The sequence below is a fragment of the Rousettus aegyptiacus genome, unplaced genomic scaffold (genome assembly GCF_014176215.1).
Source record: "Rousettus aegyptiacus isolate mRouAeg1 unplaced genomic scaffold, mRouAeg1.p scaffold_m13_p_3, whole genome shotgun sequence".
Lineage (NCBI taxonomy): Eukaryota > Metazoa > Chordata > Mammalia > Chiroptera > Pteropodidae > Rousettus > Rousettus aegyptiacus.
Genome location: NW_023416306.1, coordinates 31,543,661 through 31,604,974, shown reverse-complemented (window position 1 = coordinate 31,604,974; position 61,314 = coordinate 31,543,661). Strand labels below are relative to the sequence as shown.

The 61,314-nt window shown below is 39.2% G+C and overlaps 1 protein-coding gene and 2 pseudogenes across 3 annotated transcripts; 2 read left to right on the top strand and 1 right to left on the bottom strand.

Annotated features, from left to right (window-relative positions):
- The first annotated feature begins 4,644 nt into the window (after nt 1-4,644).
- Nucleotides 4,645-58,315, top strand: NFX1 (nuclear transcription factor, X-box binding 1). Of its 3 annotated transcripts, none has more exons than XM_016130310.2 (24): nt 4,645-4,771; nt 8,342-9,340; nt 16,178-16,336; nt 17,251-17,328; nt 20,971-21,076; nt 23,163-23,234; nt 24,692-24,831; nt 27,565-27,664; nt 27,745-27,962; nt 33,175-33,272; nt 36,650-36,680; nt 40,111-40,190; nt 41,096-41,204; nt 44,057-44,176; nt 46,092-46,171; nt 48,616-48,846; nt 49,576-49,649; nt 50,448-50,549; nt 51,193-51,234; nt 53,666-53,764; nt 54,360-54,426; nt 55,631-55,776; nt 56,485-56,589; nt 57,681-58,315. In XM_016130310.2, the coding sequence occupies exons 1-24, from the start codon at nt 4,747-4,749 to the stop codon at nt 57,751-57,753; spliced, it is 3,354 nt and encodes a 1,117-aa protein (XP_015985796.2). In that variant the 5' UTR covers nt 4,645-4,746; the 3' UTR covers nt 57,754-58,315. The 3 variants fall into 3 exon arrangements, with proteins under 3 accessions (XP_015985796.2, XP_015985794.2, XP_015985797.2); XM_016130308.2 differs by having other exon boundaries at nt 40,108-40,190; XM_016130311.2 differs by lacking the exon at nt 4,645-4,771 and adding an exon at nt 4,882-5,007 and having other exon boundaries at nt 40,108-40,190.
- LOC118600950 lies at nt 35,205-35,323 on the top strand (annotated as a pseudogene).
- Nucleotides 35,410-35,527, bottom strand: LOC118600527 (annotated as a pseudogene).
- Nucleotides 58,316-61,314: the final 2,999 nt, after the last annotated feature.

Genomic DNA, 61,314 nt, shown 5'->3' with positions numbered 1-61,314 from the left:
CACAGTGCTCCAAGTCTCTGTCACTCTTCCTTTAATTCTGTGAGCTGGCTGTGAATTCTGCCAATAAACCCCCCTTTCTGCTTAAGCTTGTGGGAGTTAGGTTCTTGTCACTTGCCAGTAAGAATCCTGAAAATTTTATCTGCAGCCTCTCCATGTCACATCCCATTTTTCAGTTTTGTGCTCTAATAATTACTTCTAGTTCCCTCAAATCCACCATACAGTCATGATTCCCTGCCACTGCTCATACAGTTTCCTTCCCTTGGAGCTTAACAGCTTTGTCATTGTGCTGATTCTTTGCTGTCCAGGGAAAAGACCAAGAGCCAGGCTCTGCTTTGTGTCAATCCCCATGAATTTAAAGAAAGAGGAGAGGATGAGACATGTGGTAGAGAGCTCCAGGCACCACATAACCTCTGATGATAACTCCTGTAGTTTCCACCAGACAGTGTCTCTGGTAAGTAGCTCACCTGTTAACCATTAGAAGGAAGCAGAATTGAGTGCAGGTAGTCTCCTTAGATTGTAATCTATCAATGCTAGGAGTTTAGCAAAAGGTGGAGGAGATTGTAATGATCCAGTTGAGAGTAGAAATTTGGCACTTCTATCTCTGTTATCCATATCCCTTAGCTTTCCTTGTATAGTTTCTTATATCATCCAGAGAAGTGGAGCGGGGGTGAAGGGGCGGGAGGGGGGAAACGCATGCGCTCATACATGCATGTTATTATTGCATGGGACCTACCCTTGTTTATTTTTATATGATTGATCAGGATACAGTGTGGGCACTTGGATTTTTAAAAGCTCCCCAGGCAGTTATTATATGTAGCCAGTTAAAAACCCTTGCTCTAAGGTACCTGATAAGGCTGAACCTGTTTTCATGGACAATCAATCTGGGCTGTTGCCATCAATACCTGCAATGAAGAGACATGCAATGATTGCTCCAAGATTGAATTTCATCTAGAGAATGATTTGGAAAGTATTCCCTCTTTTTTTTTTTTTTTTTTTTTTTTTTTTGAAGAGTTTGTGAAGGATTGGTGTCAATTTTTTGAGTGTTTGGTAGAATTCACTGGTGAAGCCATCTGGCCGGGGCTTTGTGGAAGGCCTTCTTTTTTTTTTTTTAACTACTAATTCAATCTCTTGTTATAGATTTATTCAGATGTTCTATTTATTCTTGAGCCCATTTTGGTAGTTTGTGTATTTCTAGGAATTTGTCCATTTCATGTAAAAGATCTAATTTGTTAGTATACTTTATAAGCCTTTTTTTTTTTTTTTTTCTGTAAGGTCGGTAGTAATGTCTCTTCCTTCATTTCCTAATTTTAGTAATTTGAGTTTTCTCTTTTTTTTCTTAGTAAGTTTAGCTAAAACTTGGTAAATTTTCCAGTGGGGCGGGGATGTCTGACGTTGGTGTTCAAAACAGAACTGTATTTTTACATTTAAAATCCAGTAATATAATGTGAATAAATGACCTAATTTTTTTAAAAGCAAATTGTTGTTTTTGTTTAATGAACCAACTCTGTTGTTTTTTCTCTATTGTTTTTCTGTTTTATAATTTCATTAATTTCTGCTCTAATTTTTATTATTTCTTTTGGTTCAGTTTGTTTTGCTTTCTCTGGTAGAAGGTTAGGCTGTTGATTTGAGATTTATCTTTTTTTATTAATAAACTTTATTTTTTAGAATAGTTTTAAGTTCACAACAGAATTGAGTATAAAATACAGTTTCCATATACATCCTATCCCCAAAGATGCACACACAACCTCCCTGACTATAGACCTTCTGTACCAGAGTAGTACATTGTTATAATCTATTGACACATTATCACCAAATGTCTAGAGTTTACTTTTGGCTCTGTACATTCTATGGGTTTTGACAGTATATCTATCATTGTCCTATGACATAGAATAGTTTTATTGCCCTAAAAACCTATGCTCTGCCCGTTCATCCCTCTCTAACTCCTAAGTCCTGGCAACCACTGATCTTTTTACTGTCTCCATAGTTTTGCCTGTTCCAGAATGTTTTATAGTTGGAATCATACAGTATGTAGCTTTTTCAGATTGGCTTCTTTCACTTAGTGATATGCATTTAAGGTTCTTCCATGTGTTTTCATGGCTTTATAGCGCATTTCTTTTTAGCACTGAATAATATTCCATGGTCTGGACTTCTTTTTTAATGTAAATGTTTACAGCTATAAATTTCCATCTGAGCACTGTCATAGTTTTGGTATGTTGTGTGAAGTAGTGTTTGTATAGGAAAGGCAGGATAAATGCTTGCTTACTTCCATTTATTTACAAGTTTTAAAAACAATGAGTAGGTGCCAGTAATGAATTATTGCCTTTCAGTTTCAAATTTATCCTTTTTTTCTGCTCTGTGAAATGGATTTGGGCCCTTTAAATATTTATCTTTTACTAGATGGCAGGTACTAAGCTTTGTCAGTAGAAGGCACCACAGAGATATTGCAGGAAGAAAGGGCTTTGTTTCTTGTTTCCGGTGTTTCCATTAGGCTTCTGTGCTGTACGTAGCTTCTCCCAGTGTCTATCTCCTGTAACTCACATGGCTTCTTCAGAACCTGGGTTTTTCAGTGTGTGGTTCCCAGCAGCCAGAAACTTCTGGCATCTCCCTTAGGTGGTTTGTAGTAGAGTGGCTCTTGTGAGACACCTCTCTGTGAATGGCTTCCCCCAGCAATCCTAAAAGGTAGATTTCTGGCAACTTTTGCCAGTGCAGCACCACAGCAGCTTCCCTGCCACCTAAGAAGCCACAGCCACATCCTCTCTAATAAGGTCTGCACCTCAGGTCTGGGGTGATCTTCGTTGGACACTTTATCTCAACCCTAGAGGTAGCGGCTATTTCTTATATCACTAATCCTGTGTTCTTTTAGAGTTTTCTTTTGCTTCATTACTAGCCAATCTTTATTACTCCAATCCCTTATTATAGTTAACAAGTCTTTAAATAAAACCTTCTCTGTTCAAATTACTGTGTGGTTCCTCTCTCCTGATTGGACCCAGACTGCTGCATTTGGTACTAAAGGTGACAAAAAGGTGTGATTAACTGAGCTGTCAAAATTAAGAATTTATGTTAAAAAAAAAGACAAAGTTAATAGACTTAATGGAATAGAAGATGAATATCGAAATGTCTAAAACTGGTAAGAAATTGATATTATAATATACAGGAAACGATCAGTAAGAAAAATAAAGCAACCCCAATAGAAAAATGGACAATGGATATGAATAAGCTATTTAAAAAGAGGAAACTCAGAAGGTCATTAAGATATGTCAGACTCATTAGTAATCAGAGAAACAAATTAAAACAATGGATATATCACACCTGTTGGTTTGGAAACGGTTTGGAAGCTGGCTAATGATTACATCAGAAATATAGCTAAGATCTGTCCTCTTCTTTCCACATTTAGTGTAACTCTAGTCCAAGGCCACCATCATTCTCTGCATTATTAGCATAATACAAAAATGTAACTGAACTGTCCACTTCTATTCTTGCTCCCGATAATTCACTTTTCTCCTGGGAACAAAAAAAAATCTTTAAGTGTAAATCAAATACCACTTCTTTGCTAGAACCTTTCAATAACCTCCCATTATGCTTGTAATAAAATATATGATCACAGCCTGCAAGTGATCTACGTGTTCTCCTGACTTACCTCTCCAATGAATACTGTGTCACTCTCCTTGCTCACTATTCTCCTGCAAATAGTTCAATACGTTGAACACTTCAGGCTATTTCCTTTCTCATAGTCTTTGCACGAGCTATCCCCTCTGAATCTTCACATACCTTCCTCCTTTTCATCTTTCATCTAAGAAGCCTGGCTACATTTTCTGGAGTAGATCTTAGTCTGTCAGTGTTACCCTGCTTATTTCTCTCATAACGCCAACGAAATTTGTAATTATTTTACAAATTATTAATTTGTAAGTATAAATTACCTAGTTTTTATCTCCCCTACTGGACAATGCATTGCATGAGGTAGGGGACTGTGTTTGTCTTTTTCACCGTTTACCTTCAACACTTAGAGCTATGCCTCAGACAGTATGCATTGAATATGTGAATGAATGAAATCTATTTCATGTTCTTAAGGAAGCCTAGACCAGCGAATTACCTTACAAATGCAGATGCTTCATACTTAACTGTGTTCTATTTAGTAATGCAACGACAAGACGAACAAAAACTCCACATATTCATTTAAATTTTTATATTTTAAAAATTCTAACTTTCCCCCTCACCTTGTGTCCTCTATATATTTATTGTCATCTGCTGGTTCAAGTTATTTACGTGGTTGGTAAGGGCTCTTTTGTATAATAGCCCTTGTTTTGCAGATTTTTTCCCAAGATTGCCTTTTGACAACTTGGCTGGGTTTGTTTTCTTTCACCCCAAACCTGAACTAGGTAGGTGAAGTCTGAGCTGACTCCAGAAGACCAGGTGAAGTGGGTTGGGTGGCAGGGAAAAAGAGCCTAGAAGCAAGCGAGCAGTGAATCGCAAAAAGAAAAACCACGATTATGCAAATCCCTGCCAGTCCGCCCCGCTTCGGCGGCCTTTGCCACCTACATTCACTAGTCTCCTCCCTCCGCCCGACGCCTGGCGCGTCTGTCTGACGTCACGGACGCACTGCACAGTTGACTCAGGTCGCGCAAACTCTGTGGCCGTCTACCCAGCGCGCTGATGCGAAAGTCCTCGCGGCACCGGAAGTTCAGGGCACGTGACCGGGTGACAGCACTCACTGGACTACAGGGCTCGCTTTAGGTGTTGCGGCGCGGGATGGCGGAGGCGCCACCTGTCTCAGGTACTGTTCTGGCCCGCGCGGGAGTGGGCCCCTCTCGAGTTGCAGAAATTTGGTTAGTGACGAGTCCTAGGGCTTAAGCTATTGATATCGCGAGAATGGCGTGTACAGGGTTAGGGATAGTGGCTCGGAAGGACCAAGCCACGCGCGTCGTGCTTACGGAGATCTCGACCGTCCTCGACTGGTTGTGAAGCCCCGTAACTGGGTTTCCAAAGAGAGCAAGTTTGTCTCGGAGCCCAGTAAGTCGATGTGGGTGTCCCGGCCTTCCCTGGGCAGTGGCCGCACAGATCGACAAGCGGGCGTTGGCCTGGTCACCGCCCAGTGACTTTGGCGCGCTCTCGACGCGTAGTGACTTTGTGCATTGTGCTTAAGGTGTATTCGTGCGTCCTGGTGCAGCCACGCGAGCGCAAGCCGAAAGCCTGTCGTTTCCAATCTCAGCCTGCCACGAGTTCGCAATGTGACTGAGTCATTATCTTCATCTGTCAGTTGGGAGTAATTAATTCCTGTGAAGGCTCCCGCCCTGCCCTGTACCTGTTCCACCATTATTAGCTCACTTCCCCTCCCGGAGTTGCCTCTGTGTATAGACAGCCCTGTTTGGCTGTTAATATAACATGTATTTCCATTTCCTTCAGGGTGTACTCAGATATTTGTTTTGCAAACTTTTTGAACAGTGACCGAAAAGAAACTTCGTGACCTCCGTGCACACATACATAAGTATAAAAGCGAACCAAAAGGTTCAGGAAGCGATGATTTTCTTTACTATCTACAGTACACTCGCTTTTCTACTTGATTTGAAAGAATGCTTGTCTTAATCTCCTGTATTGATTTGATTTCAGGACCCACTCTGAAAAACAGGGCAGCATGAGGTTTGTAAACAGTCATTGGTTTGAGTCTTAGTTCAGCTACTTAACAGTTTTGTGGGTACTAAAAGTATATATGTATTTGCGTAATGCGTGACAGATTAGAATGTATTTATTACTGCGGATCTTGGTTTAAAAAAAAAAAGTTGGAAAACAGTGCATTGGTGTACTTCAGTCCTAATTTAGGTATTAAGTCATCTTAAAAGGTAGGGAGGGAACATTTTGGGGCTAGTGTTTTGTTATTCTCCCACCCATTCTTTTCACAGATCCTCCAAAGTCGATTCATTGATCCTCAGGCTCACTTCTGGCCCATTTCTGCACCCTTCAGTGTTTGAAGCAGAATTGGGTAAACCTAGTTGTGAGTCCTAGTTTTGGTTTCCAGTGCTGTACTCCAGGTTACAACCAACCTCCTCTCCATCTAGTGAGGCAGAGTCCCCTACTCCAAAATCCCTACTCACTCATGTGTCTCAGTTTGTTTCGCTTAAGTTTCTATTCCATGTTCTTATTTCAGCATAGTCTAACACACTGCTTCATCCCCACTCAAGGTTTAGTCCTGCTCCTGCCTTCCAACAGCAGCCCAGTCCAGGGAGTATCTTTCTGTCAATGGACAGACTCCAATGCCTACTTTTTCTCTGGATTTTATAAGCTGCAGTTTACTGTGCTCCACCTACCTGATGGACACCTACCGTGCTGCCATATTAGCTTGAATCTGGGGAACTATTTGTGCTATAACCATGCCTTGGTGATGAAACATCCCATTTACTGAGTAACTTTCGGCTACATAAAATAGTGTGTGTTAGGGGGAAGTGTTTCAAGATCTTTGTGTCTCAGGTCCCGTTCCTGATTCATGTGCCCCTTTTCCCTTTCTCATGTCTCTTAAGGGTCTTTCTGAGGGCCTTGCTTACTGTCTGAGGTCTAGTGGAATATATACTGTATGTGAATGGGTGCCCTGTCTAGACTCCAGTTGCATCAACTCCTTACTGCTTAATATGAAACACCCTCCTCCTCTCCTTTACCAGGCTATCCTGGAATACTTTACCACCATTATTAGCTCACTTCCCCTCCCGGAGTTGCCCTTTTTTCAGCCCTTCCCTCCAACCTCGCTTCTGTGAGCAGGAAGGGACCACACAATCCCCACTTGCTCTAATCTACCTATTCCTACCTATTCCCATCTATCTATCTATTATGTTTCTAGAACACCTTTTCTGCCACCTTCTGAATTTGTCTAATCCTCTTGCCATTTTATAAGGCCGTCCACCCTATCCCCAGAATCTTCCTATGTGAAATCTTTCAGAATAAATCCTGGATTGAATGAGAGGTTGCCATATGACTTTATGATCTCGTTCAGTTCTTCAGTATACGTTTCTATGGTAACAGCTGCCCAACCTCTGACACTGAAGGTAGTGCTATTGTAAGAGCATGGTCTCACAATATCATAGCCTGGGGTGGAATACTTTATCTGCTTTAGAATACCCTTGCGGCCCTGGGCAAATTACTCTCTCTGTGTCTGTTTTCTCATCAGGCATATAAGGATTAAATGAGTCAACATATGCAAAATACTTAGAATAATGCCTGGTACATGTTAAGTACCTAACAAAATACCTAACAGGCTTATTATTAAACCTGAAACCCACAGGCTCTGCACTGCACCCATCTGTGATCAAGTCTGTGTATTTCAGATAGTCTGTAGTACTAACAGCAATAATAAAGCACCATTATTAACCACTTTATACATGTTACTAACTTGCTTTACTCTTCACAGCAGCTCTTTAATGTAGGAATTACTATCTCCATTACATATAAGAGGACCGAGGTTAAGTAACTGCATAAAGACACAGTAAGTGATAAATAGGCAGGGACTTAAATCTGTCTCGTAGGCCCTATCAATTCACAGTGTATTTTGTATGCTATACCTGGTTCCTACTTTGCTCCTAACTAGTGTTGTATCCTTAGGCAAATCATTTTGTCTTTGGGCTTCAGGGACTGAGGTGACTATAAAAAGAAGCACCTTAGGGGGAAAAAAAATGAGTGAGTTGAAAGGACATATGCTTAATTTTTTGAGACTTTGGGATTCTGAACTATATTATAGAAGTTACCTATGGAAAATCTTAAAATATATTCCTGGGGGAAAGAGAAGGGAACTAATGTACTGACTATGCTAAGTATTATCTATAGGAAATATTTAAATTTCACAATAACCCTTTGAAATAGTATTAACATCTTTTGTCATGGATGACAACGCTAAGGCCAGAAGCAACCAAATGATATCTTTAAGCTCATACCATAAGTTGGAGGGCCAGACTTTAAACTGATTTTGTCTGATTCCAAAACCTGTTTGCTTGATATTGCACAATACTGCCTTAGAGTTTTGAAAGACCACATGGAACCTGCTGATTTTTATCTCACCCCTGAACTATTTTTGCTGACCTTAAATTTTTTGATAATATAAATGTGTATATAAATAATGCCTGATGGTCTAGGTGAGCAATTTTACTTAGCAGCTCTTAGCAGTGGCTATTGATGAGACATGGAATGATCAGTCTTCCATAAATACCATAAACCCATCGTCTTCACAGTAAAGGTAGTTCTTACTAAGAGCCTGTTCTATACAAAGTCTTTAGGAAAATAACTTTTAGGTATGGCTTAGAGTATTCTGGGCTTCATGAGTGACCTATTAATTTCTTTATTGGCGTGTCTATTTGTTATGTCCTAGGTACTTTTAAATTCAATACAGATGTTGCTGAATTCATTCCCCTGGAGAGAAAAAATTCTGGTCTAAATTGTGGGAGTCAAAGAAGACTAGATTCTAATAGGATTGGTAGAAGAAATTACAGTTCACCACCTACGTGTCACCTTTCCAGGCAAGTCCCTTATGATGACATCTCTGCCATTCATCAGCACAGTTATCATCCTTCAGGAAGCAAACCTAAGGGTCAACAGACTTCTTTCCAATCCTCTGCTTCTAATAAATCTCTCAAGAGCCTTCAGAATCAACCTGGGCAGAAACTAAGGAGTGAAAAGCAGCATATTCGAGTCAAGAGAGTACAGAGTTTCACTGACCAGACCTTAGATGCAGCTGACTTAGAAAGCAGGGCCAGGTCAGAGAGTGGGACGAACCCCAGAGAGCACAGCCCTGCTGATAGTGAGAAGGAAATTGTTGGTGCAGATCCCAGGGGAGCAAAACCCAAAAAAGCCACCCAGTTTATGTACAGCTATGGTAGAGGACCAAAAGTCAAGGGGAAAGTCAAATGTGACTGGAGCAACAGAATGACTCCCAAACTCGAGGATGCCGGACCTGAAAATACCAAACCTGTGGGGCTTATCCACCCTGACTCTTCAGATACATCCTTTAGAAAAGGAGTGCAGGATGGGTCTGGGGCCAGACGCAACGAGCAGAGAAGACATCCACAGAAAAGGCCTCCCTGGGAAGTAGAGGGGGCCAGGCCACGACCAGGCAGGAATCCACCAAAACAGGAAGGCCAACGACATACAAATGAAGGACCCAGAAACGACATGGTCCTCATTCCAAAGGACAATCTTAATGAAAGATCAGGAAAATCTGCCTGTGACAATGGGAACTTGGCAGTCATCAACAAATCTTCCAGAAGGGTTGACCCAGAGAAATGCGCTATAAGAAGGCAGGATCCTCAAGTAACATCTTTCTCCCGAGGCAAACAGAACCCTGTGCTAAAGAATGTGGAAACACACACAGGTAAATCTACCTAGATGGGTGAAAATGTTTTGTTTAGTTTTTATTTTACATTATTTAGTAGGTAATATATCCATATAGTTTAGAAAGTATAAAAAGGTACACAGTGAAAAGACTCTTTCCTTGTTCATCATTTGCCTGGGTCCTGCCACCATACATTTCCCTCACCAGTAGGTGACAGTTTACTTGGTTTTTATATCATAAGCAAATACAAAAAAGGAATTTTTTCTTAATAAACAAGGAATTTAGTAAGGGTTTTGAAAAATGTAGATATGGGTGGTATAGGTGGTCGGTTGCAAGATTTTTTGAATTGCGAAAGCACAAGTAGGGGCTGATAATATCTCCATTGCCTCTCCTGGTTCTGTCCTGCATCATGTCTTGTCTGCTCATCTGCAAGAATTCCTAACTAATCTTGCCATCTTCAGTTGCTCTTTCATTTCATCTCTTACACCAGCGTCAGAGAGCAATCTTTCTAAAACACGTATTGAACTGTGTCACGCCCCCTGCATAATTTTGTTCAGTTTTTCTCATCACCTGCAGATTCTGGCTTCTCCCTTCCCCAGCAATCCCATCTTCTGCTACCTCAGTCCCCACCACATTTATTTCCTGGACTTTATACTGTTTCATCTTTTCATGCTGTTACATATGTGGCTCCCTTTGTCTAGAATGTGTACCACTCACTCATTTTTCAAAAACTAGTTTAGCCACATGTCCAGGAAACCTTTTCTCACCTCTATGGATAGCCTTAATCTTTTCCAGCCCTGTGATATGTCTTTCTCTTACTTAGCCATGCTTCTGTTATATAGCACTTACATTGGAATCCATCATTTGTTTTGTGTCATTGCCCTCCACTAATCTGTAAGTTCCTTGAAAGCAGAGACTGTCTTCTCATTTTTATATTCCTATTGCCTAATGCAGCTCTTAAAACATAGTAGGTTCTCAGATCTGTTAGAAAGTTCTTCCTTACATTATATTGAAAACTTCTTTCCTATAAATACTTTCTATCCTCTGGTTCAAGTTCTGTCCTCTGGAGCAACGCAGTAACTAGTCTTTCTCCTCATAATTTCCCTTCCCTTTACCATAAATCAGCTTCTTGCAGTATTTGAAGACTCTTCTCATTTTGCCCTGAGGATATCTAGGCTAAATATCTTTATTCCATTAGCTCTTCCTTGTGGACCTTCACCATTCTAGTCTTCATCCAGTTTAATGTGACATACAGCCTGACAAATGAAGCTACCACCTACCTGGGCCTGTTCTTATACTGGCCTGTAGTTCTTCAAGTTCTCATTTGCTTCACCAGGCAGTCTTCCCTAGGACCTCAATTTGTGTGTGAACCAAGGCAATGTTATATCAGAGTTGTTTTTTAATTTTTAAGGCTGGTTAATGGTTTCCTATCACTTCATAATGACATAATGAATTACTACAAATGCAGTGGCTTAAGATAACACAAAGTTATCATATACCATTTCTGTGGGTCAGGAGTCTAGATACGAGTCAGCTGAGTTCTCCACTCAGGGTCTCACAGGACTGAAATTTCGCCAGGGATGCAATCTCATATGAGGCATAGAGTCCTCAATCATGCTCACTAGTTGTTGGTAGGATTTATTTCCTTAATGGGTGTAGGACTGAGGTCCCCATTTTTTTTTGCTAGCTGTTGGCTAAGGGCATCACTCTCAGCTCCTAGAGGCCATCCACAATGTCCTACTACATGGCCCCCTCCACAACATGGTAATTTACTTCTTTGAGGCCTACAGGAAAGCATCTGCTATAGATTATTCAAATCTCTGACTTCTGTCTCTGATCTCTAGACTCTTTTAAAAGGGTTCGCCTGATTAAATCAGGCCTACTCAAGGTGAGGATATACAGGGTGTGCATACAAAGAGGTAGGAATCTTGGAGGCCATCTTAGAAATCTGCCTAACAAATCTTAGTTTCATACCCCCACATATTCATGAGAACACTGTTCATATTTATTGAGTAAATACTATGTGCCAAGCACTGTTCTGGGTACTAGGAATACAGCATTGGTGGGATTTACATTCTAGTAGGGAAGACAGCCAGAACACAATTAAATATTTAATCTGTGAGGTGGTGATTTAATCTATAAGATGGTGATAAGGGCTAAAAACAAAGCAGATTAAGAAGACAGAACAACAGGGTACTTGTTTGGATAGATTGGTTTCTGACGAAAAGACATTTGAACAGACCAGAAAGAAGTGCAGAAGCACACCACGTGGCTCTCTGGATAAGATCACTCCAGGCAGAGGGAGAAGCAAGTTTAAATTGGGTTGGAGAAGGTACATTGTAAGCAATGAAGAAGGGTGTGGCAGAGGAGGTCAGAGAAGTCATAGGCTGAATCATGTGAGGCCCTTAAATTTGGTTCTGAGTCAGAAGATGAGCTGGAAGATTTTGGGGAAAGGGATGGTACAGTCTTACTTTCTAAACTGAGAATTCAACATGCTGTGTGGGGAATAAGCTAAGGAAGCAAGGGGACAAGTTAGGAGGCTGTTGCAGTAGTTCAGGTAGTTGGTGGAGACTTTGACTAGAGTAGTAATGGTGGAAGAAGTAAGAATTGGTTAGACTCTGTGTTTGGAAGGTAAAACTGATATCCAAGTAGACTGGATATTAGATGTAACAGAATGAGAGGAGTCAAGGTTGAAATCAAGGCTTTTGTACCTGAGCTGTGTAGAAGAATAGAATTTCCATGTACTGAAGTGATAAAGCCTGGGAGAAGAATAGCTGTTGTTTTTTAAACTTTTAAGTTTGGAATAATTAGATTTATAGAAAAGTTACAAAGATAGTACAGAGAATTCCCAAATATTCTCCACCCACATTCCTCTAATGTTAACATCTTACATAACTAACTCTGATCCTTGTCAAAACTGAAAAATTAATGCTGATTCCATAGTATTAACTAAACTGCAGACTTTATTTGGATTTCATCAGTTCTTCCACTAATGTCCCCTTTTTTTAAAACCTAGGATCCAGTCCAGAATGCCATGTTGCATTTAGTCATCATGTCTCCATCTTCTATGATTTGTGACAGTTTCTTAGTCTTCCCTTGTTGGAAAAGGTGTTGTTGTGTATATTTTGCTTTGTCTACTCCTTGTTCAGGAAAGAGAAAGAATTTGGTTAAATTTATTAAATTTGAGTTGCCAATTAGACTTCCAAGTGAATGTTAAGTAGGGAGTTGGATATAAAATTCAGGGAAGAGGTTGGGCCTAGAGATTTAAATTTGAGGATTGTCTATATTGAGATGGTGTTTAACGGACTAGAAACGTCAGCTAAGGTGTGAATGTTGTTAGAGAAGAAAAGTTTGAGGATAGAGCCTTCCTATATCTCAGTGTTTCAAGGTTGGAAGTTGGGGATCCGGCAAAGGAAATGGAGAATGAGTACCAATTGAACTAGGAAGGGAAACATGTTCTAAACACCAAATAAAAAAAATCCAAGGAAGTTGGGTCAGATGGTAATGATAGGTACAGAAGGATTACAACTACATATTGACTATTGGATTTGGCAATTTGAAGGTTATCAGTCTTGATAAGAGCAATTCTGATGGAATGGTGGAGGTGAAAATTCGATCGGAATGGAAAGAGAGGATCATCCCAAATAAAAGTTTCCATGGCTATTTGAGAGTGGTCTTTGCTTGCTCTCATTTTGCTCCTGTTCTCCCAGACTCTCTGGATCTCTCATTCTGTGGTAACAAAATCCTCTATATCCTTACTATGTTTCTGCTATGTTCCTGCTGTTAATTGACTTCTGGCCTTCTCTCAGGTCACTTCTTTCCTTACTACCTCTCAGAACTTGCCCTTTCCCTTATCTCACTTACCTTAGTTTCTGAAAGATGGTCAGAGCATACTTCTTCCCCAGTGTCATTTTTAAACTATTCTTCCACCTTTGTATCAAAATCCCTGCTCCTTTGAACCTAATGCTACATCACCTTTTAGCTACATCACCTGCCATATCTCCTTATCTTTGTCATTTATTAGCCTCAGAATCTCCAAGCCCCAGCCCTAATTTATTATTAATATATCTAGCCTATATATTATCTCTACCTCAGTGGTTCTCAAAGTGTAATCCCAGACCATCAGCCATCAGCAATACCTAGGAATTTGTTAGAAAAACACATTCTTGGGCCTCGCCTCAGATTTTCTAAACAGAAATTCTCGGAGTGGAGCCCAGCAGTCTTATCTTTAACAAGACTTCAGGTGATTCTGAAGCATATTCAAGTTTGACAACTACTGATTTACCATAATTCCTGCTGTTATTCTATTCCAGGTGGCTCTAGTGATCATATACATTGTGCCATCCTCAGGTTCTTTGATCTTATCAACTGTGGTGACCTTCATCTTCATTCCACTTCCATACCCACTACCAGGGAAATGACCCTGGGAATGTGCCATCTCAAATCTTAGTCTTATGTTCTACTTTCTGACCATAAATTCCTGTCCTTCTGGCTCCCTCGGTTTCTTCCACCCACTACCAGTTTTGCTAGCCTCCTACCCATCTTCATTCCTTGTTTAGGCAGGCCTTATTGTAGGTCATTTGAAGTATCATTCTTTTGCCAAGCCATTTGGCAGAATCCCATCCCTGGATCTATGCTGCTATCTACCTTTCCTGTTCCAGACCTGGGTAACAGGATGCTGTTCCAGGAAATCACGTAATAGCATAGCTTTGGTGCTGCTGCAGTTCATTTGCTTTCTGAGGGAAGCCTTCCTAGTCACTCCATTTAAAACTAATTCTTCCCCATTTGCCAGTATTTCCTATCCTCCTTTCCTGGTTTATTTTTCTCCATAGCACTTATCACTATTTATGATGCTACATATTTTCATTATTTGTTGTTTATTGTCTACCTTCCCCCACTAGATAATAAGCTTCATCAGGGCAGATTTTTGTCTGTTTTGTTCACTGTGTATCCTTAGTGTCTAGAGTCCCTGACACAAAATGTTTTCAGTAAATATTTTTGAATAGTGGTCTGCAACCTCAGTTGGTTTTAAGCACTGTTTATTTCCTCTTATGACCTTAGTAAGCTGCCTTTCCCATTTTCATCTAAGACTACTCCACACCTTTTCAACTCTTATTCAACCCTTTTTAACATTGATCTTCCTCAGACCTTCCTAACATTCATTTCCCTCATTGTCTCCTGTTTTACTGAGAAAGGGTAGATCATCAGGTATAATTTTCTCAACTTTTTCCTTACTTTATACAAACTTAGAGGCATCTGTGCCCATCCTTCCTTTTTCTTTCATTCTGAGAGCTCCTTTTTTTCCTTCCATCAGCCTTCTCACATTTACTATTCCAAGTTCTCAGCCTGAAGATCTTCCCACATCTGTCCTACTCTTCACAAGAAAATCTTCCCGTTACATGACCTCCCAGTAATGTTTCCTTTCCTTCCGTTCCAGTCAAATCCAGAGTCATCTGCTTTGTTTCCTTTTCCCTGTTTTGATTCACTTCTCAGTCCTCTGCTATCGTCACCACCTGACTAAGAGAGCTACTGGTAAGGTCATGAATGGCTTCTATTCGCCATATCCTTTGGACAGATTTATTTTAGTCCTTATTATTCTGGACTTCCCTTTGAGTTTGATGCAAAGATGGAGCCTTTTTTGAAATGTGACCTCCTTGGCTCATTTATTCCTTTATTCTCTCATTTAATAAATATTTTTTGACACCTGGTATATGTCAGGAACTGGAAATACTATAGTAAGCAAGGCAGGCAAGACCTTGTCCCTGCCTCACAGATCATACAGTCTCAGGGTGTTCATATTTTTTTATTTTTTATTTTTTAACATTAAATTGGACAAAGTAATCTTAGGAGAGGTAATGTTTATGGAAGAGCTTTTGTGTCAGGCAGCAGTGATTTTGAATTTTGACTTTTTAATTTCTAGCTTTGTGACCCTAGCTAAGTGATTTAACACTTTAAACCTAATTATTCTTTATCTGTGAAATAGTGAAATAGCATCTGTATTGTAGCCTTGCTGATAAAATTAAATATGTGTAAAGTGCTTTAGCACAGCACTTGGCCAGGTATATTTAAAGTTAGTTATTTTATTCTTATAAGCTATTTGGACCTGAAAACAAATAAAATAATGTGGTGAAATAAATGCTAAAAGTATGAAGCAAAAAACAAAATATATATACTTAGCACCAGGCTATACTTGGAATAGGAAGACTTTGCTAAGATCTATTGCTAAAATGTATTGGAGAAAGAAGTCTGAAAGTGGGTGATGGTACTGAGGAGTAAATCTGGGAGGATTCTTATTATGCCATACACTGATCTCTTTCACTAAATGGCAAGCTTCTGGAGCCAGGGACTGTCTCTCCTTTAGTCTAGTAACCCTACATAGACTTGTGGTGGGCACCAAGCATATCTTTGTTGAGTGAATCAGCTAAAGACTTTCAGGGCAACTACTAGAACCGTCTCACCACCATGGTTGTTGGAACCGTGTAGGCTTAGGTTTCTTGCAGCTGACCATTCATGAGCCCCTCCCTAGCATAAATCCATGGATCTGGTATATCCAGTGTCCCAGATACAAGAGGGTAAGGCTAGGCCCTACAGTGTGCTGCTCCTGTGGATACTCACAAGCTATGTGATACGGCTCATTTGGTTCCTGGACAATTTCTTGGGAATGTTTCAGTTGTGGAAATCCCCATCTTGTACTTCCTGAGTCCCCTTTCTTAATATATGCTTGGCCTCAAATTCTGAACAACCACCTTAGAAGCAGACATCCCTGAAAACCTCTGTGTTTGTGTTCTTCCCTCAAATATTTTGCTGATCCTTGGTTGGCTAAAGTAAGGATTGGTTTTATTGTATTTGACTTTATCTGTTTTGTTTTTTAAACAGGTTCTCTAGTTGAACAGCTAACTACAGAAAAATATGAGTGCATGGTGTGCTGTGAATTGGTTCGCGTCACAGCCCCAGTGTGGAGTTGTCAGAGCTGTTACCATGTGTTTCATTTGAACTGCATAAAAAAATGGGCACGATCTCCAGCATCTCAAGCAGGTCAGCCATTCCTCTTGTCTGGGAGTTATTCTCACCCATTGGATACGTTCCACTTTTAAAATGCCATTTAATTCTTCTTGAATATTTTATCTGTAGAGAAAGTAGGTTGTCTCAATCATATGTGTCAGATGACCATATTAAGCCATAAATCTTAAACTAGCTAAACTTAATATTAAAATATATTTAAGGTACAATAAAATCAGTCACTTCTACTGAAAATGGTAGTTTTTATCTAAGTAGCAACTATAGAAAACATTTCTTGCATAGTTTGCTTTAGAAAAATTATAGAAAGCAATTGTATAATTCACACTTGGAATCTTGAAGTTGTTTTGCCTTTAACAAATCTTTATAGTATTTTGAGGGCTTTTTCCAAAGGTTACTAGTATGTTGATAATATGCTTTCTGAATTGTGGATCTTTTTCTAATTTAAGATATCTGGGTTTTCCTGTATGTTCTTAAATATTTATCTTTTTTTTTTTTTCAAGCCAAGATTCAGATAATGTTTACCTTGACAATTAGTAATACATTATCACTATAAAACAAAATGATAATTATGTGATGTGATGGAGGTGTTAGCTAAAGCTATTGTGATCATATTGCAATATATAAATGTATCAAAGCAACACATTGTACACCTTAAACTCACACAATGTTATGTCATTTATATCTCAATTTGAAAAAATGGATACCCACTTGAGTCTTTGTATCTAAAGTCCTTTTAAATATTAGCTTAAAAGTGGTATTTAAGCAAAGCACTTGGTACTTTGAATTTGTTACTTTAACGTCAGATGCTCTTAACTTGGGAATTACTACCCTTCCTTTTATGTTATGGCTCCCTATAGGGTTAAATTTTTAAAGAGTATATGTGCTTTTCAAAGGAAATTATTTTGGTTTTTTCCCATTTTTCTTGGCAGATGGCCAGAGTGGTTGGAGGTGCCCTGCCTGTCAAAATGTTTCTGTACATGTTCCTAATACCTATATTTGTTTCTGTGGTAAGTTTTTTTTTGCATACATTGGAGTCTCTTCCACTTTATGCATTATACTTCAGTTCCTAGCCCAGGAGACATGGGCATGTTTAAGAAGTTACTAATAAGCTTCAAAGCTACAGGAGTCTACAAGACATCCCATGCATGTGATCCATCACAGAGCTAGAGTCACAGGCCTTTGTGCTCTTGGCAGGCTATTCTGGAGAAGGGCCTTCACATCGTGCCCACCAGGCTCATGCTACTTCTAAGCTGTGGTGCTGGTCTGCTTGGTCTTAGCTTTAGACCAGAGCTGATCAGATGGCAGAGGCATGTATAGACATGGGCTCTTTCTCACCCATAGCTATAACAGCTTTGATGTTTCAGATTTGAGCAGCCTGAGTAAAAAGTAGAGTTGAAGTGTACTTTATTTTAACCAAAGAAATCAGTCATTGGTCTTTAGAATAGAAAGATTTTCTATAGATCAACATTACTAACTCTATCCTTTTACTCTCCCTCTTTATATTTTTGAATAGCTATTATTGAATAGCTCCGTTCCCCTACATGTTAGGTAAAACTGTGATCCAGATGCTCATTCCTTCTGCTTGCTTATTTCCTACATGTCTTTTTTTCTTCTTCTTCTTTCCTAGTTAAAAGATAGGCTGATTATTGATTTTTCTGGTTGTTGATTTTTTAAGTTTTGTTTCTTAAGCATGTCTGCCTCTTTGAACCATTGCATTTTTGCTTCTGTCCTTGTTACCTTTCTGAAAATGTATAAGTTCCTAACCTTTTTGGTAGCACAATAGTCCTTGACACTTTTACCACGCCCTTCTTGAAATAACTAGCTCTTCCTGTTTCTGCAAATTCACCTTATTTTTCTCACTAATTTACCTCTATTTCTCCTTTCCCATTACTTAACTAGCAGCTTTCACAAAGAGGCAGTCATTGACCATCAACTCTTTAACTTCTAGACTCAATCCATTGGTGAATTGATCAGCTATATAGAATGCTGTTCCTCTTCTTTTCTTTAAATCCTAATCCACATTCAAGATCTGACCCCAAACATTCTCTTCCAAAGGAAGCTTCCTTTTCTCATTCCCTCTCCCACCTTGGCCACTCTTTTATTTGGAGTATGATGGTATCATATGTTTTATTACCAAAATCTGAGCTTTATTAGATACTAAATTAGTATTCATTGAAGGAATGAATATTCCAGAATGTGCTACTAGAAGGCAACATGGAACTAGAAGCAAGAGGTCAATAGAAAATTGGACAAGTAGGACCAATACCAAGGCTTGATTGCCTTATTTTAAAATATTTTTAAACATAAAATACCACAATGGAATTAAAAATCTTGTTAAAGCCTTCACTGAAAAATTAGAAATGAGACTATTAAGATAGAAGAATGTAGGGTAAAAGTCAAGATGACCTGAGCAAGGTAAAATGGTGTGGGACTGCAAATAATGGCCTATTTTACATGATGGCTTTGTTCCATCTGCTCTTCTGAAAAGCCATTAATTTAATATACTTTATTGAGAACTTATTAATGTACCACGTACCATGAAGAAACGAAATACGACTTATTGACTTCTCAGAGCTTATCGTTTAAGGGTTAAGACAATTAACTTAGTGTTCTACTAAAGTACAAAGTGCTGTAGGGGATCTTTGGGATGCATTATGATTTCTGGCTGGATGATTAAGATAAGTTTTTATAAAGGAGGTAGGATTAAACTGGGTTTGAAAACTAGGTAAAATCTTCATAGAAGGGAAGATTTGTTGAAGAGAACAGCATAAGCAGAAGTTGAAAACCAAGAAAGTCTAGGAGCTATTGGGAGAAGAGGTAGTTATCTGGTTTTGGATCCCAGGATCTGTGAAGGTAGAGGAATAGGAGATGACTGAAAAGCTGGGGCTGGCTTCTTGATGCCAGGCCTAGGCATTGAGACTTCATTTGGCAGGCTTTGGGAAGCCACTGAGGGCATCAACATGATTCTTTATGAAGCTTAATCTCATGGCAGCAAGTGGAATATTTTGGGGCCAAAACAGTTTTGGGACTTGTAATAACCCAGATGAAGAATAATAAAAGTCTATAATGGGTGTTAGAGTGGGGCATAAAGGAGAGGGTACAAGAGTTCACAGGTAAGCAGGGCTTAACAGCAATAGAAAAGAAAGGAACCCAAATGTGGTTCCATAGTTCTCTGCTTTTGGAAATGGTGATACCGAAGAAAAAAGGACAGGTCAGGAGAGCCAGGGTTGATGAGGACAGTGCATTCAGTTTAGAAATGTTGTGTTAAAGGAGTAAGACATTCAGTGAGGGATGTCTAACAAGCAGTTAGGAATATTTGAAGGGAAATCAGGACTTAGCAATGGTAGTCATTGCAGTTGAGAGTAGTAGATGAGACGCAAGTGGGAAAGGAGTTTACAAAAGGATCTGATGCGGACTGGCAGGAAAAGAAAAAAGCATAATTTAGAGTCAGAGAAAAGAGGTAGAGCCATTGAAAGATGGCTGGGAAAAACCAGAACACCATATTGGAGCAAGAAAGCACAGAAGCAGGGAAGCTTTTCCAGTCGTGTTGGAGATGAGTTTCTGGCCAGTAGAGAGGTTAGAGAAGTATAGGGGGAGATTAAGTGAGATACGTTAGGTAGGAAAATTGACAAAATTTAGTGATTAAGTAGAATATGGAAAGAAGAGAAGAGTACGACTCTTATTTCTGAGTTTGTGTGACTGACAGTGATGGTGTCACTGACAGAAATAGGGATCACTGAAGAGGGAGGAGTTTACGAGAAAAGATGCTAACTTTGACCACTGATGCAGGCAGTTTGAGGTGACTGTGAAACCACAAGCACAGATGTTCAGCATGTGATTGGACACGTAGAACTGAAACTGAGGATTCAGGGCAATGCAGAAAATGTAGATTTGGGAATCGTTGACCTTCAGGTGTATTAAACCAAAGCATAGATCAGAGTTCTAAAAGAGACAGATTGGAGGGAAAAGCAGAGCTCAAGGACTAAGGACAGACTGTCATTTAGGGTGTAAAATTGTCCAAGCGAGGATGATTCCTCAAGGGCAAGGAGGAGTCCTGTGCTTTGATTTTACTCTTCCTGTCACTATGCTAAGTTCATGGAAGATACTTACTAAAGATTTGCCGGATAACACTGATTATAAAAATATAATCTTTAATCCCTACTTAATAGCTTTAGAATAGGCGAGATCCTGTACTTGCTTTGGCAGCGCATATACTGGAATAGGCATGTTCCTGATGTACAAGACACTTATGTCCTTTCCATCTCTTACTGCTTCATTTTTCCCCCATTGCTTTCTTCCCTTACTCCTTCTTTCTGATCCTTATAGCAGATATTCCCATATCAGTTCAAGGGCCCATTTACAGAAAGTTTATCTTGTAGATTAAACGTATCCATTAGTCAAAGTGGCATTTTTATAAGTAAAAAATGACTTTACTTTTTCCAGGTAATCCAAAATTTAAGATTTATTATGCTCAGTGAAGCTTTTGACGAATAGCATTCATTACATTCAACTTGTTAATTTAGGAGGTTGTTGAACTAATGAAAACCACACTGGTGTACCATGCTGTCTGGCTATTTTGTATTATTTCATTAAAGTCTAGGATGCAATTAAAGTTTATATCATTGACTCTCTGATCTGATATGTTTTAGGCAAGGTAAAGAATCCTGAATGGAGCAGAAATGAAATTCCACATAGTTGTGGTGAGGTCTGTAGAAAGAAACAGCCTGGCCAGGACTGCCCACATTCCTGTAACCTGTAAGTTGGAACCCTAGACACCCGGGGATTCTTTGTGGACACGCTTTACTAATGGCTTTGAGTATACATATCTGGTTAGCATGTAACAGGACTGAGTGAAACCAGTACATTATCATTCACTGAGCACTTGCTCTGTGCCAGGTACTCTGCAAAAGTTAACTCTTTGAATCTTTAAAATAGCCTGACGATTTATTGATATTTATCATCTCCATTTTACAGATGAATCTCAGAAAGGCCAAGCATCTTGCCCAGGGTCACAGTGCTAGGACATGATAGAGCTGGGATTTCCAAATCCAGTGCTCCTCTCACTGTATTACACTGCCGGCTTCTAAGACAGAATATCCCCCAGTGATATCCAGGTCCAAGAGAGTGTATAGGACAGTCTTCTGTTTAGGGAAAGGCACTTGTGAAGGGTCTTATTGGGCTGTGCTTTTAGGATCTGATCTCTACCCTACAATAAGTAATGAGCTTTAGAATGTATCCAGACAGCTTCTAAATAATAAGAGAAATGTGCAATAATAAACAGTTGATCAGTTACAAATAACAAACTTCTATAAGCTTTAACCTCAGACAAAGGTTTAATTCCTGGGTTCGAGTCATTTAATAGTTATGTGACATTGGACAAGTTACTTACCTTCACTGGGCCTCAGTTTCTGCACTTGTAAGATAATAATGATAGGAGTGACATTATTTATAGAACTCTATGATTATTAAACAAATCGATACACCCAAGAGGCGTGGTACAGAGCCTGGCACATGGTAAGTGGTCAAAAAATGGTAATTCCTGCTTTTATCACCAAAATATGAGTAAAACAAACATCAGAGTGTTATCCCGGTATTTCTTCTGCATGGAATAGGGGTAAATGTTGTACTAGAGGTCTTGTGATCAAGATGTGGGAGTGATTGTCATGGGGGGAGAGATGTTTAGATTGGGCATATGTGAAATACAACTATTAAATAATGATACTCATCTTCAAGAAAATATGCTTAAACCTGTCTTTTGTCTGTCAAAATGGCTACCTTAAAAGACTAGCACTTGTTCCTGGATTTTTTTCAACGTTTAAAGTTTATTTAAGAATGGTCAGAACTGATTTAGAAGTCACATAAAAAATCCAACTAGACTTTATTGGCATACCTGGTTTTTATACCAAATTCTGTTACTTGATTAATTAGACTTGGCTTGATTGGCTTTTAATTCCCAAAGGATCGTGATTTGTCATCACTTAGAAAGCTCTCCCCACCCCTCCCCCAAAAAAAAGCTTATCGTAGAAGTTGCCAAAATGTATTAAGTAGTGGTATTTCTGAATAGGTATGTAATTGACCTGGGTGTCTGCTTTGAAGAGGGCAGTATTTGTTTGAATATATAATCCCATTTTGTAACTTTTTTGTTTGGTCTCTTTATATCATAGCTCCTATTTAAAAAAGCATTCTATCCAGAGGTCTAATTCTGACCTATAGCATATTGCTAAGTCCAGTTCTTTTCCTGAGTCTCTTTCTCCTTTGTTCTTTCCCTGTGTTACCAGCATTACTCACCTCATGTCAACCTTCTTTTTACATTGCCCATCATTAACTCATTGTCTGGTTATTATTTCACTAACTGATAAGAACATGTCTGTACTTCTCATGGACCTGGTAGTTTTGAGCTCTACTGTTTTGTTCAGGCTCTGATCTTCTAAAGGACTCTATTGGCCATCCTGACATTCACCTGAGTGCCTAGTTGTTTTTACCCCTGCATACTGCGCTCGGTGGGCTAAGACCATATTTGGAAATGTCATCTTCGACTATCAGACCTGATAGTACTTTCCTGTGTTATCTGAATTCTGTTTTGCAATCCTATAAGTGATTAAATAAAATCCGTATTTTGACTTAGGTTTTACTTTTCTGGTTAAATATTCTAAGATGATAATGTTATTAATTCTTTCTATTTAAAAATATTGTTGGTAGTTAATCAACTTTAGACAAATACTAAAACATTTCATAGTAGGTTTATTTGTTGCCATATTCACAATAGGAGCCATGGGGGGGCAGCTTTGTTCAGGTTTGGATACACAGATATGATTTAATCATCAAAGTTTTTCTTTTATAGTCTCTGTCATCCTGGACCTTGCCCACCCTGCCCTGCCTTTATGACTAAAACATGTGAATGTGGACGGACCAGGTAAAGTTAGACTGGTACTCTAAAGAAGACTGTTTTCACATTGATGGTTTATGTGTGAATGTCTAAAATAAAAGATTAGTAGGTAGATATCAATAGTACTTTCCTGAAAATAGTAGTTTCCTGTGCTGTCTTGATCCTATTTTGCAATCTTATAAGTGATTAAGAAGTTATATGCACAGTGAGATTTACCTATTTTGAGTGAAAAGCTAAGGTTACAGGGACTTTTTTCTTAATCTCTCTACTGGGTGAAAGAACCAGGAATTGAACCCAGACCTGTTTAGGTCCAAGAGGCAGGAACCATGTGCCTGCGACTAGCACAGTATCTGGCATCTAGGAAGCTTTCAGTGAATATTATTGAATGAAATAATAAGTGATCCCGGAGTCCACCTTCTTTTCATTATAAATTCTCCTGTATCATCAGTACAAGGATCACTGTTAGCTGTAGCATGCCTCTGAGTCCCTGTAAGACCATAAATGATTTCTCAACCATAAGATGAGATGGAATCATGCAGATTTTCAGTGATATGCATTTGTTTAATGTTTACTTAACTTATTAGGGTAGCACTGTGACCTGAGAGTCACATACAAGGGCTCTCGGTCAGAAAGATTAGGTCAGGTCTAGGCTCTGCCACTAACTTTTTGACCTGGGCAAGTTGCTTGGTCTCACCGAGCCTCATTCTCTTATTATAAGGAGTTGATGTTAGCCGTGATGCTGAGCACTGGAAACTTATCATCTCAGTGTATAACAGTGACTTTAAAACAAAATATGTAGTTGAAGTTGGAGTAGGGGATGGCATAAAACTTTTTATATAGGAGAGTAGACGCCAAACTCTAAACCATTACACTGGAAAGAGATCTGAAGACAATTGTCTAAAAGTCCTTGCCTCATATCCTCCTTTAGCTGATATGTCAGCAAAATCAGGATGTTTATTCGAACAAAGCCAGAATGATTTTTCCATTCTGAATCAAAGTCACATGCAGTATGTTCTTAAGTATTATAGCTGCATGAAATGCCAGAGTGCTAGGTCCTAGGAGAATGCCACTGTGTGTTCATTCTGAGAATGTACATTATAACTACACCTCTCCAGCCTCCCTACTGCCATCTGTAAGATAGTATGGGAGCTCCAGGCTCTTTACCTTCCTACATATTGCTTCATGGGAACTCATAGAAAAAAATCACATACAAGAAATACTTAGGAATTGTCTTCAGTTCTTCATTGATCAGAAAATAGGGGACAGATAAAAGCAGATTGGGAAACAAGGAAAGTAAAGGAGGAAAAAGAGGAAGGTGGAAAGGGAGATAGAAATAAGGATTAGAGGAAGGAAACAAAGAAAAGGTTGGGGAAATGGTGCCAAGAGAAAGGTTAGGGAGGGCTTGGGCTTCATTGTTAGTTTAGCTGTCAAACAGGAACTTAATGTCCAACATATGACTAATGCTATCTTTACTGTTTTTACAGGCACACAGTTCGTTGTGGTCAGGCTGTCTCAGTCCACTGTTCTAACCCATGTGAGAATCTTTTGAATTGTGGTCAGCACCACTGTGCTGAGCTGTGCCATGGGGGTCAGTGCCAGCCTTGCCGGATCATACTGAACCAGAGTAAGTGGTGAGCATACCAGCCTTCACCTGTTCGGCATTTTCATAAACCCAGGATTGAAGACCCAGAAGAAATGCTTATTTAAACTCTAGATAAGGCTGAAAGGGATGCTAGGAGAATTATAATTTGAGAAGATAAACTCTGTTTATGGCCAGAATACTTTGCTAGCTATTTAATGTGGACAAATGAAAAGTCTTCAACTGAGTTTGAAAAATCAACTACACAGAAATAGAAGGGAAGAGACTGAGATTCATACAAAATTATACAGAAAGACTTTGATTTAACTAAGTAAAAGCCCAAAAGAATCAGGAGCTAAAAATGGTCCAGAGATCAAAGGGACTCTCCCACACCACAGTCTATTCTGCTAAGACAAAAGTACCAGTACATACTTAACTCTTGCCTTATCTCAAAATGGTTTTGAGGCAGCATGTAAGAATATATGAAATGTAACAAAATATAAAAGATGTGAAAAGAGAAAGAAAAACAATGCTAGGGACATAGAATGACTTATAGTTAAAAACTATAAAGACAAACATTAGGTCAGTTATACAGGGTTCTTAGGGTAAAAAGAGATTAAAGTTTTTGAGAAAAAACAATTATTCTTAGAATTAAGACCAAATTTTTCCCAGGAGAATCCCATTAAGAGAATGTTGAGTAACATATGACACAGTTCTTTACATAAAATTCTTATAGCACACATAACAAAACATTTTATAGGGCTGTTTCTTAATGTAAGTGCCAAGATTGATCAATAGCATGCCACCAAGGTAAAATTTAATAAAATAAAGCTCTGTAGGGCACCAATACATTATAGCCCAGGATCCTTGCATGTTAAACACAATCATCGAAACAGGAATCATATAATAAGTAGTCCTTTGTGAAACTTCTTTCTCCTAATGTGTTTTAGAGGTTTATCCATTTCATAGCATGTATCAATATTTCATTCCTTTTCTTGGCTGAATAATACCATCTCCAACTTAATGATGATTTAACTTACGATTTTTTTTTACTTTATGATGGTATGAAAGCAGTAATACACGTAATAAATTACGTGAGATATTCAGCACTTTATTATAAAGTTGGCTTTGCATTAGATGAATTTGCCCAACTGTAGGCTAATGTGAGTATTCTGAGCACGTTTAAGGTAGGCTAGGCTAAGGTGTTATTGGGATGTAAGCTCATCATAAGGAGTATCTGCATTCCCTTTTATGGACATACCACATTTTGTTTATCCATGCATCAGTTGATAGACATTTGGATTGTTTCCACATTTTGATTATTGTGAATAATGCTACTGTGAACATCCATTTCCGGTTTATATTTTTATCTCTTTGGGGTATATACCTAGGAGTGGAATTGCTGGGTCACATGGTAATTCTGTGTTTAACCTTTTAAGGAATTGTCAGAATGTTTTCTAAAGTGGTTGTACTATTTCACTTTTATTGTGCTTTTAATTAACCTTTCTCTAGAGTTTAAAGGTGTTAAGCACCTTTCATGTATTTATTGGCCATTTATATATTTTCTCTTGTGAAGTATCTGTTCAAGTCTTTGGCTCATTGTTTAATTAAGTTGCTGATCGCTGTTGATTTATAGCAGTACTTTAAATACAGTCTGAGGTTTATTTATTATCTTAATGGCATCTTTTGATGAGTAGAAATGTTTAAGTCTAATGAAGTTCATTTTATTAATTTTTTTCTTTTATGATTTATATTTGTCTTGCTCTCTCCAAGATATCTTTGGCTAATCCCAAAGTCATAAAAATATTCTCTTATAGTTTCTTCTAGAAGCTTCATTTCTGAATTTTACATTTAAGTCCATGACCCATGTAGAATTAATTTTTGTGTAAAGAGTGAGATAGGGTTCAGGATCATTTTTTTCCCATGCATACATACAGTTATTCAACATTTGTAAAAATATTCTCCTTTTTCCATTAAATTAACTTAACATCTTGGTTGAAAATCAACTGGCTGTGTACATGTGAGTCTATTTCTTTCACTGATCTGTCTGTCTTTACACCAATAACTGCACTATCGTAATTGCTGTAACCTTGTAAGTCTTAAAATCGGTAGTTTAACTCTTTCAAGTTCATTCTTTTTAAAAGATTATTTTGGTTTTTCTGGACCCTTTTCAAGTAGTTACTTTTTAAAAATTTCCCAAGCAGTTACTTTTAAATAGCATTTTAAATCTATTGTCCAAATTCTGTAGGACAATAACCTGTGCTGGTATTATGTAACTAAAATAATGAAAACCATCTAAACATTATTATATCTTCAATTCTCTCTACCCAAGATACTAGAGCTAATAGTTTTTGTGACTACAGGTTTGAGATGAATCCATGTCATCAAGACAACCATAAATAAGTTTCCAAAAAAGTACACAAGTGCTTACTATTCCCTGCACCCCAGGGAGCCTCACAATTCTTGGTTTTCAACCATGGCCTTATGAACCAGAGAGTAGTCTCTTAATTTAGAGGGTTACTTCACTTTAATTCTGTTTGGGGATGTGCTACATTGACACCATCAGATTCTAACAGTCTAACAAGGCTTTTTTTATTTCTTCCTGTGATAAAGCTTTTAGGTGAGGACCGAGAGCTGCTTTGTAAGCCACATTTATTTCTGCATCAGGTCTGATCAGTACTAATGAACAGCATTTTGTGTTTTCTTATATATTGATTAGAATATTTTAAGAATCCATAGAGGTTACTGATCTTTTGTTTTTGAAATTATGTCCTTAAGTATGCTACTGTGGCAGCACCTCCCGAGATGTGTTATGTGGAACAGATATAGGAAAGTCTGATGGATTTGGAGACTTTGGCTGTTTAAAGATATGTGGCAAGTAAGGTTTTATGTTTTTCTCAGTTAATCTAAAGCTATATTTTATGCGACAATTATATAATAGTCTCTTGTTTTTAACAGGGACTTGAAATGTGGGAACCACACATGTTCTCAAGTGTGCCACCCTCAGCCCTGCCAGCCATGCCCACGGCTTCCCCAGCTGGTGCGCTGTTGCCCTTGTGGGCAAACTCCTCTCAGCCAACTGCTAGAACTTGGAAGTAGTGCTCGGAAAACCTGCATGGATCCTGTCCCTTCATGTGGAAAAGTGTGCGGCAAGCCTCTGCCTTGTGGTTCCTTAGGTAACTAGTAGACATGAGTGTAAATGTTTGGCAGCAATGACAACTTAAGCAAAATGTTTTTAAATTCTAGTTACAATATTAGAGATTTTTCTAAATATTATGATCAATTTTGTCTGGGCATTTTGCCTTTCCTCCTCAAACTATACTTATGGAAATTTGTACTTGCCCAAGAGATCTCTTTCGGAATTGGTTATTTTACTGCTAACTAAGGTCAGCTGTGAAATTCTGTTCCAAGGGAGTTATTATTTCTCTAAGTATCCTACACTAGTATGAATGCCAGATATCCTTTTGTTAATCCACATTTCGGTAAGTGTTTAAAAACATTTTCATACAATAGGAACATCTTAACTAAAACTCTAAGTACAAAAAGTTTAGCCATTTGGACCACTCAAGAAATGCCATTCTTTATAGCTAAGTTTCTCATTTAGCTGAGAATAGTATCTCCTGAGCATCATTTTAGTTGGACATTTTTCAAAAATTTTCTTCTTTCCTTAAACAGAGGTAACTGGATAATTTCTTTCCCTTTATTGACCTAGAGTCCTTTTCCTGAACCTCAGTTATTGTATTATGCTGATTACAGTGAAGCCCTCAGGGCTTGCTGAGATATCTCAGGTGATTTCCCCACACACTGTACAGTTTGAACTGTTTTATCTACTTATTAAAGCTTTTTGTTTGTTTATTCAGTGCTTTTAGTATGCTACCTACCATCCCTCCTGTAGTGACTCTTTCTTCTGACTGTGGCTTCTGATGGCTTGGCTTGGATATAGAAACCAGAAAAAAAACTTGTTGGAATTAGCTATAAAGTAATAGTCTGAGTTTTTAACTGAGACTTTCTGAGTCAGTCCTTGGGAAATATATGTGTATAGTTATGCAGTAACCTGGAAACTTCTCTCCTAAGTGAGTGTTCTAAAGGCTTTGTGTTTAGAAAAATGAAAGTGGGCAACTAAATCTGAATAAGAGCAATGTCCCTATAACTTTGGTAAAGCTAGAATTTTTAGGTTTGGTTTCTGTTTTTATTGAAAAGTGATTTCACATTTCTTCAAAGTATCAGCAAGAACGAGTAGGAGCACCCTACCTAATTCTTTTTTCAATCTGACTTTAAAATTATGTATAGAGGAGAAATACTCTCTTCTCATACTTTAATAATATGTTACAACTGCATTAGGAATATCAATCATCTATGGGTTATCCAAGTCTACTGTGGAAATGTATCTTCAGATAAGCCCTGTGAAATAGAGATCAAGTGACTTCTAAATCAAGAAGGAAGATAAAGATGTTCCCTTTTCAGAAAGCACATGAATTAGTTTTATAAGAATGTCATATATAATGACGAAAAATCCTACACTGAGGCTAAGATAGCTTGTTGGCAATCAGAAAAAGAGGAAATGCAAAATAGTTAAATGTAAAGGGACTTGAGCAGGAAAAGGATAGTGACTGTCAGTATGAACTAACCTGGAGAAGGAACAAGAACTAGGCAGAATTGGATTGAGCTGCTCAAAGGCAAGCCCATGACTAGTGGTAACAGTGGCTCTCAAGTTTATTCAGATCTGGCTTATCTGTAGAAAGCTTATTTAGGTCTTTTAGCATCTCACCCAGTAGGAAATTTCCATCCTAGATATACAAAAGACTGGATAGAGTTCTGCTTTCAGGATGGTAGCATGGGAAGCTACTTGGACCTACTCCCCAGCAAAATAAGCAAAGCTAGGGAAAACCAAACAAGCAACCATCTAAAGTCTCTGGAAATTGTCATATAGGTATATGTCAATTAAGAAATATTTATTGAAGAAAACACTACTGAAACTCAATAAGAACAACAAGAATCTGTGTCATATGAGTCACAACCCACTTCTACCCTTTCCCCTTGCTGACCCCTAAGCCCAGCTTAACAAAAGCCCCACTCAGGATGAGTGTGCCCAAAATGGAGCTTTCTCTACCCTCAGCTCCCAGTCTAGGGTTTTTCATAGGTGGAGCAGACTACCAGCATTTCTTATTCCCCGTAACTCCTAGTTGAAGAGGCTAAATTTCCGGGAATTGCATATGAGAGGTGGGGGCTTTCTTTGTCTACACAGCCTCACCCATGAGTTGGAGGCTCTACCTCAATCACAATAGACTCAAATACTGGGTCCCCAATCACCCTCACTCCACCTTACTTGTAGAGCAGAGGTTTCATGCTAGAGGAAGTAAGACAGGAAAATCAGAGGCTACTGTTCCATTTAGCACCTAGAGTAGTGGCTCAGACTTCCCAGAGGAAGAGACAGTCTTTAAGAAAGAAAGCTACAAAGTACTCCCTAAAGGAACTGACTTTAATTTGAAACCGTGTGGGGTAAGTTCAGGCCTAAGACCCTTTGGAAAACAGTAACTCCTTTTAATTAACAACAAAGGCAACAAGCTAAACTATTAGGCCAGCTTGTGGGGGTTGGGAGGGACAGCGTTGGCACTGGGAACAGTGAAAGAAATGGTTAGGAAGAGACCTCCTGTAGTCAGAACAAACCTCACAGACTTGCCCAAATTAGATTGCTGAGCAATTTATGCCCTAGGGCATTGTTGAAAACAGTGAGCAACTAGTCAGCAATTAGTGGAGCCTCAAGAGTGAGTAGTACCAAATGTGACAGATAGCTTAACAGAGAGATTAGGGAAAGAGATAGTCAAAGAGCGCTCTGCTAAAACCATTGTCATCCCAGGGTGACCATGCATACCCCCAAAGCTATGCCATCCAAAGAATGACACCTAAGGCTTCATACCATAGGGGAAATAGATTTCATTAAAGTAACCTAAACAAGCATGAAACAAATAAACAAGAAAAAAAAACTGTGGAGAGAGGAAGCTGTATCTAGAGTATCTACAAATAATACATTACCAAAAACATCTAGTTTCCAATAAAAAATTACAAAGTGTACAAAGAAACAGGGAAAAAACACAGGCAACGAAAAATTTCTGTGTTCTGTGAGTGACTGATGTCAGATTTAACAAAAACTTCAAAGTAGCCATTATAAATGTGTTCAAAGAACTAAAGGAAATCATGCCTAAAGAAGTAAAGGAAGGTATAAAGACAGCGTCTCATCAAATAGAGAATACCAATAAGGGGATAAAAATTATTTAAAAAGGACCAAATGGAAAATCTGGAATTGAAAAGTTTAATAACTAAAATGAAAAATTTATTAAAGGGGCTCAACAGTAGATTTGAGCTGACAGAAGAAAGGCTCAATGAATGTGAAGGTAGAGCAGTAGAAATTTATAACCCAAAGATCAGAGAGCAAATAGAATGAAGAAAAATGAACAGTGCCTCAGAGAAATGTGGGACATAAGTAAGTAAACATATATGTTTATATGTTTGCTTACTATACACACACACACACACACACACGCACACACATAAAAGAGAAGAGAAAGGAACAGAAAAATATTTGAAGAAATAATGGCTGAAAACTTTCCAAATTTATTGAAAAACATCAATCTATATATCCAGGAAGCCCAACAAATTCAAATAGGGTAAATTCAAAGAAATCCACACCTAGACATAAAGTAAAAATACTGGAAGCCAAAAACAAGGAGAAAGTTGCAAGAGAAAAATGACCCAAGGGAAGCCCTATAAGATTAACAACAGACTTCTTGTTAGAAACAGTGGAGAACACTGCATCACAAACAGAAAGCCATGAAATGATATATTCAAAATCCTGAAAGAAAAAGCCCTGCCAACTACAAATCTTATATCTAGCAAAATTGTTTTTCAAATTGAAAATCAAAATGGAGAATTTTGTTACTAGCAGATTACTTTATAGTAAATAATACTAGAATTTCTTTAGACTGAAAGCAAATAAACCAAGATATAAATTCAAATCCACATTTAAAAAAAAATAGCGAAGGTAATTATAAAAGACAGTATAAGTGCATATTCTTTTTTCAACTGATTTAAAAAGCAGTTGTATAAAATGTATATAATTGGAATATTGGGCCTATAATATAGAAATATATCTGATAATAACAGCACAAAGGAGGTAGGAGGGATCAAAGTTGTATTGGAGTAAAGAAATTATATCACATGGTACCTCAGATCCACAGCAACAAATGAAGGAACCCAGAAATGGTAAATAAGAAAACTATAACAAACTACAAATATATAGTTCTCTTTTGTCAGCTTCTTTAATAGACATGTAAAGTAATAATTATAACAATATATTGTTGGATTTGTAACATATAGATTATATGTTAAATATATAAAATATATAACATTGTATAACAATAATAGCACAAAAGAGGAGAGACCAGCTATATTGGAGTAAGGCTTCACTGGAATTAGGTTAGTTCATTAAATCTGAAGTAGATTCTGATAAGGCGCATATGGTAAATCTAGCGTAATCATTAAAAAACTCAAAACCTTTAGTGAAAAATACCATTAAAGAAGAAAAATATTACAGAAGAAAACATTCACTTAATCCAAAAGAAAACAGTAAAGGAAGATTAGATTAACAATAAAGATACAAGATGTAGAAAACTAAGTGAAATGGCAAATGTAAATCCAACTATGTCGATAGTCATGTGAATGTGAAAGTATTAAACCATTAAAAAGCAGAGATTGTCAAATCAAATTTAGCGGGGGTGGGGGTGGGGTGGGGAGCAAGGTATGCTTGCTACCTTTAGGAAATAGACTTTAGAGTCAAAGATACAATTAGAATAACAGTAAAAGGATGGAAAAAATATATTGCGTGAACAGCACCTATTGAAAGAGACTATGAGCAGTCCCTGAGGGATCCTTGAAACAAGACTTATCCTAAACCTAATTTAGCAAAATGAATGGCAGGCCACCTATCACCAGATGTTTACAATTTGAGGCAATGGGGTTATGGATTGTGGCTTCTGATTATTTATGATCCCCAGATGATTTGCAGTCATGAACACTTTAGTAAAGTCACCCATGGCTATAATTTTAAGTGGATCCAAGGCTAATGTAAATCCACTGGAGACTTGGGGCACAAATAAGGAAGAGACAGAAGATCCGTTCTTCAACTTAGACAAAGCATCAGACAATCTAAAGCGTAGTCCAGTAACTGGATAAAGGGAAGATAGGGGAAAAGGCATTGATGACATCCTTCTTCCCTCAGCTTTGATTGTGGAGTTGCAGCGAAGAGAAGTAGATCAATGCAGCTAGTGAATTTGGGAGTCTGAAATGAATAGTTGCAATTTTCATTCCTGGTTCTTTTCGTTTTTATTAAAGATTTCATCCATACCTGTGAAAAGCTCTGCCATGAGGGAGACTGTGGACCATGCTCTCGCACATCAGTTATTTCCTGCAGATGCTCTTTCAGAACAAAGGTAAATCCCAAACATTGCTACAGTTGGTGATACTTATCTATGCCTTTTAATTTGGTGATTATGGGAGGGGAGGAATCAAAATAATCTTAGTTTTATTTCTTTCATACTATGTATGATTTATTCGATCCAGCGAATGTATGCTGACACCACTATGGACCAAGGTGTAGGATAAGTACTGGTTCTGTGGATGGATGGGTCTAGTGCTCACAGCTCAGAGGCCAATAATAGAGATAGGGCAAGTACACGGATAGCTCTACCAAATACAGTGTGATAATGCTGGGTGCCAGAAGAGAACAGTAGCACTGTTGCAAGGAGTTAGCTAACTAAGAAGTTAAAGGGAACACAGTCCACAAGATTGCCCTCACTTTTCATACCAACTGCAAAAGTTTAGACAACTGAATTAGAACAGTCCATGTGACTACCCTAACTTCTGATACCAGCTGCAAGTCCATTGGTCCCCAAGACTACCCTCAAAGTTTGATAATTCACTAGAAGGGCTCACAGTACTCAATGAAAACTATTATACTCATGGTTACAGTATGTCACAGGAAAAGGATAGAGATTAAAATCAGCCAAAGGAAGAACCACATAAGGCAGAGTCCAAGAAAGTACCAAATGTGAAGCTTCTAGTTGTCCTCTCCCCATAGAGCTGGAACAGCGTGAGTTTTTCAGCATCAGTATATAACATTATGATGGAGTATTGCCAAACAAGGAAGCTTACCCAAGCCTGAATGTTCAGTTTTTATTGGGACTCTGTTGTGAAGACATGGTTGACTGCCATCATAGCTGATCTTAGTCTCCAGTCCCTCCCTCTAGAGGACTGCTGATACTGTGTGACTCAAAGCCTCCACCCTAAATCATATCATTGTTTTTTTTTTTGGTGTGGCCAACCTCTACCCTAAGACTATACCGTATGGCCATTCTGTACTCTGACTCATATTATTACACAATATGACCCCAGTCACTTGTGATTGAAGGCCCTAGGCATGTACACAGTGACACTCTAATCAGGCATATTCCAGAGTCTTAGATATTACCTCCCAGAAGCCAATGGCAAAAGCCAGACCTCTCTTTGGGTAATGTTGATTATTCACTATATAACTGTTTTATAATTTGATAAGTATAGATAGTTTGTCTAATTTCTGCGTTGGGCAGTTTTGATTGGACTTTGTGTTATAAAAAAGGGGATGTCTTACCATCTTGGAATTAGGCCATAGTGTCAATTCCTGTGTCTAACCAGAAGAGGCAGGAAGCCTTCCTGTGGAAGTCTTCGGGTAATCAACTTGAGGAACATACTGAATGTTGTCCTTTCCTGCTCTCTGACCTACTGCTAGTCATTTCGGTGCGTATTGGCACCCTTCCCAGTAGAGCACGGGCCAGGGTCTGAAAGAAATCATGGAATACATAGGGCAGTAAAGGAATTTTGAATGTAAAGTACAGGACCATTTTATACTTCGTAAGACTGTGAGATACTGCAATTTAGTAATCACAAATTTGGTAATGCCCAGAGGAGCTCTTTGTGACCAAGAATCACAAGCGAGTTTGGGATGCCCGAGTTTGAAATGGCTACTGTCGGTTTGCTTCTTTCTCCCCAGCAATCCCTTTCTCTCTTCGCTTTTTCTTTTTTTGCTTCTCATTTACCCTTGCCCTCTAATAGTGGACCCCATGGCAGTGAGTGTATTCTTGAAAAGCTGTGCATGAATTGAATTTTTGCAAATAAAAGTCTTAATTGTAAAATTGCTCCAGGCATTCACTGTCAGTATGAATTGTTAAACCCTTTGACAAAGTGAAAAATCTCTCTGAAATGCTAATGATCACCTCACTGTTTAGCCATATTTTTCATAAGTATAAATTTTTTCATGAAAATGTCTTTTGTAATGGAATGGGATTTTCCATGGAAGTAAGTTTTCTAGGTAAATAAAACTTATTTCTGTCTACGGCCATGCCATCCTGAATAAGCCCAATCCCATCTGATCTCAGAAGCTAAACAGGGTCGGGCCTGGTTAGTACTTGGATGGGAAACCACCTAGGAAGACCAGGTGCTGTAGGCGAATAAAAAGTAAGGGACAAAGTAAAAGTAAACTGACAAAGTCCTTGCAATCTGTGAGGTCAACCAAGGATTGCCTCACCTAAGGGTTGCCTACAGCACCTGGTCTTCCTAGGTGGTTTCCCATCCAAGTACTAACCAGGCCCAACCCCGCTTAGCTTCCAAGATCAGATGGGATCGGGCTTTTCGGAGTGACATGGCTGTAGACATTTAGTGAGAGTCTTTGAGAAATGTGTGCCATATCTTACTGCCTCTTTACAAAGGATACTGTATTGTTTTTATTGGTAATTCATTTTTATTATAGGGATTTGTGGGCGCTCTACCTTTTCTTACAGTTGTAGATACCCCTCCAGCATGTCATTTCTTCTGTACAATCCAGTGTTTGCATTAACTGGAAAACTAAGTCTATTTCATGAGTCACCTTTCCTTTACATCTTGAAAGAGCCTCTGGGAGACTTTTTCATATTATCAAACCCAGCTAACTCATTAATTTATCTAAAACATCTTCTAGTCAAAAAGCTTAAATTTGTAAGACCACTTCTGTTATCTAGTCTAGTAGCTGCCTATTTTTTTCAGGGTCATTTCACTAGAAGGAATGCCTTTGTCATTTTGTTTGTTTCTTAGTACATGGCAACCCGTAAATGGCATCAAGACCAAATTCAGATGTAGATGCTGGGCAACCAGCCAGGTTCACTCTTCCCCCGAGTGAGTGATTCACCTCCCATACACCAGCCTCACCACACACATTATTTAGGATCATGCCACAGCAAAATTACATGTGATAGACCTTTGGAATCATTCACACATAGTGAAAACCACAGTAATAAAACTTCGAATGCCAAAGGATTACTGCATTCCACTTTGCCTCCGTCCGGCTGTGTTGTCAGGGCTGCTCTTGAGTGTGTAGAGCTGTTTACCCCAGCACTAAATGGTATTGGATTGTTGTATATTTTCAATTCTTATATCTGGTCTTTTTTTATTGTTCTGTCTATTGTACCCTTGCTGGGTAGTTATTTCTTTTTGCCTTGCCTACCTATATCAGCTTTTCTTTCATTTAGTTTTAATCTGCTATGCATTTGGAGGCCAGACCACAAAGATTGTTACAATTATATTTGCATGAAAAGTCAGTAAACCTGGGGCCCTGTTTTGAGTAAAGCATAACATAGGTACTGGGCTAACCTTGCTCCAGACAGGTGAAGTTGGTGAATAAACTGACTGCCAAAGACATACAGGATATTTGGGATACACGTGTTACATTTAGCATTACACTATAGTTGTGTTGTTTCATTTATTTCTAAAGTAGTTACCCTTTTTTTTTCTTTTTCCATAGGAGCTTCCATGTACCAGTCTCAAAAGTGAAGGTATGACTGGGAAGGGACATGAGGGAACTTTCTGGGAGAAGGTAATGTTATGTAGGGTTATGTATTTGTCTAAAGTCAGTGAAGGTACACTTAAAATTTGGGCATTTGATTGTGTATAACCTTTACCTCGTAAGGAAGAACCATAAATTGAATTCTAGTTAATGAAGTACTGAAAATTTTAGGGGAAGCATACTCATGTCTGCAGCTTACTTTGAAATGCACCAAATAAAAAATAAGATTAAAAGGGATCAAATATATGGTAGCTGAAGGAAACTGGACTCTGGGCGGTGATCACACAGTAAAATATGTAGATGTCAAATTATAATGTACACTTGAAAATTATATAATTGTATTAACCAATGTTACCCCCAATAAACTTAAAAAAAGATAAAATCTATGTTAAATGATTTTAAAAAATAAGATAAATTCATGAGTGTATAGAAGAATAGATGTGTGAAAAAGGAAACTAATGGTGGAACCTAGTAGTGGGCATGTGAATGTTCACTGCAAAATTGCTTCAACTTTTTTATATGTTTAAAAATTTTCATAATAAAATATTAGTGGGGAGAAGTAAAAATAAATAATATTTAATGAAACAAACTTTTTACACACAGACTCTGATGCTTGATTCCTTTAAGGATGTAGGACTATTGGATACCTGGAACAGGGATTCAGCCAGCAGCCTTCTTACCCTTAAGGCCCAGAAAATTGTTTCTTCTTTTGTCCTTGATCCTGCTGACCCACTCCATTATCTTTCTATATCTGTCTTACTAACATAGTCTTTGGTTTAAGCCACCTTAAAACCTTTTTGGGAAAGTAATAGAAGACAAATATGTACAAAGTAAAAGCTCTTATTCTGGTCAGAAAGAAAGCTGTTTTGGTTAGGATGCTTCTGGCTGTAGCTATCAGAAAACCCAAGGAAAACTGACTTTGGCAATCAGGGGGTTTACTGTCTCACATAACAGGAAGTCTGGAGTCAGAACAGGTCCAAGGTTTGTTAATTCCAAGCTCAGTGGTTCCAGGATCCAATTTAGCTTCTCTGTGATTTTCTTGGTTTTCCTCTCATGGGTATAAGTTAGCTACAGCAATTCCACACCTGAGTCCTCATCTAGCTAATAACATGGAGGAAAAAAAGATTCTTAAACTTCTCTTCTTAAGAGCAAGAATCCTGAAAGGTTCTTAATATACTTTATATCATATTCTTCTATCTAAACCTTCACTAACAAGGAGAATGGGATTATCATAACAGGCTAGATGAGTCAACATATACCTCTGCAATTGAAGAGCACATGGGTGTCCAATTTCTGAACAAAATTAAGGATGTCTTATCTTGAAGAAGGTGGGGAGTAGCTGTATGGGAGCTGAACAAATATCTACATAAAAACCTCAGTTAAAATTTTGGTTGTTAAAAACATAATTCCAAAGAAATTACAACATTGGTACACTTTTAAAGTAAAAAGTGAAAATACACCCTCTTCCCATTTTTACCTCCTAGTTCCACTTACCTAATGAAACCACTGTCAATATCAATAGTTTGTTGGATGTAGGTCCAAATCGTTTTCTGTAGTCATACAGATATATACACATGCTAGTATAGTTTTGATTTCCCCCCTAAACTTAGGTTTATACTAAAAATTCTATTTGTGATTTGGGGCTTTTCTTCCCCTCAGTAATAAAGACATTTTTCCATATCAGTGTATATATGTCTCCCTCTTTCAGTGTGTGGGTATACCATAGTATAGTTCTCTGTTGCCCTTGGGTGCTCGTTTAGATTGTCTCCAGTTTTTCTTCATTACAACTAGTGCAGTAACCATCTTGTTCCACTTTTTAAAACTTTATGATGAAAAATTTCAAATCATATCTTAAAGTGTAGATATTTGTGTGTATGTATCACCCATCATCAACAATTATCAACATTTTATCTGTCTTGTTTCTTCTGTCCCTCCCTTTCCTACTTTTTATTTTAACTGAAGTACAACAAATCTCAAACATCATTTCACTCATAAACACTTCAGCACCTAGCCCACTTTTTTTTATTATTGAGATAAAATGCACGTAACATAGAATGAAACATTTTAAAATATACAATTCAGTGGCATTTAGTGCGTTCACATTGTTATGTAATCATCACCTCTGTCTAGTTATAAAATATTTGCATCACCTCAAGGAAAACCCTGTATTCATTAAGTTTTCACTTCCCATTTACTTTGACCCCTGAGCCCCTGGCAACCTCTAATCTGCTTTCTGTCTCTATGGATTTACCTATTCTAAGTATTTCATATAAATGGAACCATATAATATGTAACCTTTTGTGCCTGGCTCTTTTCATTTAGCCTGTTCTCAAGGTTCATCCATGTTTTAGCACCTGTCAGTACTTCATTCCTCTTTATGCCTGAAGAATTCCATTGTATGTATGTGCCACCATGTGTTTATCTATTTATCTGTTGATGGACATTTGGGTTGTTTCCATCTTTTGGTTATAGCGAATAGTGCTGCTGTGAACCTTTGTGCCAAATTTTATTTGAAAACCTGTTTTAAGTTATTTGGGGTATATACCTAGAAGTGGAATTGCTGGATCATATGGTAATCCTGTGTAATTTTTTGAAAAACTTCCATACTATTTTCCACAGCAGCTACGCCATTTTACATTTTCACTAGCAGTGTGTGAGGGTTCCAGTTCCTCTATATCCTCTCTGATACTTGCTTTTTTCTGTTTTTTATTTTTTTATTATAGCCATTCTAAGTGGGTGTGAAGTGATATGTTGTAGTTTTGATTTTCATTTCCCTGATTACTAACGATGCTGAACTTTTTCCATGTAGTTGCCCATTTATATATCTTTGGAAAAGAATCTGTTCAAGTCCTTTGCCCATTTTTAAATTGGGGTTGTCTTTTTGTTGTTGAGTTGTAAGAGTTCTTTATGTATTTTGGATCCTAGACCCTTGCAAATATTTTCTCCCATCATGTGGGTTGTCTTTTCACTTTTTGATAGTGTTCTTTGATGCATTAAAGTTTTTAATTTTGATCAAGTCCAATTTATTTTTTTTCTTTTGTTGTTTGTGCTCTTAGTGTCTTAGCTACTTCTGAAATTATATCTATAGGAAGGATTCTTTAAAATGGAATTACTACTTATATTTTTGATAGATATAAATATATTCTAAAAGTTTATACTCTTATCTGCTAAGTATGTGTGCCTTTTTCTCCACACCTTCACCTATACTATATATTAAGCAGGCTTCCTATTTTCTTTTCTATTTTTTGACAATCTGAGTGGAAAATGATGTTTTAATATGCATTTTCACCATAACATTTTCACCATTTTATTTACATTGTTACATTTGTATTTCTTCAGCCTGTAGTCACTCAAATATTTATTGGATGAATGTTTATATTTTTTAATTTATTTTTTGTGTTTATAATTGCCCACAGCAGATGCTACATTTATGTGTGACAAGCGATGTAACAAGAAACGGTTGTGTGGACGGCATAAATGTAATGAGATATGTTGTGTGGTAAGTGGACCTATCATTGGGCACAGTCAGATGTATTCATCCAGGGCCTCGGCTTCTGGAGCCCTTAGCCATCTGGAATGCAGCCCAGATTTAGAAATCACTGGAACTGGCCCCTGAGCAGGAGTTGGAGCTGCTCAAATCAAGCTGACCTCAGCTAGGTCAAGAAGTCAGCCAGTGGCAACATGGAGAAAGAGAAAGACAAAAGACAGAAGGCCTCAGGTTCCACAGTTCGAGACTACTAGATGTGTGTACAGTCCTCTGCAGGAGATTGTGTCCTGTCCCAACACACAGACTGGCCTGGCCTTAGCAGCTTGGGCTTTAGATTTCATATACTCCTTGGGTCAGGTTTGCAGCAAAATGAGTGTGGGATTTTTGAAAGGAGCAAGTTTAATTATCTGAAATACTCACTTCTATGGAACTAAACAAAGGAAGCACTACCTGGCCGTCGGTACTGTGTTATCTTATCGTGTATGTGTGTAAACAAGATAACACAGTACCAATAGCAGGGTAGTACATACATACACACACGTATATGTATATATAAAATATATAGTTGTTATTACTTTTAAAATGTATATATTGATAAGGTGAAGAGTGATGAAATTATGTAGTATGTCAAGACCTACTTATAAACCAGTGTTTGAAGGCAAACGACTTCTCATCAAAAATTTCAAACATATACAAAAGCAGAAAGACTAGTATGAGTCCCCTATACCCAGTATCCAGCTTTAGTAGTGATCAGCTCATGACCCATGTTGTTTCATCTACATTCCCACTAATTCCTCCTCCCTTGATTATTTCATATCTAATCCCAACCTCTCATTTCATCCATAAATGTAGAGAGCCTTTTTTTATTATTATTAATCTTATGGTTATTTTTCTAAAGCATAAACCCCTCTTCTTAGGATAAGGAGCACAAGTGTCCTTTGATTTGTGGGCGGAAACTCCGTTGTGGCCTTCATAGATGTGAAGAACCGTGTCATCGTGGGAACTGCCAGACATGCTGGCAAGCTAGTGAGAGTCTTTACTTTATACTTTATTATAAGAATTTTCTAGATATTCAGGCATAATATATTTTGAAAGATTGATAATGCTTAGATTGGTATGGATTACTAAACTAATAAGACTTCATATTTCAAATATGTTGAGGTTTTTTTTTTTGTTATTCCTAGTGCTGATTATTGTCCTGAATGTTTGAAACTTGGCATGTAGGCAACAATCCTAAGATAAAGTCTGGTTCATTAATGGATACCTCTTTTGCTACCTGCCTCTTAAATATTATTGACCCAGGTTCTGTCCTCAGCAAGTTTTCTTTCCGTATGTTATTACAGCAGTTTGCAAACTTTTTGGTCTTAGGACTTATTTGCAATCTTAAAAATTATCGAAGATTTCAAAAGCTCTTTTTATGTGGGTTATAGCTTTATTTATCATATGAGGACTCAAAACTGAGACATTTTTAAAATTGATTTATTTGTTTTTTTAAACAATATGTCCATTACATGTTAACATAAATAATATTTATTTTTAGAAAAAGTATATTTTAAAAAATTAGTGAGAAGAGTAGATGCCTGATTTAATAGAAGATAGTTGGATTCTTATATCTGCTACATCAATCTGTTGCAATATAGTTGAGGCATACGAAAAAATTCTGGCCTCAACAGCTATTTGCAAAAGGGATGAGTGTTTTTAAAACTTTTTCAAATAATTGTGGCTATCTCCTTTGATATTACACCAAAACTCATCCTCACTTCAGAAAGGACTTAAGTCAGTGTTTTTGTTTTTGTTCAATGTCACATTGAAATTCATTGGTTTTTGTTATATTTCGAGTGGCTCTTTTACATCATACACTGATAATTTGGAAAATAATTTTTACTGGGTTACGCAGATCTTTGAAATAGTAACAAATTTTGTGTTATGCTATTAAAAACTCATACATTACCTAGTGTAAATATATATATGCCTTACTGTTAAAATGTACAGCTGAAACTTATTAGATTTCATTAACCAATGTCACCATAAAAAAATAATAATTTAAAAAAAAAAAACACTCATACATTACTGTAACTACCAGTCTCCTCAGAAAAGTCTTGGGAAATGTTTTAGAAAGTTGTCAAGCTCTTAGTGGTAACATGTTTTCAAATATTCTTTTGTCATTGAAAGCTTGAATTTTATCATTGACAACAAAGTCATTTTTCTTGACAGGCTCACTTTGTTTACTTTTTGCTAAAATATTAGCCAAGTACCTAAGTCTAAATAACTGTAGTTTGTCAGTGTTCTTTTAAGTAAAAATGGTGTTTTCAGAAAAAAAAAAAGATGTTAATTTAGCTCACAGCTCAAAGAAGTGCAATTTTTTAAAACAACCAGGATATTTTTTGTGTTCAGCAAAAGTGCTTTATGCAGATTTCCCATTTTGGTTCATAGAATATTTAAAAAAACATGAATTCAAGAGTCAAAGGTTTTTTTTACTGCTTCATCAAGGCCTTTCTTAAGTGAAACTGGCATTTTTTATTTACTCTAAGTGCTTGATAGTAAAAAGTACAATAATTACAGTTTAATGCTACAGTCTTGATTTGCACTAAGGCCCTGGCAGTTTTTTTGCTTTTATACCATCAGTGCAAGTGTGTACATAAGTGAAAAAAGTAAATAACACCTTAGTATTATTATAAAAGGAGTTTTGACCTTGTGGACTCCCTGAAAGGCTCTGAGGGACTCCTAGGAAACCACAGAGCACACTTTGAGAACTGCTACATTAAAATTGGTCTAAATCAGGATTTCCCAAAATGCCTTCCCTAGAATGCTAAGTTTGTCTTCTTTCAAAAGCAAGTTAACTCAGTGTAAGCCACACACAGAGAGTTCCATAGAAGCACCGTACATGGCCCCTTACCCTTTACTTAGCTATTTCACATATATTAGCTCATCCTAACAATAAGCTTGTTGAGTGGATAGGTCAAAGTTTCATATCCCCATTTGACCAAAAGGAAGCTCAGAGGAGTTAAATTACCTGCCCATAGTCTCTGAGCAAGTAAAAAGTAGTTCTAGAACTAGAAGCCTAAGCCTCCTGACTGTATTTACAGGGGTTTTTTTCTACCATATTGTGTAGTTTCTGAAGGGCTTGCTGAAAAGTGCTAACTGAAAAGAGCAGAAGGTGGGGGAATCCTGGAGAGCCCTGGACTTCCCAACTTGGGTGTTCTAGTTGGGAACCATGGCCCAGGGCCTAGCCTCTACCAAGGCTCCCCTTGGCATCTAAGGGTTAGGGGAGCTCTTGACAGAGTGGGCTGCTTGTTAGAACTGTCCCATGTGAGCTCTCATTTGATTTGACTGTGAACTGTGCCCAGTGCACTCAGTTGTAGCTCTACACTTCATTTCAGCTTCACATTTCTAGCATCATAGATGTTGCTTATACCTATAAGAATTTTTTTTGAATGGCTTCAGTAGCTCTTAAGGGTTTATAATTCAATGGATATTTTTGTATGTATGTTATTTACCTGTAGCTCTCATAATCTCTATTCATTTTCCTAACCAGAACAACTAAAAAAAGAGCTGTATTTTTGGTGGAAGTTTCCTGTTCTCTCAGAAAGATATGGCCTATCGATCTGTTGTTTATAGAAGACATATAAAACTATCTTGGGTCCACGGAATTAGTTTGCTGCAAGTGAAAATGTATCTGCCTGCTCCTCTGTTACCAGCTCAACTTTCATAAAATAAAAACCTTTTTTAAAAAAGCAACCCTTCTAAAAATTCTTCTCTAGAAATATAAGTCAAAAAAAAAAAAAAAGTGTGTGTATGTGTGTGTGTGTGTGTGTGATTATGTCCATGCTCATCCCAGACTCATGAGGGTTGTTTTGTTTCACCTGCTGCTCCACCAGGTTTTGATGAGTTAACCTGCCATTGTGGTGCATCAGTGATCTACCCTCCAGTTCCTTGTGGTACCAGGCCCCCTGAGTGTACCCAAACCTGCGCCAGAATCCATGAATGTGACCATCCAGGTGTGTCCCATCTCCTTGCTTCCACACCTCATAGCCTGCTCACACCATGTCATTTAGGATGTTGCATGACAGTCTTCACTGCTCTGAGGTCATGCTGTGGTGGCACCCCTTGCTGCCTGGGCTCAGGGGGTGCTTCTATGAAGATGGGTCTGTGATCAGGACCAGAGCTGGGAATTGCAACGCCCTCCACTTCTTTACCTGTGGATGTCAAACACACCCAAAAGGTTGGGAGAAGCCCCGGTGGTTCTTATCTTTCAGGAACGTTTCTTCTGTCTATGTGGTCTGCATTTGTGGTGCATATTTCAAAGTTGAACATCTTTTTACAAAATAAAAGTAACTTTAGATTTTGTTCTCGTTATAGAAGCAATATATGTTTATTATATAAAAAGAAAAATAGAGATAAAGTCACAAGATGGAAATTAAATCATCTATTATATCATCTTCCAGGAATTAAACTTAGTGTATATTTTGGGGGGCCTTTTTTCATGGGCAAAATATCCATTTGCTATTTTATTTTCTAAGTTGGATCCTACTGAACTTACTCATTTTAACTAGCATTTTTTGTTGTTGTAGTTTTAACCTCTTTTTTTTATCAATGAATATCATTTACAATATAGATTTTTGATGGCAGTGGAGTGTTCTGTTGCATAGATGGACCATAACTTATTTAGTTGGTCTTATGTTGCTGAACATTTCAGTTTTCCATTTTTTTCTCATGGTCTGCTTTGGACACTAGCCAAAAGCTACTTGTCATCACCTGTTTTTCATATATGTCCAGTCTAGTTGCTGGCTTTCCTCTAGGACCATATCGGGCCCATCTTTTCATTTTACCAAGTCTCAGAGACAAACTTGAAATTACTCAAATCACCAGATTTCTTACAGTAAGTCTGACTTTATGATTTAGACTGATTGATAAATAGGCAACCAGCTCTCAATTTTTTAAGGTAATAGAGTAAAACAGAATTAAGTAAATTCTTTATGAAATGAAAAGCTCCTTCCTTCTTTAGGGACCTTAGGATGGCCTTCCAGCTTAGTTTGCAATCTCCTGCTGTGGTGTTCATACCAGTGTGAAGTAAATGCCCAAGCCAGTACTCACCCACTTCCTCCTTTTCACTCACTTGTGGATGTTAACAGATGAAGTCCAAATCCTGCTGGTTAATGTCCATAGTAAGACTTGAACCATTTGTGAGTTATGTTGTTTTAGCTTGCTTTTATTTAGCATGTATTTAATTTAATTTGTGTTGTGTACCTAGCATGGTGTCAGACACAGGGTGATTTAGAGGAAGAAAAAATAGCCCAGGACCTTCAGTTTCTTATGTGCTCCCTGAGAGGAAGAGGTTGGTAATTAAATACACATGACACAACCACCATTACAGAAGATGGACCAGATAACATGGCAGCAAGCCATTTGCATAAGAACTAGAACATCAGGGAATGTAAGAGACCTTAGGGCAGGGTGCAGTAGGACAAGGAAGACTGTTGTAGAGATGAGTTTGGAGGAACTGCTTCTTTCAGGCAGCAAGGAAATTGTAAGGAGTCAGGGGAAGTGTGTTAGATGGATGAGTAACAAAGATGTCGGAGCAGAAGTGAGCAGTTGCTGTGTAAGGTAGGGCCAAAGAATGACAGAGTAGAATGGACAGACCGTGGGATTGTGCCACAGAAGATGAGGCAGGAAGCTACTTCCCTTTCTGCTTTGTTTAGCATGTCTGTCCCCCTCAGTTGGGTTTCTTTTTCTCACTCATACTCATCTTTCAACACTTTATTGTAAAGTCAGCCACTTTTTACTTTCCTGTGACCATTTCTAAAAGTACTCCTACATTTAAAAGTTCCATGTCATAGGCCATTATAATGGGTATAATAGTTTAGGTGGCTTTATTTAAATATCATTGCTAATTTTACTTTTCTGTTTCTACAGTATATCATTCTTGTCATAGTGAAGAAAAATGTCCCCCTTGTACTTTCCTAACTCAGAAATGGTGCATGGGCAAACATGAGGTAAGTTTTCTCTCTCGTGTTCATTGTCCCAGCCAGAGATTTATGATTGGACTACTTTGAGTTGTTAGTCCCATCATATCTCAGAGTTAATACTCCAAGAAGCAGAGATTTGCTGTTGACACTTCTTTCTTTCTTTTTTTAATTAAGGTATGGTTTGTATAAAATAAAATTTACCATTTTTAGTGTACAGGTCTATGAGTTTTGACAAAAGCATTCATTCAGTCACATAACCTCCACCACAATCAAGATGTAGAACAGTTTATCTACACCAAAAAAGCATTCCTTTATGTCCGTCTATAGTTATTCTACCCCATCCTCCAGATCCTGGCAACCAATGATCCATAGTCTGTCCCAAAAGTGTTGCCTTTTCCAGAATGTCACATAATAGTCATATAGTAGGTAGCATTTTGAGTCTATTCTTCTATCATTTTTAATCTGCTTATAATAAGTAAAATTAAGTCAGTTGGCCTTAAGAACATGGGCTGTTTTCTGAGACAACTTCTAGGATAACCGGCACGAGAGGAGGCTGCTAGCCTGGGGAAAGGTGTTACAGTGAGAGCATCCAGGAGTAGAGGTGGGCTCTCCACCAGCAGCCGCTGTTCCTTCTCTCTATGCCCTATGCAGCTTCCTACCTGGGCCCATATGCCTTCTTCCAGGCTCACCTGCACCTCCTCATTGTCACTACCATGAAATATACCTCTAAGTTATATTTGGCACTATTAACTATAGACCCTTTGAAACACTTTTTAAAATGTTTATTTTTTGAAATGCATATTCATTATAGACAATTATGAAAATAATTCTGCTACCCAGAAAGAAATACTCTTAACATTCTGGTGTATAGACCATCCGTCATGTGTGATACACTCTCTGCCTAATTCTATGAAGATTATACTGTTTTGTAACCAGCTGTTTTTACTTCATAACGCTTGGCCAGCATTTGCTGACCCTCTTGACATTTATGACAACATACTTTCAGTGTTCTTATCTTGATAGACAAATTTTTTTCCACTTATTTCCTGTGAGTGATTCTCAAGTCATAGTCTTTAATATTTATTCTTCTTTCACAAATCTCCTTTCCTCTGAGAGTAACCATTCTAATCATGTGTCATTTTTGTACTGATGGCTTGTTCAGACTTCATTCAACAAGTGTTTATTGTGTGCCTATAATGGCTAGGTAAAGGCTGGGTTTAGATGATTCAGAAGTAAACAAGGCAGTTTTGGCTCCTGCCCTGTGGAGTCTAAGTACAAAGTATTAAAGGGGATAGATGGGACTTCTACCCAGGGAAGGCATTTTTAGAGGAAGTAGCATCCTAAAGGATAATGAGGAGATAGACAAGTCTTGTGGGGAGGGGACAGCAGAGGGCACAGTATGTGCAAAAATTATCCCCAGCTTCCTGATAGTAGAGCAGGTAAGTGTTTAATGATTGGGAACTACAGTCTACCAAAATACTGATTCCAAAGCATTAGAAGCATGTATATCCTAGACTCTGGAGGCTTCTTTAAAAGTAAAATTTATGTATCACTTTAGTTAAAATATATGCCTCATTTTGAGCATTTTTGAAAGAATTGGAGTGATTACAAGTAACCTTTGGTTCTACAAGAATAAAATTCTAGCATCTTTTTCCTCAAGTGAGGAATCCTAGAAGGAGGCAGTTTCTCAAGAAAAACATGAGTTGGGCGTTCCTATTGCCTCTTAATTTTTTAGAGGACAGTTGCCTAAAGCTGTGGAGACCATGGGTTGGAAGATGTGAGGAGAGTTGAGTATTTAATTACATAAAACATCCCTGCCTGTAGTCTTGAAACCATGGGCCAACGGTGCCCCCACTCTTCAGGATTTGTCTCAACTCAGTGCCCTAGCTGTTTGCAGAGGAGGGAAGAGATCATCTGATCCTCCCAGCTGGTGATAGCCTTTTCAAATACTCTGTAGTGATGTGGATTTATATGCTTGTTACCCACCTTGAAAATTTCATGTCCCCAGTCACACTTGACTACTACGACAAATCCTTTGGGATCCTAACAAGCATTATTAATAAGGTTCAGATTTATGTTCTCTTCAAACTAACCTTTCAGACTTCAAAAATCAGCCTAATATCTACGGCCATGCCACCCTGAACAAGCCCAATCTCATCTGATCTTGGAAGCTAAGGAGAGTCGAGCCTGGTTAGTACTTGGATAGGAGACCACCTAGGAAGACCAGGTGTTACAGGCGTAAAAAATAAAAAATAAGGGATTGTAAGCTGACAAGGTCCTTACAATCTGTGAAGTCAGCCAAGGGTTGCCTCACCTAAAAAATAAATCAGCCTAATATTTTTTCAGATAAAAAGTACTTTTTTTAAAAAAAAAAATGCTTTTTGAAAGTTCAGAAATGTTTAACTAGGAAGTTAAAACTCGCCCGAAGTTTTATACAGAGATGAAAATTTGGGTACTTCTGTCTTTCCTAGTTACGAAGCAACATCCCGTGTCACCTGGTTGATATCTCTTGCGGATTACCCTGCAGTGCCATGCTACCATGTGGGATGCACAGGTGTCAGAGACTCTGTCACAAAGGAGACTGTCTCATGGATGAGGCCTGCAAGCAGCCCTGCACCACTGCCAGAGCCAACTGTGGCCACCCATGTATGGCACCCTGCCACCTCAGTGCACCGTGCCCCATGACTGCTTGCAAAGCTAAGGTATGTATTCCTGGCTCCAGGCAGGGCATTGACTCTGGTTCTGGGACTGCTAATAAGCCCTGGGCATGCATTCTAGTCAGGGGTCATTCATTGGTTGCAAGGAAATGCAAGTTAAGTTAGTGAGAGAAAGTGAAATAAATCATATAGATTTCCGACTGCCCAGCTCGAGATGGCCTTTTAAATAATATAAAGGTCTGTTTTGTGCAAGATGTTGTGCTAGGGCTACATAAGAACAGGAGGCACATGGTCCCTTCAATTAGATGGGATAGATATTAATTACTCATAATTAATTATAACTGTGGTGTCATGAAGAGCGAGCTCTGAGAGCACGTGAGAGGGGGCTGACATGGTCTGCAGAATTAAGCAAGACCGCCCTGAGGAGGTGGAAGCAGCGGGATAAGGTGGAGTTGGTTAGGTCTTAGCTGGTCTTGGGTCAGATGTCTACCTCTAGTTCTATGGTGAAAACTCCATTTTAGTCCTGTCCCTTCAGGTAGGATTAAGGACAGGAGCAATTCCCACTACTAGGGCACTGCAGACCGGACATTTCCCTCGTAGTATGTCAGCTACTGTGTTATCAGTTTGCATGTGTGGTTAGCTTCCTCCATCGTGGAGGGTAGCCACTCTCTATTCTTTGCCATGATTTGATTTGAGAAAGACTTTAAAAATAAAACCTGCCTATTCACATGGTTTCCATGTGCTAAAAGTCATTTTATCTTAATCTTATTTCAGATCGAGCTGCAGTGTGAATGTGGACGAAGAAAAGAGATCATGATTTGCTCTGAAGCATCCAGTACTTATCAAAGGTTTGTGCTACTTAAATGTTAACAATTGGGGGACCTAGGAAAGGGTATACATGTGTTATAAGATCCTTGCAATTTTGTAAAAGTTGGAAAATTTTTAAAATAAATTTTCTTAAATTTAGTTTTTCTGGTTCAAAGAAAAAATACTGCTTATGTACCTTTCCTTCCTGAACTTTAATTTGTATAATAGCCTTTTTATTTCCCTTCATCCTTCTTCCTCTCTCCCCCTTTTGGTCCTATTACACCAAGGGAAGAGGTCCTGAAGTTGCATGAATTGCTGTAACATCCCACCATTTGTGGCGACAAAGCCAGGACCAAGTCCTATGCTCCTCCCCTGGGATGGGGGTTTCTGACTGCTCTGTGAGGTGTCTTTGCAGCCTCCTGAAATCTTGGGACTCATGTGTTCACATAGTGATCTGAGTACACAGGTAGAGGTGTTAAGAATGGATGGTTGTATATGTCTCTGATTAAATGCAGAGATGTATCACGGAGATAAGTCTTTAGAGGTATGCAGACATTAGAGTGGCTATATTTGAATACCTACTGAGTGCCAGGCATTCCCCTGATGTTCAAGGGAGTACCAAGGATTGGATTACCTCATCATTTTCTGTGGAGCTAGCTGCTTGGAATCTAAATGAGGAGCTAGGTCATAAGCATGTAGATAGTTTATAATAGATGGGCTTCCAAGGCCGCACAAATTGGCAAGTGGTAGATTTGCCTTGAAGGAAGTCTTTTATGTGCCTAATATAAGAAGGTTCTTGTATAACTGCAATACCTTTTCTTCTCTTTTTTATACTTCAGAATGGCTGCCATTTCCATGGCCTCCAAAATAACAGACATGCAGCTCGGAGATTCTGTGGAAATCAGCAAGTTAATTACTAAGAAGGAAATGCACCAAGCCAGGTAATATTTTAATGCCTTCTTTCTTTCTTTCTTTCTTTCTTTCTTTCTTTCTTTCTTTCTTTCTTTCTTTCTTTCTTTCTTTCTTTTCTTTCTTTTCTTTCTTTTCTTTCTTTCTTTTCTTTCTTCTATTAGACTTAATTTCCAGAGGGCAGGAACCATTGATTTATCTCAATCCCTCCCAGTAAAGCCCTTGCGCATACAGTAGGTGTTCAACAGACATTTGATGTTAAGGGTCACACCCAATCTAATCTGAAGAATTCTACTCAGGGTATAGTTAAGACCAGAGGAGACTTTTCCAGGCCTCACTCCAACCTAGAGGAAGCAGAGCCCTAGAAGTGTCCACCCCAACCCACAGGAGAACAGAGAAGCAGAGTGGCAGCTATGTGGAAAGGGGGAGTTGTGGTTGTCAGAGGGGTACTAGGAGCATTTTGGAGGCTGAGCAGGCAGGAGACACTCTGAGGCCCTTCTGAGGACTCCTAGACTCCCATAAACCAGAGTCCTGCCCACCTGTCCTTGAGAGGGTCCTCATCTAGCTGTCCTTTGGCCAGAGTCCACTCTATTTCAGAGTTGACTAAGAACTTATTGCTGGATAGAAACTGTGAAACCTGTGCTCTGACTTTATTTTTTTCATTTGCTTCTCAAGGCTGGAGTGCGATGAGGAGTGTTTAGCTTTGGAAAGGAAAAAGTAAGTAGTGTCAACTGCTGTTTATCTGATAATTGTCCTTGAGCTCTGTGAAACTTGTGGGAGAGAGCAACCCTTCAAGCATTCACTCACTTGACACCTGCTCTGAGTCCTTGGCTGCTATTGGAGGGTAAGAAATTCAATCATCAAGAATTGAAGTGTCATCTACAGCCATGCTACCCTGAACAAGCCTTGGAAACTAAGTCTTAGAAACTAAGCAGGGTTGAGCCTGGTTAGTACTTGGATGGGAGACCACCTAGAAAGACCAGGTGCTATAGGCGTAAAAAATAACAAATAAGGGATTGTAAGCTGGCAAGGTCCTTGCAATCAGTGTGTTCAGCCAAGGGTTGCCTCGCCTTAAAAAAAAAAAAAAGGAAAGAAAAAGAAATGTCTAAGGATAAACCACTTAACATGATTTCAGCATATTTCTGAAACATGAGCTTGTGCGGTTTGGGGCATGGTGTGAACATCACATGCCACAGCATACTTATTCAGTGACTGGCAGACTTCCTTATTCCCATGGAGATAAGAGGCTTAAATTTTTTTTAATGAACTTTTAAGTTGAAGTGTAACATAGATATAGAAGATCAGAAGTATACAAACTAGTGAGTCATCACACACAAAGTGAACACAGTGTTATAATAGCACCCAGGTCAAGAAATGGAAAATTACCAGAATCCTCTCTTATACTCCTCAAAGATATTACCTCTGTCCTGACTTCTAATACTTTAGAATAGTTTTGTCTGTTTTTGAACTTTATATTGATGATGAAATCATATAGTTGTATTATTTTTGTCTGGCTTTTATTATGTTCGTGACATTCATTCCTATCATTGCACGTAGCAGTACTTTTTCATTTTCATTCCTGCGTGATATTTTACTGTAATAATCTAATTCTTTTTTCTACCATTAATAGATATGTTATCAGTATTGAGCAATTACAAATACTGTGTAAAAACATATATACTTGCTTTGCTGTATATACGTATTCTTTTCTGTTGGATGTGAACTTAAGAGTAAGATTACTGATTAATACGGTATGCAATTGTTCAGCTTTAGTCAATTCTGCCAAACTGTGTCCAGAATGGTTGTACCGAATTACATTCCTACCAGCAAGGTCACAGTTCTCATTGCTCTACTTTTTTTGTCAGTACTAAGAATTGTTAGTCTTTTTAATTTTAATCCATTCTCATGGATGTATAACCGAATGTCATTGAGCTTGAACTTACATTTACCTGATGACCAGTGAGGTTGAACACCTTTTCCCATGTTTATTGGGCATTTGGATATCCTCTTTTCTGAAGTGCCTATTCAAGTCTTTTGCTCTTTTTTAAATTGTGTTGTATCTTTTTCATATTGATTAGTAGGAGTTCTTTATATATTTTGAATATGAGTCCTTTGGTTTTATATATTGTATTTTCTCGTACTCCATACTTCCACTTTCCACTTTTCATGATGTCCTTTGATAAACAGAAGATTCTAATTCTAATGTAGTCCAGTTTTTTCCTTAGCGAGTAGTGCTTTTTATGTCCTGCTTAAGAAATACTTACCTATCTCTGTTGATTGTGATGATGTTCTAGAAGCTATATTGTTTTACTTTTCACATTTAGATCTACAGTTGACCTGGACTGATATTTTTTGAGTGTGATATAAGGAGGGTTTATGATTTTTTTCCACATGAATATTCATTTGACCAGTACCATTTATCAAGATATCCTTTTTTCAGTGCTCTGCAGTACTGCCTTTGTTTTAAATCAAGTATTTATATTATGTGTGAGTCTATTTCTGAGCTCATTATGTTCTATCACACTAGTATCGTACTGTCTTAGTTATTGTACCTTTATAACAAGCCTTAATATCTGGTAGTATATCTCTTCAAACATGGTTCTTCAAGATTGTCTTGGCTATTCTTGGCCATTTGTATTTACACTTAAATTTTAGAATTAGATTATCAAAAACTTGCTGGGTTTTTGGTTCAGTTGATATTCAATTTATAGGTCACTTTGGGGAGATTTAACATCTTTATAATGTTGAGTCTTCTAATCTATGAGCAAGGTGTATCCTTTCATTTATTCATGCCTTCTTTGCTTTCTCTCAATGATATTTTATAGTTTTCTATATATAGATCTTGTACATCTTTCAGTAGATTTGTTCCTTGCTATTTGATGTTTTTCGATGCTATTAAAATTGGTATTTTTTCTTGTATCACTTTTAAAAATTAATTTTCTAATTCCTTGTTACTGGTATAGAGATTTGAACCCAGGTCTGTGAAGACAATACCATATCTTTTCCCAAGTTGTTGTTATTCTTTCCTAAATAATTGGGATTGTTAATGTATAAAGAACTTAGGACATGGTGAGCACTCTGTGTTACTATAAGATAGTTTTCTTCCCCCTCCTTTCTTTTTATTTACACACTTCTCGCTTACTTTCAGGCAGTTAGCAGAGGCATTTCATATCAGTGATGATTCTGATCCTTTCAATGTACGTTCTTCAGCGTCAAAATTCAGTGACAGTTTGAAAGAAGATGCCAGGTATGGAATGTGTTACCTGCTTTCTTAATTGTGGCTTACAAGAGTGTTTGATCTTTTAAGATATAGTAACTAATATGTTTAATTCCTCTGTGATTGAGCCAGTTAAAGTTTATGCATCTATTTAAGAGATTATGTGATGTTTAATAAAAATCCTTCTTTTGGTTTCTCAAAACTATCCTGTTTAAGAGTTGAACTTGGCGGTGTGGGGGGTGGGGCATGGCGTGGAGCAGCCTCTATGATAGGAGTTTGGGCTGGACTAGCCTAAATTGAAGCCTGTCTGGCCAAATTCGACTTCTCTTACCCAGGTCTCAGTCACGTGCATCCTTAGTTAGGCAGTGACACCTCTTATTTTCCATCTGTCTCCTGGTTCTACAGTGGCTATTTCTCCTTCTGTCATCTCCTTTCTCATACTTTTTCTCATTTTTCTCTTTTGTTCAGTCACAGTTGACATTCTGTTACCTGAAAATTCCTGACCTCTGTAGTTGTTCTCCCCACATTGTCCTTTGTCTGCACTATACAGACAGAGAACGTGGGTGGGAAGGATTCTCAAAGAGCAAAAACAGAGGAAATTAACTGTGACAATTTCTCATTTCAGGAAGGACTTAAAGTTTGTCAGTGACATTGAGAAGGAAATGGAAGCCCTCGTGGAAGCCGTGAATAAGGTTGAAGTCAAAACATCCAACTTGACATGTCTCTAAGGCCAGCTTGATAAAAAAAAAATCAAGTCCCAGAAACATTACTGGTGTTAGAGTAGTTGCTGAAAAAAAGTCTCAACTTCCTTTCGAGGATCCCTATTTTTCCCAAAGCCCAGCTATGATAATGTTGGTGGAATCCATGTCCTGGTTTAGGAATGATATCTGCAATCAAACTATGTGTAAATAAAAATCCTAGCTTGGTGCCTAAGAATGGGTGGAGAAACTGGATGAGGGGGTTCAGTAGTGATAGTTGAATGATTGTGTGGAGATACTTAGGAAGATATGCTTGGCCCTCAGATCTCTGAAGGGCTATTGTGTAGTAGGACCTACTGGTTCTTCATTACCCCATAGGCAGAAAGAAACCCGTAAGTAAAGATAAAAAATTGGATGACTAGAGCTGAAGAGTAGTGGGATAGACTCCCTCAGGAGTCTCAAGAGAATGAGGCCTGCATCCTGGAGGCAGCCACGGATGTTGAGAAGGTAGCTTTAAGGGAAAAAAGTCTTAGTCAGAGGCAGTGAGCCTCACAGTGGCTCCCTCTTCATTCAGTGGGGGCTCCGAGTGAGGATGAGATGGCTGCTTTAGCTCCATATCTAATGAGAGATTTCCCTCCCACCGTCTTTCTTGCCCCCTTCGCTTCCTCCCTCTGTTCCCACTTCCCAGCAGGATACTAACACAAAGGAGGGAATGGAATCATTGTTCCTCTCCTATTAGGAAAACTGAGCAAATGTATTTCTCTGCTTATGTGTGTGTGTGTCTGCACACTCATGATTTTTAGTGTAGAACGTACTTTAATAGGAAGTGAGATTTTCTTGTTTTATAAGTCTTCAATTTATTTAGCCTTTTCTTGGGAGTATCACTCACTCCCCAGTTACAAGTCCCCTCAGGAAGAATCATGACACTGTCTGTGTAAGTCTCAGTTCACTTACCCTTTGTCCCTAACCCTGGCCAGCTGCTGTTGTGTGGTTCACAGAACAGGTGAAGTGCATCAGCCTGTCACCTCCTAAACTCCTCGGCTTGCTTGGCAGGTAGTAAAATGCTGTACACACTGTGGGCCTCTACAACTCGGCCATTTCTCTGTTGACCCAGGCTGTTCCAGTGGCGGGGGAAGGACCTTTGTAAGCATACTCTGTTTTCAGGATGATTTTATCAGTCTCCATTTCCTCAATACAGGGAAAGAATAGTAAGAAGAGCCACTTCTTCCCTCCCATGAACAGAGACCACCGAAAGCTTATCCACGACCTGGCCCAAGTATACGGCCTAGAGAGCATGAGCTATGACAGTGAACCAAAGCGCAATGTCGTGGTCACTGCAGTCAGGTGGGTTGATTTTGTCATCACGAAAGAACTGCTCGGTGGGACAACCTGGAGCTGGGAAGCAAGGTCTGTCAATATTTGCTTCCCTTACTTTCTCTCCTGGAAGAGTAGTTGGAAAATCTGCTTTTGGCACAACCATTCTGAGATAATCTGAAAGTCCAGAATAGAGAACAAAGCCCATGCCTCAGTCCACAGGACAGACACACCTAAAGAAAGGAAGCCTCGTGTCTGCCCAGACCTACATCAGTCACTGGAGGCAGCGGGAGTAGACCCTGAGGGCCTGGGTTGGGTACCTGTTCATCACGTCTGTCCTTTTTTCCCTTCTGTCCTGGCATGATGAAAACAGAAAGAATTCTAGACTGTGACTCAAGGCATCTGCTGTAAACAGTGTTTGCCATCGGAGAAGACTGAGGCAGTAATGTGAGACAGGAGGGGACAGGGAGAACCTAGGATCACTGTCAGAACCTGAGCGAGTAGCAAAAACTTCCCAATGAGGAAAACTTGAGTGCGAAATGAGAAGAAGCAGATAATAGGCCCAGCAGAGGTGGGTGGAAGGGATGAGGGTTAAATGAAGGTGACCGTGCCTGAGCGGAGACAGGTCATATCAGAGAGTGCTCAGTCGCACCATACTGTCAAAGTCACACTAGATTTTCATCTGTCTACCTTTCTCTACAAATAATTATCAATACTTTGTGTTCTGACTTTTATCAGAGGGAAGTCCATTTGTCCTCCTACCACACTGACAGGTGTACTTGAAAAAGAAATGCATTCACGGCCTCCACCACCAATTCCTCATCACAGACATCAGACAGACAAGTAAGGATTTTTCAGCTGCTTTCCAAAGGGTTCTGTCTGTTCAGAGAAGCCAGCAGAGCTGAACTGTTCTGGGCTGCACCACCCATTTGTGGCCTCCTCGGGCCTGGCCTCGAGGTGCCGTGTTCAAATATGTAAGGTTCAACTGGATGTCAAACACATTTGTCATGCCAGAGGGTCCCAATTTGTCGTTTGTAATGTCTACCCTCCCTGCAGAGAGAACTGGGATTGATGAGGAGAGCTGGCAGTAAAGAGGGGGACTTTCATGTTTTGCCCTACTTCCATATGGTTTGAGTCATTTTTACAACAAAAGCATACATTCATGATTTAAAGAGAAAAGCAAACCACGTTGGCAAGCAGCAGCAAGTCTGCCAGGTGTTTTCTTAGATGGGAGGAGGAAAGGAGCATTGTCCCTCCTTCCCCTCCTCTCCCTTGCCAGGAGTGGAGCCAGATGCCCTCCGGTCACAAGACGACGTTGCTGAAAGTTGCTCTGAAACCCAGAGGGTTCCCTACTCCTGTTCTGGCCTTCCACACACAGGCCCTAACAGTACCCCCTACACAAAACCTCTGGTAGGGCAGTTTACAAGGTCACCGTGAGGGTCATAGCAGTCATATTGGGACTGGACAAGGGAGCTAGGTGTTGCTCATTGGGAGCATCTGGGGCCATGTAGCTCCCCAGTGTCAGCTCCAGCCACCCTTGGGAAGCAGGTGGCCTGGATGCTAGTCAGCATTGATTGCCTGTTTGTACAGGCAATGCTTTTAAAAACGGGCGGGGTATTCCACACGTTATTCCACAGCCGTGCCCAGTACCACCTAGACATAACCATGTGGAGTCATTGGCCTGTTTATGCCATGCTGTCTTTTTCCTCCCCTTAGCTTGCTTTATTTTTGTATAAAACTATATCATGGAAAATTTTTAGAAAGAATAGAACCTCTGTGTTCCCATCACCAAATTTCAGCAGTTCTGTTTATGTAGACTCTTCTATCTTATCAAAGCTTCACAAATGGGGAATCAGCCTATCCTTAACTTTCTGAAGACCTGAATCTGTTTCCTCCAAAAAGAAAAGATGAATCATTCTTTGTTTGCTTTTCAGGACTCCTGGGAGCAGTAATTTACAGAAAATAGCCAAGGAGCCGGTAATAGACTACTTTGATGTCCAGGACTGAGAAGCTCAAGATGCGCTTAGATGAAAGAATGATTAGGTGGGGCAGAGACTCATTTGCCAGCAGATAAATCATGCTTATTCCCAACTGCCTGGTGGACTCCTAGCCTCACAAACTGTCTTGTACTGATACATCCAAAGCATGAATGTGTCAGAAATCCCCTGTCCTCTAATCCATCTGTATGCAATGTCTCAGTACAGCCAGATCTTGACTTCACGGTCACTAGTGATTCGGTCATGTATTTTCAGAGTATCCTCACACTTTCACTGTGATTGCTCAGAGGGTTAGGGGAACACTGGACTTGATTTGGACAAACCAGAATTTAACTCAAAACCAGTTTAATGTCACATAGTCGTAGCCTGACTTATATCAGTTATCCATTCTTTTCCCGAAAATGCCTGCAACATCAGATGCACCTCGCTTTCTTAATCCGGACTGATCACAATCTTTGGAAAGACACAAACTTCTTAGCCTGAAATACCAAACCTTGAATTGGTACCCCTTATCTGGAAGCACATGCGTTGTATTAAATCCAGCTATCTTATCCGAGTCTTTTGCCAAAAACTCTCATAGGTCTAGCTGAACTTATTTTAGTGGTTCTCAGTACCACTAGTTGTAGACCTAGCAGAGGGGTCTGGTAGCTTTACAGAATTCCATTTTCTGGAGTCCAGGGGGAGCCTCATACCACATCACCAACACTGTCTAGTGGTAGTCACTTTAGCTATACACTGTGACGACAGGACATAGAGCAAGCTTCTCCTGTCATGTCCACACTGTGGCCTCTATGTATGACCAGTGTATCCCCAATTGCCTTCTCTTTGGTTGAGAAAGAGCCTCAGGTGGACCTACCTTTCCTGTATTGCTTTCTCCCAGGCCTGCAGCAGCCATGTTGGCTCTCCCTGTCTCTGAGCGCTAGACTTCTGTTTGAATATTCAAAAAATTGTGTGGACAGTCCAGGGCTCACCCCAGCAGCCAACTGAAGGCATTCTTCAGCCTCCTTTAAGGCAGGTGCATCAACAGTTATATTAGTTTGGCCCTCTGCATTGGAACCCCTCCAGCATAGAGACCAGACTACCAACAACTTCCTTCTCCTCTAGAACAAACCATAAGCCCCAGAGCAATAGAATATTTGAGAAATGACATCACAAAACCAGCATTTAATTTTCACAGAGCAGGGCTGCCCTTTGGTTCTGACCCAGACAGTCTGCCTTTAAAGGTGTCAAGTACAGCAGTCAGAACAAGCAATTGGAGGGAAGATATGAAAATCTACAAAACCCCCTTATTTGGGCCCATTTAGCACAGGGTCAATGGTCCCACACCCAATAGGAAGCCACAAGCATCTGTTATATCTTTCAGGCAGAGTTTAGTGGCTGAACTGTACATTGAGAACTTGAGAGCATCTCAGAATCAGCAAGAGGCAAGAAACCTGATTTCAGATTCCGGCTCTGCCACATAACTTGCTGTTTGTTGGAGTGGAGGTATCACTAACCTCTCCAGGGTTGTCTTGGTGATTAAATGAGATAACATATGTAGAGGTACCTGATCTATCATGGGTGCTGAAAGTTTATAAAAATAATACTTGATATCTGGAAAATATGTAAGCATCTTTCTCCATGCTAAGAAGCCCTCTTCAGGTGAATGCTTATGTGCCTACCTGGCACCTACCTTGCGCTAGGGCTGTGGAGCGCAGATGTGTCCTCTTCTTTAGTTAGTAATCCAGTTGGGGATGCATACCTGAATATAATGGAGTTGGTTAGTCTGGCACAAATAGGCCATTAGTCTATTATTAAAACTGAAGAACCATACAAGGAGTTTTTTTTGTGATGTTGAGACTGGGTTAGCTCGCACTGCGGGGAAGGATATCTGGATGGGGAAGGGAAGCAGGAGGAAGCATTTGAGCTGAGTCTGGAAATCACAGAGTGTCATTTTGTGTGTTTGTTTTCTTTGTTTGTTTTAGGCGAGGCAACCCTTGCTTGACCTCACAGATTGCAAGGACCTTGTCATCTTACAATCCCTTATTTTTTTATTTTTTATGCCTACAGCACCTGCTCTTCCTAGGTGGTACTAACCAGGCCCAACCCTGCTTAGCTTCCAAGATCAGACAGGACCCCACACTATAGCTCCCTGAGAGTCAGGTGGTATCTTTCCTCTCCATTCCAGCCTCAGTCTCTCCAGCAGGAGTTTCTTTATCAGGCCAGAACTTTCAGACCAAGTTCTTATCTCTGGAATTCCCTCTGGCAGGGCTGGCTCCTATAAACAGTGCTGCCAGCGTGGCGTGCAGTGGGGGGTCGTGTGCGGCATTGGAGATGAAAGCCCTCTTGATTGCAGGGTCTGTGTGAAGCAGCTCCGGATGGTGTTCTGGACAGGGCCTAAACAGGCCAGAGAAAAATAGGGGTGGGGAGTTGGGGTGAAGGAATGTCAGTCTTGACGGCGAAGTACTAAGTCCCAAACATGGGTCCTCACACTTAGATTTGAGAAGTCCTTTCTGTGTGGTCCCAGCCTTCTTGCTTCATGCCTGAAAACCTAGAGACCTTGTTCTCTAAGGAAAACCTGCCCTGTGCCACCTCTTCCAAAAGTAGGGAGGGAGTCCCAGGCCAGAGCTCCTTCATCCTCAAACCTGCCTTCCTCATCTGTCCTTCATCTGTCCTGCCACACCCATCAGCCAAGTTCTGCCTCCCAAACTCCCCACATGGTCAGCACAGGTGTCCCATTCCCCTTCCCGTGGCCTTGTAGAGCTCACAGTTTCCCAGGACATTCTCTCAACCAACACCAGTCTACAAAGACCCAGCCAGAAGCACAAGGCTTCATGGGGTCACACTCTGTGTGCCAAGCCAGGACTGGAATCCAGGCCTTGGGTTTCCCAACCTAGAGCTATCCTAGGCTGGGAGAGACCTGAGTCCTCAGGATAGAGTGCACTGCCTTCCCCAAACAATTCCCTGGGCATCCTTCCCAGTGGCCCAGGCTGTCCTCACCTCGGGCTCTGTGCGGCACAGCCTCCTGGGAGACCTGGGTGCGGAGAACCCAGCTGAACTGCCAGGATGCCCAACTGGCTGCCTCAGCGCTCTCTGTGACCCTGAGCAGTTGGCTTCCAGTGTCTGGGCATTAGTCTCCTCATCTGCTTGCTGGGTAATATAGTTCCTGCTCCAGTACTGCCTGGAGCCATTGGGAGGGTAGTCGGGAGATGGGCTGAGAGGTCAGAGAGTCTTAGTGTCATGTGGCATCTCAGCATGGTCAAGCTTCTGGAGCCTGTCACAGGACTCAGGGTAGCTCAGGGGGAAGGAACAGAACCATCCCAAAGCTGCTCTGATAAGGGTTGGGGCCTTCAGTCACCCCCCCCCCTTACTCCACGCCTACCCCCACTCCCCCAAGCCTGATGGGAGTGAAGGAGGAGTCCTCATGTACACACATGTCCCCAAGAATCTCTCCTGAGCACTTAATATGCACCAAGCACTGTGCTCATCACTTTTACTCCTAAAACCCCATGAGGTAGTTTTCTTATACCCATTTCACCAGTGGGGAAACTGAAGGTGGAAGCAGTTAGGTCACTAGCCCAAGATCACTCAA

Coding starts and splice junctions, on each gene's coding strand:
- NFX1 (XM_016130308.2), top strand. CDS start 4,747: ATGGCGGAGGCGCCACCTGTCTCAG. Junction 33,273..36,649: donor GATGCTCTTTCAGAACAAAG/GTAAATCCCAAA, acceptor CTTTTTCCATAG/GAGCTTCCATGTACCAGTCT. Junction 48,847..49,575: donor TGACTGCTTGCAAAGCTAAG/GTATGTATTCCT, acceptor ATCTTATTTCAG/ATCGAGCTGCAGTGTGAATG.